Source organism: Rattus norvegicus, chromosome 11, assembly GCF_021556685.1.
Source record: "Rattus norvegicus strain SHRSP/BbbUtx chromosome 11, alternate assembly SHRSP_T2T, whole genome shotgun sequence".
NCBI lineage: Eukaryota > Metazoa > Chordata > Mammalia > Rodentia > Muridae > Rattus > Rattus norvegicus.
Genome location: NC_141544.1, coordinates 44,349,601 through 44,415,738, shown reverse-complemented (window position 1 = coordinate 44,415,738; position 66,138 = coordinate 44,349,601). Strand labels below are relative to the sequence as shown.

Genomic DNA, 66,138 nt, shown 5'->3' with positions numbered 1-66,138 from the left:
CCCCCCTTGCATATAGCATGTATCTGTTTCAGTTAGTGCCAGCTTCATCCTCCACAGGAGGGACTTTAAACAGCCCCAAAACACATCAAAATTCACCCCCGGTCCCCACCTGGCACACTTCCTCAATATCTGATTCTTCAACATTTTAAAAAATCATTTTATTTATGTGTACGAGTGTTTGGCCTGCATGTATGTCTGCGAACTATGTGTGCGCCTGGTGCCCACTGAGGTCAGATTAGATCCATGGTGCTCAGCAGGGGCAGCCAGTGCTACTGAGCGATCTCTTCAGCCCTTTCTAACAATTCTTTCTAATTTTATGTCCTCTACTCTACTGGATAAAAAAGGCCCATCCCAGCTCTCTTTCTTTGCAATCATCCATTCAAATACCCCTCCCATATTTCCCTTATCATGTCATATCCCTCAGAGGGACCATTGAGACTCCCTTTGTTTTAAGACTATATATACATTTGATACTAACCTGGCCCGGGAGAGACCATGGCCATGAGGGTGGTTTTCCAGGGCAAGCCTTCTCCACTGTGTTCAAGATATATTGACCTCTGTGATTTCCCCAAATGAGGGGAACTTGACCGATACTTTTGTGGTAGTGGGAAATTACACTTGCACTCTCCCCCAAAAAGTGTTAAATAATAAAAGTGCCAGTTGGCAGCGGCGTGCACTTTTTTTTCTTTTTCTTTTTTCTTTTCTTTTTTTTTTTTTTTTTCGGAGCTGGGGACCGAACCCAGGGCCATGTGCTTGCTAGGCAACTGCTCTACCACTGAGCTAAATCCCTAACCCCAGTGGCATGCACTTTTAATCAGGTGGATTTCTGAGTTCAAGGCCAGTCTGGATTAGAGAGTGAGGTTCAGGTCAGCTACAAAAGCCCTGTCTCAACACACACACACACACACACACACACACACACACACACACACACACACACGAGAATCTTTCCCCTCAAATGTATATTTCTATTTGATTACCAATGTGTTTGTCACTCTGTGTTTGGAAAGGATTTACCTGAAGCTCTTATGAATCTTGTTTACTGTGCTTTTCTCACTTGTGGGAGAAGAGTGTCTCTCTCTGTGTGCATCTGTGTGCACTCATTTGTGAGTGCATGTGGAGGTGTGTGCGTATGCTTACACATGTGTGTGTATCTGTGGTGTGTGCCCTCCAGTATGTTTTGAACAAGACTTGAGCTTTGATCTGTGAAAAACCCCACAGAACAGAGTTGCTGAGAAAGGACACTTTTTGTTTTCAGTCCAGCCTCTGTCTCATTGCAGGTTGTCTAGGAACAGGCGGTGGCCGCTCGTGTAGCTGCCACAAAGATGCACTTCCTGCTACAACCCCTTGGGAGCTGCCAGTTGGTGCTTCTTGAGCAAAGTGGGTTGCTGCACTGAGGAGGACATAATCCAGGCCACAAGAAAAAGGACTTTCTGTTTTAATGTGCCCCGAGGCTTACCTAGGAAAGCACTTTCCTTAAGACTTTTGGGACTTTTGAGACCTTACGGGGGGCTTCGTTCCTCCCATCTGGGATGCCCCCAGCATGGCAGGGATCCACCCTGGGAGCCCCCGGTTCAGAGATGGTGAGTCATGTCCCTCAGCAGTGCCTTCTGTGAGGCCTGACTGGCCTTTTGCCCTGAGGTCGCCAAGGGTTCCATATCGCTGTTCTAACATGCCACCACAAACTTTGTGTTTTAAGAGAAAAAAGTCAGCAGCACACATTCTTCAGCTGTCTGGCGATCTCTCTCTCTCTCTCTCTCTCTCTCTCTCTCTCTCTCTCTCTCTGTCAATCTAGCTTGTGATCTCTCTCTCTCTCACCATCCCATTCTTCGATCCCCTCCCCTCCACATACAGGGAAACTTGTGCCCCCAACACCAAGGCCCATGAGCCAAAGGTTGGTCCCTACCTGTGGTACTGACAGCAGGTGGTGAAACCTTCTTTTAAGACAGAGGGCCCAATGGGAGGAAGACAGTCGTAGGCTCCAGTGAATGCCACCATTCCTCTCTCTTTTGTCTCAGCCAGGAACTTTGATCAGACATTCTGTGTCACCACAGGTCTAAAGAAACGAGACTAAACAACCACAGATTGCAGTCTTGGAAACTGTGATCCAACAGGAGATTTCTCTCCTTCAAGTTGATTTAGTTCAGGTGTTTTGCCATAGCACCAGAAGCTAGCTAATGTTTCCACCTTGGCGGTTAGATCACAGACATCTGGGGGACCCTTAATCCTCCCCTGCTGGGATGACACAGACTGGCACAGAGGGGGGCCGTCATCAGCACTTCTTCCTTGCATCTGTGTTTCATTCCCATGTGGGTATTTTGTACCCAAATAGCAGCCCTGGTTGGCCACTCTGCCATCTTCCTTATCTCAATTCTGAAGGCCATGACCTGGCAAGGAGATGCTTCCTGGGCCTGGCACTGAGTTTGTCCTTGTTAACTTACTAACGTCCCGACTTAACTAGAAAGGGAAGTCTCAGGAGTGCAGTTCAGTGGTAGAGAATTTACCTACTGGGCCCTGGACTCCATCTCCAGAACTGAAAGAAAAAAAAAATTAAAATAAAAACAACAGAAAATCTAACCACTAAGGAAGGGTTAGACCTCTTCTGGCCTGGAGAGCCAGAGCAAGCGAGGGTCAGAAGGATTTGCTCCTGTGTTTTTTTTTTTTGTTTTTTTTTTTTTTTTTTTTTTTTGTGGTTTTTTTTTTTTTTTTTTTCCGGAGCTGGGGACCGAACCCAGAGCCTTGCACTTCCTAGGTAAGCGCTCTACCACTGAGCTAAATCCCCAGCCCCTTGCTCCTGTTCTTTTTTTTTTTTTTTTTTTTTTTTTTTTTGGTTCTTTTTTTCGGAGCTGGGGACCGAACCCAGGGCCTTGCGCTTCCTAGGTAAGCGCTCTACCACTGAGCTAAATCCCCAGCCCCCCTTGCTCCTGTTCTTGATGAAGCCTTATACATCTGTGAACAAGGTTGCAGCTTCCCGGCTTCCAGAAGGCAGGGGGAGACCAGCACCTGGGCAGAGCTGGCCAGTCCTTAGGTCTCCGTAGGTAGGGAGAAGTCTTATTGGAATTACAGCTTTCTTCTTCTTCTTCTTTTTTTTTTTAAAGATTTATTTATTTATTTCATGTATGTGGGTACACTGTCGCTGACTTCAGAAGAGGGCATCGGATCCCATTACAGATGGTTGTGAGCCACCATGTGGTTCCTGGGATTTGAACTCAGGACCTCTGGAAGAGCAGTCAGTGCTCTTAACCGCTGAGCCACCTCTCCAGCCCGAATTAGAACTTTACTTTATTGAATCCTTTGGCCTCTCTAGAGATAAGGCCTCTTGTATAAGATCCTGCCAGCATTGGGGCTTCCAGTTAAAGTTAAAGAGAGCAACCCAAGACCCTCCTGGATTAGCTTGGTTAATACCTCTGAAAATCAGCTGAATACTGCTTCCCAACAATAACAACAACAACACAATGCTGTACTCCATCAATCACTTATTTAGAGTTAATTTTGAAAGCATTTTAGACCAATGAATAGGGCCATTTGTTCTGTGTGCATGGACAGGAGCCACACCCTTTACTCAAGATTTGATTTCGATGTTTTCGGTTGGAAATAACAATTCGCATGTTTCCATTTGCACGATATTCTGAGCAGTGGGATAAACACTGTGAGATCCATCACTGCTTACCCTATAGGTCCATGCTATGTCCTCTACTTTCTTGTTGGTCACTTAGTAGCTATGTGGGTTATCAAATTGGCTGTTGCAATATGGGTCCTATATCAGTATGACAGGGAACCCTGACATAGGAGCAGTGATGGTTCGTATATGCTTGCCCAGGGAGTGGCACTGTTAGAAGGTGTAGCCGTGTTGGAGTACGTGTGTCACTGTGGGTGTGGGCCTTAATACCCTTGCACTGGCTGCCTGGAAGTCAGTCTTCTGCTAGCTGAGGTGGAACTTTCCACTCCTACAGCCAGTCTGCCTGGACGCTGCCATGCTCCTGCCTTGATGATAATGGACTGAACCTCTGCACTTGTGAGCCAGCCCCAATTAAATGTCATCCTTGTCAGAGTTGGCTTGGTCATGGTGTCTGTTCACAGCAGTAAACCCTAACTCGGACAGTGACATCATTACACTGCGTCATTCACCGTACCTCATCTTCCCTTTCAGACACTGCGTCATGTTACATCACCAGAGGAGTGGGCACAATTCAAGGATATTTTGAGGGCAAAAGATGACTGTTGTTTTTTTTTCTTACCATAGTTATTGTTCTTAATCCCTCACTGTGCCTAATACTATATAAGTATGCTAAATATGCATTTTATCTCTATAAATATAAATATTTACGTATAGGTCATGACGGTTTATTACATAACTTGGTGCCTTTCAAGGTTTTAGATATAATCTGGGCTTGGAAATTACCTTCCATAGACAAGGAAGAATGTCATTTATTTATTTATGTTGCGTGTATGTCTGCCATTCCACGTCTGCTTTTCTCCTTCAGAGTAGCCAGCCCATCGTGCACAGGGCTGTTCTGGAGGGAGGGAAGCTTGAGTAGCTGAGGCTGGCTTTTCTTCTTCTCCTACCTCCACAGGGTGCAGTGCAGGGCCTTGGTTGGCAGTGAGTGCTCAAGTAAAGAACACACGCACTGGGAAACAGCTTTGGAGAACTGGTTCGGTTTATTGGGGTGGGGAAGGGCTTATTTATGCCCCTAAGGGGTGGCCAGGGTCTCTGGGGTGAGGTCTGCGTGATCATATACAATTAACAGAACAGGGGTGCTGGAAGAGACTTCATCTGGATACTCGGGGTTAGGGGCTGCAGGGGTTGGGGGGACCCTATAAGCTAAAACAGGGAGTGAAACTTGATAATTGTGAGGGTAGTAAATTCTTACTAGAGTTGATGGTGAGCCATTACGGTCCCACTTCATGTTTATGTGCTTGTGTAGGTGCATGTTTCTGTGAGTGATTATATGTGCATGGGAAGGTCAGAGGTCAACTTAGGTGTTGAATTCCAGGAATGCCATCCACTTCGGATTTTTTTGAGGTAGTCATGGAATTTATTAGCTTTGCATATATATACACACATGTGCCCACACAGATGTATGTATACCATATGGGCTGGGTTGGGTTGGAATTCAATGGATGATGCTTACCTAGTTTATGGACAAGATCCTAGAGTAGGTGGCTTCCCTGCCAGTTAAGGCCACTGGCTAGATACCTTTGGACAGGTAGTGACACTAGAGATGTATGTGGTGTGTGAGTGACAGGACCCAGAAGAGTCCTGTTTCTTAGAAGGGAGGGATCCCTAGAAGAGATGACACACAGCACTAGAAGAGGTACTTGTCAGGGCGTAATTAGGGTCAGCTTCACAATCCAGCATGTAAAGAACAGCCTGGACTCCTGCCAAGGGCAGCCATAGAGCCCTGGCCAGGAGGCAGAGTGAGGGAATTGAACAGACAACTCCTAAAGCAGGAGGAAGACAAAAACGCCTCCTAAACTGGAGGCTGAGGAACAGGTTATGTACTCAGGTCAAAGAGAGGAGTTCCAGAGAACATCTCAGATCCAGAAGGGCTTTAAGATGGGAGGAACCTTAGAGTCATGTGGAGATGCACTACTCTGAAAACTGGGCAGATCTGGAATCCTTTTTGGAGAGGCGAGGTGAGCTTCCTTATAATCTAGAGGACTAGATTCTAGAACAATCCCCCGGAAGTAGCTTGCTTCCTGGACAATCGATGAAGGTGACTGGACTGTGCCCCAGGCACTACTCTGGGGAGGGCCTGCCCCCCCAGAAGCAGATCCATTAAGCCAGGGGAAAACCAAATGCAGAGGAAGGCAGGGGTCATAGCTTGGGGTGGCCCAGTGTACTCTCTAGAACACAGTGTCGACCACCGGCTCTGCCACGAGAGGTTCTGGTGAGGTTGACTTAGTTAGAACTGATGGATACCTAGTAGAGAGAGGCATCGCATCTGTGGGCTAGCCCACACTCGGCTCAACCCAGAGCACGTCAGCGTATAATGTGTACAATCCCCTTGGGGAGAACACCCACCTGGATCATAGGTGCTGCTGTGTGGTTGATGTGAGAAGACACTTGTGTCAGTGGTGAAAGTCCTGTAGACAAAGCGACATGTGGTTAGCACGCTATAACCACACAGTATCAAAGGTTACTTAGTTAGACGTGAAAGCAACAGTGGCTTCTATGAACATCAAGGAAGCTCAGTAAGCCTTCCTCGAAGCTTTCTGATGACATCCTGAACCACGTCAGACTCACATCAGGTCTAAGGCTGAAGCCTTTTTCTTCCTCCTGTGCCAAAGGCTCCAGGGTCACATAGGAGAGCAGAGAGAAGTTCTTGATCCCTTCCTGAAAGGAAAGAGTCCGGGTGCACACAGTCGGTCTTGTTTTGGAACAAATGCACCCACAGTTCTCCACAGCCAGTGCTGACTGATGGGCCATAAGGCAGGGGTCCTCGTAAACCTGACCTCCAATATCTCCCAGACAAGTAGGAAACAAAGATAGGAACACAAAGATGCCAGGATGAGTCGGAGGAGGAAAGAGGCAGAGAGACACACAGAAGGCAAACAAAGGGGAGGGTGGAGGAGGTTGGACTAATGTGTAGGCGGCTCCTGCACACATCAGTGACATTAAAGAAAGTGTTACTAAAGCACCTGCTAGGAGAGCCAAATTAAGGATAATCAACCACTGAGTGGGTGTGCGGAAGCAGCAGAGAGATGTGGTAATAAAGTGTGGTGCTGAGCCAAGGAAATGGTAGAGGGGAGGGAGGGAGGGAAGGACAGAGAGAGAGAGAGAGAGAGAGAGAGAGAGAGAGAGAGAGAGAGAGAGAGAGAGAGAGAGGAGAGAGAGAGAATCCTTACGGGCAGGAGGAAGTTGCCATTGAAGGAGGGATACAGATTTTGAGCCTCTCTCCATGTGTCATGCTGTGGTTGAGGTGTTAACTTAGAAGTCCCCCCAAAGCCCCATATGTTTAGGCCTTGGCTCTGAGGGTGGCGCTATTGGGAGGTGGTATCCTTTGGGAGACAGGTTTGGAGAGGCCTTTTGGTCACTGGGGGTGTACTCTGAATTCGTTCCAACCCTCCCCTCTCTTCCACTTTCTTCCACTTTCTTCCCCTTTCTTCCACCATTGATTTTTCTTTACCAGATTTTTTTTTTAAAAAAAGGTGTAATTGCTTTTTAAAGGTTACTCCAGTCTGAGGCTCTGCCAAGAAAGTGGGAGGAGCCTGCCTCTCCTCCCCCTCCCTGCTTCTCCTCCTGCTCCCTGCCTGAAGTATTTTATCACAGCAACAGAAACAAAGCCAAGAGTTCATATCAATGAAGTATTTGTAAGGTTAAAAACAACAGCCAGAAAAACCTTATGCCTGAAGCTTCTCAGAGCAAGTTGGGGCTCAGATCAAACCTCAAAAAAAAAAAAAAAAAAAAAGAAAGAAAAAAAGCTATGAGGGTGAGGGGGATAGGGAGGGGGTAGGCTCAGTGTCCACTTACTCTCATATGCACAGGGCTCTGGGTTCTAGGCTCAGAGTCCCGAAAAGTAACTGTAGATAACTAAAATGTGGTCCACCTATGCAATAGAATAGTACTCAGCCGTAAAAAGGATAAAGTGTCGATGCTCAACCAATGAACTGAAAGCTGTGCATAGTCAAAGATGCTACCACAGACGTGTGACCCCATCACCTTAGTGGCCTCTCTATGGCTGTGACAAAGTACACCAGGAAGAAACAGCTGTAAGGGAGGGAGTTTATTGGGTTCATAATTCTTGGTTACCGTCCATCATTATGGCGTTGTCCAGATAGGAGGTTGAAGCAGCTGTCTGAACACACAGTCAGGAGTAGGAAGCCAATGGAAGCAGCGGTGCCTGTAGCCAGATCTCATTCTCTTTTACACGGGTCAGGACCCACACCTAGGAACGGTGCCACCCAACTTTAGGCTGGGTCTTCCCTTATCAGTTATTTAGATAGAAGTTTAGATTTATTTACTTTATTCTATGTATATGAGTGTTTTATCTGTGTGCGTAGATGTGCACCAATGTGCCTGCCTGAGGGAAGCCAGTGCTCTTATTCACTGAGTCAGCTCTCTAGTCCTTTCTCCTGTGGCTGATGTAATCAAGACAATCCCTCCAAGACAGGCCCATGGGCTAACCAGGTCTGCAGTCCCGCAGTAAGACAGACTTCCCTGGTGACTCCAGACTGTGCCAAGTGGAACTTTCATACCCATTTATACAAAATGCCCAGGGCAATTCACAGACAGGATTCAGATTGGTGCTTCCTGGAGGCTGGGGGCAGGGAGAGGACACAGACGGGGAGGACCGGCTTATGGGTGTGAGGTTCTATTTGAGGTGATGGCTGCAGACTAGATTATCAGCCTTTCCATCAAGGGACGGCCATTGTTTGACAACCTGCACCTGGGATAGGTGGCTCAACCTGGACTCTACCTTCTGACCACCATGGATACTTGCAGCCCGAGAGGTCACATTCTCTAAGCCTTTGGTGCCAAACATCTCTCTGTTCATTCACAGCATCTTGGATCTTTCCTACATCTTTCTGGAAGAAGAGATTGAGAACACAGGCGCCATCCTCGGTTTAGAGAGATAGCTCTTTGACAGTCTGCAAAGAGCAGACTGGAGAGATGGCTCTGTGGTTAAGTGTAGGGGGTTGGTCTGGCACTGCTGTGTATTCAAATACTGAATACTGCCCCTGAGATCTGGTGCCCTCCCCCGACACATGAGGAGATCCTCAGGGAAGAGGAGATCCTCACATACACCAGCTTTTGTTGTGTGAACTTTGTCTTCCAAGTTATACCTGATCATTTACTATCGATGACTACAACCCGAACTGGGCAGAAGAGAGACGGACAAAGTGAAGATTCCGGGCTTGGGGGTCTCAGACAGGAACCACAGGAGAGAGAGCAAGGGGAAGGCAGAAGTCAGCATGGGTGGACTGTGAGGGCCGGTCTGTCACAGACAGGGAAGTAGACAGAACAGCATAGAGTTGACATCTGCCTAGCTTTAGTGCTTTAAGGCTTATAAAAATAAAGGCTTGTGTTCTTTTATTTGGGAACTGTATGGTCAAAGTCTGGTAGACACCCCTAATAGATAAATAAAGACAAGAAGGGGGTGTAGCAAACCCCCAAACCAATACTTAGCTGCTCTTCCAGGGACCTGGGTTCAATCCTCAGCACTGGGGAAATGGCGGCTCACAAGCATCTGTAACTGTAGTTCCGGAGGATCTGATGCCCTCTTCTGGATTCCGGGGACACCAGGTGTGCACATGGTGCACAGACACACGCAGGCAAAACACCCAGACACATGAAATAAAAATATGAAATAGGGCTGGAGAGATGGCTCAGTGGTTAAGAGCACTCACTGGCTGCTCTTCCAGAGGTCCTGAGTTCAATTCCCAGCAACCGCGTGGTGGCTCACAACCTTCTGTAATGGGCTCTGGTGCCCTCTTCTGGTGTGTCTGAAGACAGCGACAGTGTACTCACATAAAGTAAATAAATCACTAAAAATTATGAACTAAATTCACTGAAGAAGGAGCAGAACACCAGTGGCAAGCAGGAGAGACGGGGCGAGCCATCATTAGGAGTCTATGCAGGGAAATGAGAACCAGCGTGCTTCTTTGGGCTTCCTTTCGAGGACCTGGGACACTAGAGGAATCCCGCTTTGCCCAGGGCAGGCGTGGGGTTCTCTGAATGCTGCATCTCAGTCGGCTGCCAGTGCAACCAGACAGCCGGGAATTTCATTCTAACTTGTACACTAAATGGTGTCACCTTGGCTGAGAACCAGAAAGGGTGAGAAATGGTGACTACCAAATTCTTCTCATCTCTGCCCATCTCCAGAAATGATGACTCTTCTTCCCACCATTGTTTTCCTACCCCCATTTCCTTAATCTGTCTAGAACCTCCAGACCCCCAAGTGTTGAGATACTTCAACATCTATATTAGCTAATGATAAAACTGCCATTCACTGTGCGCGCGCACACACATACACACACACACACACACACACACACACACACACACACACACCCCAAACAAACAAACAAAAAACACAAAGAAGCAAACTTCCAGGTGTGTTTATTTATCTTGACCTGTGGTTTCCGAGATTTCAGCCCCTAATCTTCAGCTCTGTTCATTCTGGGCACACAGTGAGGCAGACCATGATGGGGGAAAAGCATGTGGCAGAGGTCACTCAGCCCATAACAGACGGGAAGGAAAGAGAGAGAGAGAGAGGGAGAGAGAGAGAGAGAGAGAGAGAGAGAGAGAGAGAGAGAGAGGAGAGAGAGAGAGAGAGAGAGAGAGGCAGAGAGAGAGAGAGAGAGGCAGAGAGAGACACAGAGAGTTACAGCCCCGGAGGAACTCACTAAGCTCCACCTCCTGATTCCTCCCACTTATTCTAATGTTATCACGAATCCATGGCTATGATCAGAACAGTCACGGTCTAATCATTTCTAGAAAAATCTCTCTCGGACCCGTCTGGAGCTGAACTTTGCAAATCTCTTAGGCATTTCTCAATTTGCAGTGGTGAGGTGACCCATCATGGAACAATAATTAAATCAAGGTAGGGGGTGTAGCTCCAGTGGTTGAGGGGGTGTAGCTCAGGTGGTAGAGGGGGTGTAGCTCAGGTGGTGGAGGGGGTGTAGCTCTGGTGGTAGAGGGGGTGTAGCTCAGGTGGTGGAGGGGGTGTAGCGCATGTGGTGGAGGGGGTGTAGCTCAGGTGGTAGAGGGGGTGTAGCTCAGGTGGTGGAGGGGGTGTAGCTCTGGTGGTGGAGGGGGTGTAGCTCATGTGGTAGAGGGGGTGTAGCTCATGTGGTGGAGGGGGTGTAGTTCAGGTGGTGGAGTGGGTGTAGCTCATGTGGTGGAGGGGGTGTAGCTCAGGTGGTAGAGGGGGTATAGCTCCAGTGGTAGAGGGGTGTAGCTCCGGTGGTGGAGGGGGTGTAGCTCAGGTGGTGGAGGGGGTGTAGCTCAGGTGGTGGAGGGGGTGTACTCCGATGGTGGAGAGAGTGTAGCTCCAGTGGTAGAGGGGGTGTAGCTCTGGTGGTAGAGGGGGTGTAGCTCAGGTGGTGGAGGGGGTGTAGCTCAGGTGGTGGAGGGGGTGTAGCTCCAGTGGTAGAGGGGTGTAGCTCCAGTTGTGGAGGGGGTGTAGCTCCGGTGGTGGAGGGGGTGTAGCTCCGATGGTGGAGAGAGTGTAGCTCCAGTGGTAGAGGGGGTGTAGCTCAGGTGGTGGAGGGGGTGTAGCTCTGGTGGTGGAGGGGGTGTAGCTCATGTGGTAGAGGGGGTGTAGCTCATGTGGTGGAGGGGGTGTAGTTCAGGTGGTGGAGTGGGTGTAGCTCATGTGGTGGAGGGGGTGTAGCTCAGGTGGTAGAGGGGGTATAGCTCCAGTGGTAGAGGGGTGTAGCTCCGGTGGTGGAGGGGGTGTAGCTCAGGTGGTGGAGGGGGTGTAGCTCAGGTGGTGGAGGGGGTGTACTCCGATGGTAGAGAGAGTGTAGCTCCAGTGGTAGAGGGGGTGTAGCTCTGGTGGTAGAGGGGGTGTAGCTCAGGTGGTGGAGGGGGTGTAGCTCAGGTGGTGGAGGGGGTGTAGCTCCAGTGGTAGAGGGGTGTAGCTCCAGTTGTGGAGGGGGTGTAGCTCCAGTGGTAGAGGGGGTGTAGCTCAGGTGGTGGAGGGGGTGTAGCTCATGTGGTGGAGGGGGTGTAGCTCATGTGGTGGAGGGGGTGTAGCTCCGGTGGTAGAGGGGTGTAGCTCCAGTGGTGGAGGGGGTGTAGCTCCGGTGGTGGAGGGGGTGTAGCTCAGGCGGTAGAGGGCTTGCTGAGCATGAGGTGCATTTTAGGTTCTGTCCCCAGGGCCACATCAACCAGGCATGGTGGTACATGCCTATAATCCAGTGCCTGGGAGGTGGGGACAGGAAAATCAGAAGTTCAGGGCCATCTTTGTCTATGTAAGGAGGCCAGCTTGGGTTATGTGAACCCTGGGTCAACCCCTGTTCCCTCTTTAGATGGCGAAAAAAGATGCCAGGCCTTGCTCTTCTCTGGTCTCTGCATCCCTCCTGCCAGGGATTCATTACTTACAAGCTTTGAAACCGTGGATGGGCAAGTTACCACCAGTCTCTGAATGCTTGTCTGGCCCATTACTCCCAGCACAGTGACATATAATAAACGTTGCTTTTCCGTGGACTTTGTCACAACCTGGGAGCATGTGGCATTTTGTACAATATCACTATTTGTCAGTTTTCTTTCCCGGGACTGTAATGTTTTATACAGTCCAGTGTTGGTATTCTGTCTAAGCTCCACCCCCACAGTTGCCTAGCAACAGCCAGCTGTGCCTGATTATATAAGGGGCTGCTTGCCCCCTCCTCTCTCTCTCTTACCCCTCTTCTTTTTGTTCTTCTCTGTTCTTGCCCCTTTCCCCCACCTCCCACCATGTGCCCATGGCTGGCCACCTTTCCTCTCCTCTCCTCTATTCTTCTCTCGTTAAACCTCTCCACATGGAACCATGTTGTCTGGGTGTGTTCTGTCCAGGCACGGGCCGAGATTTAAACCCTAACATCCAGGTTGGCTTTGAACTCATGATCCTCTTGCCTCCAAGACTGCCAGGATTATACATGTAATCTGCCACACTTGGCCTTTTACCTCTCTCTCCAACCAAAGCTGTAGTTGGTGTGCCATGGTGACCGTCGGCTCTGCTTTGCCAGAGATCAAGGAGTTTCCCCAAGTGATAGAATTTTATTGCTGAAACTGGGGAAGACACGTGTCAGTCAGGATCAGTGGGTATGTGGAGGTGAGCAGAGATCGAGGCTATGGCCTCCCCTGGCTTGGTGGCCAGTCCCAGGCTCTCTCCCTTCCCAGTCTGCATAGCCAGGGAGGTGCTGGATTTCCATGTGCTACAGAAGGGCACTGGGTATAAGGTCAGGGGTGTTGCGGTCATTCTAAAGCGGTGGGTGCCAGTTCATCCTTGTGGAGTAGAAACTGGATGTTTCTTACCCTTTATCTTGATGTCAATGAGAGACCCTTCCAACCACTTAAATGTGGGCAGCCACCCAAGGATCCCATTGACAGGGGTGGTGGTGCAGTTGGTGTGTAGCATCTGGGTGGGGGCCGCCAACAGTCTGGCCAATTTGTAAAGTTGCCAGGGTACCGAGGAAGACTGGCAGCCACTCAGCGTTCTGCCTTAAAGTTCCAGTGACTGCAGCACATCTGATGATGTGGGATGGGGAAAGCTTGGCCGAGGCCAATACAGAAGGGAGCAGCAGAGGCTCTGGCTCCTGCTGGGGCCAGGTGTCTGGGCTGCCAGGACACAAAAGTGACCCACAGAAGGGAGAGTTGATTTGGTCACAGTCTGAGGGGACAATGGTCATTGTAGCAAGGAAAACATGGCTGAAGGAATGTGAAGAGGCTGGCCATGTTTCTGTAGCTGGGGGCAGAGACAGAGGGTGCTGGGACCCAGCTGGCTTTCCTCCTTGCCTCTTTCCCTCTTTCTGTGATGCCAGCCTATGGGGGTAGTGATGTCTACAACGAGAAGGTACGTCTCCCTTCTCCAATAAAGCTCTCTGAGGGTACGTTCACAGACATGACCGGAAGCATGTCCTAGGGGATTCTAAATCTAATGGAATTGACAGTGAGGTGAGGGAGTTGTGGTCCTGGGGGAAGAGTCAGTCTTGGGTAGACTGTAAGAGTCATGGCCGCCAGCATTTTATGGGGTGTATTTGGGGCAGTGGCTGTCCATGAATCAAAAGTGGGCAGCTAACAACTATATGTATTAGTTGCAAGTGAATAGGCCTAAGTGTTTATCCACTTATGGCTGGGTAAATAAATGTGGTATATTGTGGAAAGTGTTTGGCAATTTTGTTTTTAGAGTCATCTTCGTTCAGCAAGATGGTTCAGTTGGCAAGGGTACTTCCTGCCTATTGGCCTGAACTTGATCTCTGGGACCCACCTGGCGACAAGAGAAAATTGGCTCCTGGAAGTTGTCCTCTGACCTTCACGGATGCACCGTGATGTGCCAAGTCCACACGCACATACACTCACATAAACAAATTGTAAATGTAAAAAATAAAATCTTGAGTAGCGATGGGGGTGGGGTGGGGGAGGCTCTGTGGCACCTCGTGGCTATGAGCCTCGGGAAGGCCACAAGGAAACCAAGAATGTGGCAGCTGAGGCACAACTGCTGTGGCCGGAGCACACTGTGTCCAGGTAGCCGTGGTCTGAGGGGCGTGTAGCTTGGCCTGTGTTCATTTTCTTATCACTGTGGCCAAATACAGAATTTAAGGGATCTGGACCCTGGGTCAGGCCTGCAATCCCAGCCATGTGGAAATTAGAAGCAGGAACAGGAGTTCAAGGACAGCTAGGGCTCCATGAGACCCTGACTCAGGAATTTATGTAACAGTCCACTGTGCTTGGCACAGTAGTGCACTTCACAGCACGGTGGCCAGGAAGCAGAGGGATAGATAAGGAAGAATTAGGGTCAAGAAATTCCCCAAGGACATACCCCGGGTGATCTACTTCCTCTAGCTAGGTCCCACTTCCAAGTTTTCCAGAACCTTCCAAACAAGCGCCACTAGGTGGGGATGAAGTCCTCAGCAAAGAGCCTTTGGAGAGACCTTCCTTGTGAAAGTGGAACAAGCCTTGTGAGCAAGTGGCTATGCCACACTGCCCAGGGCCGCTCAGGACAAAGAGGAACCGGGAGGAATTGAAAAGAAGTTGAGAGACAGTGCCGACACCAGGAGAAAAGTGATTGCCAAAAAGGACTGAATCCCTGGCCCCAGTGTGTGTAATAAAACTTCCAGACAAAAGAGAGGACCCGAAAAGGTACGGTAGTCGCTGCCCCATGGACGGACCTGAAAAAGGGGCTGCTAAGCAAAGGATCCAGGCACAAAAGGCCAGACAGTGCGTGATTCTCCTCGTGTGGCACATGTCAAAGAAGCACATTTACAAACGACAAAATGCAGTAGTGGAGGCCAAGGGATGAGTGCTCCTGGGCACCAAACATGCTCCTGGACCTTCTGCTTGCTTGGAAGGTCACATGAGCCACAAGTGCACCCTGAGGTTGTGGTATTTAACCCCTGGACCCTCTTCTACAGTCCTGTTTGTGCCCTAAGGCTAGCTCAGAGTAGAAGGCTCTTTAAGATATGGGGATGAGAAAGGGGATGGCCCAGGGAGATCACCAGGTCTCTCAGGCCTTCACCTACACACCCTGGTGATCAAATGCAAGTCTAGGCTCCCCAGAGCTGCTCATTGGCTTGAACTCTGACATTGCGTCCTGCCCAGATCTGTATGGCACGCTGCTGTGAGTCAGGGCTGGGGCGGGCATGAGATGCCAGGGCTTGACCAGCACTATTTTCAGATTCTACTGCACACGAAAAACTCCCAGGAAAGCCGGAAGACTGCAGGCCCTTGGCTCATTGCTTGAAACCTCTATATCAATTAGGCTGTGTGATGGGTGTGTTACATTTTATGCACAGACAGTGAGAACTCACCTCTATATAAACGATGACATATGCATCAAGGAATGGAAGGGAGACATGGTGGAGGGAGGCAGGCAGACAGTCCAGTTCTGTTACATTTCCACACTGTGGTGCTCATAATATTTGATTCCTTTTATTTAAAACTTGCAATCCTTGATTGTGTTCCCTTCTGGTAAATAAATATTAATTTTGAGCCTTTTCTTTTTCTTTTTTTCTTTTTACTATGAATGGCACTTTATTCAGTAATTTTCCTTACAATTGAAACTCTGGGAATTCCAAATTCAACTTTGTGCTCCACGCCGTTCTGCTGTGCTTTGTCTAAATGAACTTTTACGAGCCGCCTCCCGTCCAGTTTCACACGGATCCCACAATTTCACGTGGGAAGACCAAGTCCTCAAGGATGGCGTCGTGCACTGCTGTCAGGGTGTGGCTTCTGGGGCGTTTTTTGCTTATTTTCCGTATGGCTTTTCCGGGTCGGCTTGGGCAGAATCCTCCTCTGAGCAATGAAGACTGCGTGCTTCCCACTGGACTTTTTCTCCAATTCATGAACTAGCTGGACTTGAATTTTCTGGAAAGATTTAAGCTGAGGAACTGGTACAAAAATTAAGATAGCTATCCGACCACCACCGGCTTTGATTTCCTTGGCTGTGGTGATGCTGAGTCTCATAGCTGCTCCTTGAGATCTGAATGTATCTCCAGCTCGAGCAGCGCCTGAGAGATGCCAGGCTCGGACTCGTCCGGCTTCTCACCATTGGACTTCACAATCTTGGTGCTTGAGTTGAGGGGAGGAAGCATGGGCTGCCAGACTGGGGCCATCTACTGGCAGGCGCAGGGCAGATAATCCGCTGCATCCCAACCCGGGACTCAGGGTCTGCCGCCTCGTATTCTGTATTTTTAAAAAAATTAAAATGCATATGAGAGTTTTGCCCATGTGTGTATATATGAACCAGAAGTGTAGTGCCCACACAGACCAGAAGAGGGCACTGGAGCCTTTAGAACTGGAGTTAGAAATGGTTATAAGCCACTATGTTGGTGCTGGGAATCAAACCTGGGTCCACAGCCCCTCTCCATGCCGGGACTGTGTCTGGCTTGAACTTCTACAGTTCTTATGCATGCTGACCTAACTGCTGAGAGTTCATAAACACACTCCCTGCTGTACCCAGAGGACGCCGCTTCCTTGTGGCCATCCTAGCATCCCCGGCTTCTCCTTTCCATGCCCCTTTTATGCAATGGTCCCGAGTCTTTGGAGGAGAGGACTACGATACAGATGTCCCATTTGAAGCCGAGCATTCTACAGTCAGTCTGTCTCTTCACTTTGGTCAGTTCTGGGTCTCAGTGTCAATTGCTATTGGGTTTCAGACCATACCACCAGGCTCCTCCCAGGAACCTAGCAACAGCTTACGTCATCACCCGGCGCCATGTACCTGGCTCGAACCCCAGCTACTCTCCCCACTCCTGTTCTCTCTCTTGTCCCCCTTTATTTACAATTTCTCTGTCCTGACTTGTTCCTGGCCAGCCTCTTCCTCTTGCCCTCTCTTTCTGTTCCTTCCTGTTCCCCCTTTCTCTGTCTCTACCACTTTCCAAGGTCCTCCATACCCCTCCCCTTCCCAATAAACTTTCTTTATACTAAGTCTGTCATGTGGTGTGGTTGTCCAGGGGCACACCTAGGCATGGGCCCGCTCAATCGTCATCTTCTGCAAACAGAAGCTTCTCTGCTGAGGCCGGAGGGATGCACTGATGTATGGGGGTAATGCTAACTCACTAGGAGTTACTTTAATTCCATGTCCATTTAGCAGCATAATAGGAGCAGGTTTTCTTCTCTGGGCTATGATCTGTCTGGCCACAAGTGCTTTGCCATAAAATCATCCTGGGTATAGGGTTCATCTTATGGAATGGGCCTTAAGTTCAATCAGAAGGTAGCTGGTAACTCCCATGGTGTTTGTTGCACCGGTGGGCATATGTTTCTGGGTAGGTTATTACTATTGTAGCTTGTAGGTGTCACATGATCATGTAAGGCTCCTGACTGTTTTTCTCCTCCTGCGGTTTGCATAGTAGCTTCCAGCACTTTGAAAGCTAGATAGGCGTGCTGGCAGGGTGTGTGTCAACTTGACACAAGCTAGAGTTTTTACAGAGAAAGGAGCCTAAGTTGAGGAAATGCTTCCATGAGATCCAGCTGTAAGGCATTTTCTCAACTAGTGATCAGTGGGGAAGAGCCATGGTGGGTGGTGCCATTTCTGGGCTGGTGGTTCTAGGTTCTATAAGAAAGCAGTCTGAGGGGTTGGGGATTTAGCTCAGTGGTAGAGCACTTGCCTAGGAAGCGAAAGGCCCTGGGTTCGGTCCCCAGCTCCGAAAAAAAGAACCAAAAAAAAAAAAAAAAAAAAAAAGAAAGCAGTCTGAGCAAGCCACGAGGAGCAAGCCAGTAAGCAGCATCCCTCATAGTCTCTGCATCCGCTTTTGACTCCCTTCTCCTGCCCTGTGTGACTTCCTGTCCTGACTTCCTCCAGTGATGGACTATGATGTGGCAGTGTATGTCAGATAAACCCTTTCCTCCTGAACGTGCTGCTTGGCCACACAAACCCTAAGTAAGACAGTAGGGATGGGGAATTTCAGTCCTACACCAGCTGGGTTTCTTCGTGTTCTACAAGCCAAGCAGGTGGTGTTTTCAGCAACAGGGTTTTCTCGAGTTCTGGACAGTAACTAACAGCACTGACATTTTTCTGTAGTGTTTGGAGGTCTGTGGGATCTCACTGGCTAACAGCTCTCAGCGGGCAGCTTACTCCTGGCTTGTCATCTGTTAGCCTGCGGTATCTTCCAGCCTGGGCACTGTTGTTCTAAGATAACCCAATTTAACTCTTTTTATATGCATTTATATGTATATTTTAAGGAGCTTCCATGATAGTGGGTTTTCATATACCTTTTTCTAAAGTGTGTGTGTGTGTGTGTGTGTGTGTGTGTGTGTGTGTGTGTGTAGAAGAGGCCAAAAGAAGTCACCAGATTCCCTGGATCTAGAGTTACAGGAAGTTAGGAGCTGCCTGACGTTGGTACTGGGAACCCAACTCAGGTCCTCTAAAGAGCATTAAGTGCTTTTAACCACTGAGCCATTTCTCCAGCTCCCACGAAAATATTTTTAAGTATTGCATTTTTTTCTTTCGATAACAATAGCTTGAATGAAGTCGTTTCAGCTTTAGTTAAGCAGCGTGTGATGCTGGTCACAGGATGTGTCCGTGGAGCCACCCAGATACCATCACATAGTGTAGATGTTTCTCTGCTGGGGTTTTTAAGATGAGTCCTACTTTTCTAGGGGTGGCTTGAATCACTGTAGTGGCCATGGATGTGGTGATGGTGGTTAGAACCGAGACATTTCTGAGACGGCCAGGCAGGATTTCCTGACAGAATGTGGAGCATGAAAGAAAGGGGAAGTCAGGGTTAGCACATGCTTCTAAGTAAAGGAAAGGGACCAGCCCTCTGTGTCGAGAAACAACTGAGCAACAAGACAGTTTGGCGAGGCTTCAGATCAGCATCCGCTTTTCTCTTTTGTTGTATTTGGACCATGGAATCCTCCTACCTTAGACCGTGATTATGGTGTCACAGGTACTATTGTGTCTGCCTAGTGTTCTTTATTTTGTAATGAAAGACTTTTGTTTTGAAACTTTTTTTTTTAAGAAAAGAAATCTGAAGTCTGTGCTTGTGGAATCTTCTAGATAATACTGCAGCTTTGAACTGCGTGTTTTATCACTGCCAATCACTATTGTGGGACTTTGTTGGCTAACAACTCCAAAAGGACAGCTTACTCCTGGCTCAGGGATTGTCATGTGTTAGCCTGTGGTATCTGTGAGCACTTCTCGGGTTTTGGGCATAGAGAGCTGAAGCTTTTCAACAGGCTTACACCAGTCATAGGCAGCAGTGTCTGAGTTGAACTGGGTTAGATCTTAGGATCCTTATTCCTTCAAGATGTCTGGGCCTAATTGCAATACTGTACACCCCATCTGCTGCCTCAAAAAAAAATGCTTGCCAAGACCTTTGAGCTATCCGTTTATACACTCCAGAGTGGCTAATGGCAGTCTATTATGCTTTGGGTCATTTTCCATGTTTGCTCTTTAAATTCTATACATGGGGGTGGGGAGGGGGATAGACTTCCCTGCATTGAGGAGGAAGTGTAACCAGACACTGTATGCTTAGTCAAAAGCAAACATTTCAACATAAAAAATCCCCCCCTGCGTTTGAGGAAGTGGGTCCACAGGCCAGCAGGCCAGCAAAGAGTCAGACCGCTATACATATGTTCATAACAGATCTAGCAATATGCCAATATTGTAACTGGTCCAGGCCAGTTCTGCTTGCCCGCATTAATGAGAAGATGCTTGCAGGTATTTGGTGTAAGGCCCTCGGCCCATGAGCAGGCCTGGGAGGTGGATGAATGGAGGCTTAGTCTTTCCTCATCTTGGGTTTCTGAGGTGACAGATGGCTTTGGGTAGCGTATTTATCCCCGATGATCACCAGCATAGAGATATGAATGGCCGGGCTGTGACTCCCTGATAGTGAGCTTGCTTAGTATGTGTGGACCTCGGGGCTCAATCCTCAGTACAGCAAAACAAATCAAACCGAAAAGAGTACAGGATGCAGGAAGAGGGCACCGCCCATAGCTGCGGTGGGAAGACTGGGGTACGACCAGTTGGACTTTTAGAGATGGGCAAGGCAAAGACTTCATTTTGTCCCCTTTGATTTTCAAAAAACAAACAAAACAAAACAACAACAGAAACACCACTACCCAAACTCACTGTTTTTCATTCTATTGTGATTTAATAAGAAGAAGCACACTCTTCTTGACTCAGGTAAATATATACAGAATTCATTATGATGAATTCTTCCAATTTCTAAACCACAGGTTTTTTTTTTTTTGTTTTTTTTTTTGTTTTGTTTTGTTTTGTTTTTGTTTTTGTTCCTGGACCTAACCTAATCCCCACTCCAATCTTTGCGCCACCCTCTGACCAACCTGCTGGGGGCTCCCATTGATACATTAAAGACAGGGCTGCAGATATCTTGACTTTCCTGTAGGGTCCAGGGTGACGGGGTCTCTAGATCATGTGCTCATTTCCTCCCTTCCTTTTTTCTTTCTTTCACAACTGTGAAAAAGAAGTGTGGGGCCGCTCTCAGACCCTGATGATAGAGGTCAGGGCATTCCATTGGACTCTTATTCTGTTTGCCCCTTGCTCTCTGGGCTCTCTAAAGTACTGCCCACCTCCTGGCACTACAGTGTCTTAGGGCAATCTCACTCTGATGGCAGTGCCCATATACCTGAGGTCAGAGGAAAGATGAACCTTCCAGAATGCACACTCTGGATCCCCTGCAAATCTTCCTTCCTGGATCCCCTGGAGGGCTGGGGACCGTTCTTATTCAATTCAGGTGACGTTTCATTTCCTCAAGGTGGGCCTCCCTCACCCCATGTGCCTACCTGCTCGATGCCAGTGGGATCTATCCCAACCTTTTCCAGACAAGTCACTAGTCCTCGGCATGAAGGACAGGACAGCTGGCTTCTTTCGATCTGCAGGGACCTTACTTACTTGTGCATGACTCAGATGACTTGCTAACATTCAATATTAACCCAAATAAGGAAGACAGTGGCAATTTGTGGTAAGACCTAGGGAGAATAGTTCAAGATGGAGAAGCTCGGGTCAGCAGTGCTAGCCTGCATGCAGAAGGCCCTAGCTTTGACCCACTCTCCTGTGTACCTGGGGATACTGCTCAGTGTTTGAGTGCTAGTGGCTCGCCTAATAACAAACAGTAGGATTCATGGCTACCATGTGACATTCCAGTAGTATGTACAAAGCACAAGGACCCAGGCAGGCCTACTGCCCAAACCATGGCTAGGGACATTTATTATTGCCTTGTGTTGGTATTTGACAGTGTGTCAAATACCTGCTGTCTGAAATTCTCACTGATCTTTCCAACCACAGTTACCGCCCTACTGTGCAAGGCAGAACATCCGACGTAGCTCTTTGCCTCTCCTGTGCACCTGAACCTACACCCACGCTCCTTTCAGCCCCTCCTCCATGATCTTCTCAGACCAGCTGTTCCCCTTCCCACTGCACGTAGACGGGAGAAAGTTCCTTCTCAGGCTGCACCAGGCACACATCAAGGAGAGGTGTGTCTCAGTCTTACCTTACTTGAGGGATGCTCTTCTGGACACTGTGAGTTGGCTTCACGTTGACGGCACCGTTTGGAGGTGGGAGACTGCTTGCGACGGTGCCCTCACGGGCTGAGCAGCACTGTTTTTAACACTGCCAGTCAATGGGACACAGTGATGTTGATTCGATAGAGTCGTCTCTACTTACATGCAGCTGAAATATGTTGACTACTGTACGGCCAGGCATTTGCCATGGCTTGATTTGGGGAATGGGGAGTGGGGTGAGACAGGGTTTCTCTGTGTAGCCCTGTCTGTCCTGGAACTCTCTCTGTAGACCAGGATGGCCTTGAACTCATAGAGATCTGCCTGCCTCTGCCTCCCAAGGGCTGAGAGCACCACCACCTAGCCCTAGTTTGATTTTTTTTTTTTTTTGGTTATTGATCAAAAACTTATTTTAAGACAGGTGTGGTGCTAGATGTGAAGGAGAGAAGGACTTAGCTCTGCCCTTCTTTCTCAGTACTTGTACAACTCTCAGAGCGTGTGTTCACAAAGCTCACTGTGAGTTTACATAGTCATAAATTGAATAAAAGTTGATAACAGAGAATGCCTACGTGCATATACACTAGGAGTAATTCTCTGGCTTAACTTTTGCCATTTGTTACTGGCTTGGAGGGTCATGGAAAAAGTTTAAGACTGTAACTAAGCCGTTCTTGAAGTCTTCTCTCTTGTTTTTGCACCTGGGTCCTGTGATGTCTGTCTTCTTTACGACCTCCCGTTGATGGTTTCTGTAAACCCTTGGAATGTGCCCTCAGTCTTAGAAGTCTGCTGTTATTTCAGAAGTAATTAAGCAAGGTCCTGTTATGAAAAGGGACTCGAATGTCTCTGTGGTTGTTACCATTTGGAAAGGATGGTGACCCTCGCATGCTGGCTGTCCCTGCAGAATAAACGCTCTTTGCCTTTGCATGCTATCTGAGTCTAGGGTCTTCCTTCCGCGATTTTCGGACCCTTACAATACATTATACATTATTTGCCAACAATGGGAGACACCAAAGAAGCTTTATTCTTTAAAGGGGCCCCAGGTTTTTCAAGTCTAAGGAATGCCATCAAACACTTGGTGACAGGAAAGGGTCTGATGTTTCCCAGCTCCAGGGTGTGTTCTGTGTTTCCTAACCCCAACTTCACTTCAGAATCAACCAGGAAGCTTTGTAAAAACACCCATCCTAACTGGAGAGGTGGCTCAGAGGTTCAGAGCATTGCTGCTCTTCCAGAGGATCCGGGTTCAATTTCCAGCACAAACATGGGGCCTCAAAAACTGTCTGCATTTCTAGCTCAGAGGGGCTCACGGCCTCCTAAGGCTCCTGCTTGCAACATGGTGCACCTAACCTCATGCAGGCACATTCAGATACACACAAAAATAGTAAGTTAAAAAACCTTAAGCGGGTATTATCAAGCTATGTTATATACATGCATGAAGATATCGCAAGGGCCTGGGGATGCAGCCTAATGGGCGAGTGCTTGCCTAGCATGTACCAAGTGCTTACCTTGACTCGCAGCATCTCTTAAACTGGGTGTGATGGCGCATGCTTGTGATCCCAACACGAGGTTATAGGTGGCAGGACCACAAGTTCAAGGTCATTCTCCGCTAAAGGAACCCTGGTCTAAACAAGCAAGCAACAGCAAAGAAAACCTTACACAATGAAACCCAGTATTTTATATTATTGCTATGCGCTACGACACCCAACCTCAGGGGCGGGAGCATGCAAACCATGGTGAAGGCAGCTAGAGCAGCCACACTGACATCAGAACCAAACCCAGGACAAAGACTGTGCCTCGTCACCCCGGGTGAGATGTTTCATACATTATGTAGGGCAAGTTTACATTAGAAGGTGACTTGTTTGAAGCGGCAGGCTTGACTCTGGATTTTATGCCTGTGTTTCTGTGGCAGAGTTCTGTTTCTGAAGAGGGTATGGTACTTTTATAGAAAAATCACAACCATCTGTGGAGGGGAACCCTACTGAATGAGGACAGCTCACCAGTGTCCAGGCTGAACTTCTGTGAAATCCAAATGTGATTCAACTGAATGGTCTCCACTATTCCTTACTTCGGACAACGGTGCATTCTACCTTCCATCATGACACCCACTTAAGAATCTTTTCCTTAAGCAAGGCCTGGTGTCTCATGCCTTTAACCCCCAGCACCCAGACCTCTATCTAGACCACTGGTATGGTATAGTCAATTCATGGGCAGCTGAGGCTACACAGTGAGACCTTATCTCACTAAAACAACAACCACAACAACAACAACAAAAACACAGCCAACAATAACACCCCCCCCCATTTTATATAGCAGCCAAGTTGCTTAGTTCAAACAGGGTGACTTGTCTCCCTCTAGTGGCGAATGCTGTCAATGCATGGACCAAGTGCTGGACTTAAATGTGTGTGCCACCACCGCCTAGCATGTCTCAAAAGTAATGGACTGAAATATTCCCTCCTGGAATGTAGGAAGCCAAGAAAACCCAGAGCTCAAGAAGTTACAGGATCCCCAGAACCCTCACTGGGGCTGCAAAAGAAGTGAATGCAGGCTGAGGAAGATGAGACTTCCCAGTAGAACTGCGTACACAATGGTCACAGGGCTATGAAGTCCACCTCTGAGCTCCTGTGAACACCTGAATGAATTCACTGGCTCAGCACGCTAGACTTACAGCAGTGGTTCTCAACCTTTCAAATGCTGTGACCGTTTAATACAGTTCCTCATGTTGTGCTGACCCCCAGCCTAAATTATTTTCACTGCTACTTAACTATAATTTTGTTTGTTATGACTCATAATGTAAACATCTGGCATTCAGGATCTCTTATTTGATCCCTGTGAAAGCGTCACTTGACTCCCAAAGGGCTCACGACAGGTTGAGAACGCTGATTTAGATGCCACCTTCTCTTTGGTCTGTTATTGGTGCCTGACCTTGGACAGTGTTGTTTCTTCACCTTGGAAGAGTCAGGCCACAGCCAGAATCTGCTCACTAGGAGCTGAGGCAGGAGCATCTAAAAAACAAACAAACAAACAAAAAACAAAACAAAACAAAAAAAACTTTGGATGCACTGGAATGAGACATGGCAACACTTGCAAGGGGCAGCAGTATGGATCCAGAAAGCCAGAGTGCAACGGTCCTCTCTCAGGTACAGGGTGTAGGCAGCGCCCCTGCATTGCACACGGATTTCAGTTTAAGGAAGCAGCACCTGAGATCCAGAGCCTTGGTTTCCGTGTTAAGATTGTCGCTTTATGACAGTGAGGCCCCAGACAAAAGTACAAAAGGGTCCAGATACAAATGCGATACACAGGGGTGGGGAAAACAACAGACGTGAGGCACAAATAGAAACAGTCATTTCATTCCACAGCCAGCCAGACCGCTCATCTGCTTCAACTTCAGATCTCATTCATCTGCCAGGTGCTGGGCACCGTCTGGGCAAGCGTTGCACTGTGTCATACGGGCTGGGGGCACAGGGAGGAACTTAGCCCCAGCTCAAAGAGCTTCTGCAATAGAGGGAAACAAACACCAGAGGACCAATGCACACAGGGACACAAGGCTTCAGGGGGGTGGGGGAGGCTTCTTTAGCACGTCGCCCCAGGTCCCAAGAGACTGTCTAAAGCATCATAGCCTGTAGGGTCTGTATTTTATATAGTACCTATACACATACACATACTTATACGATGGGCTCTTGCTGTGTTGCTCAGGTTGGTCCCACATTCCTAGGCAGCTGGGAAGGAACAAGGCAGGCACAATTGTGCCTGACCTAGTTTTATTTTTTTTTCTAAAGATTTATTAAGTAAGTACACTGTCGCTGTCTTCAGACACACCAGAAAAGGGGATCAGATCTCATTACAGATGGTTGTGAGCCATCACGTGGTTGCTGGGATTTGAACTCAGGACCTCTGGAAGAGCATTCAGTGCTATTAACTGCTGAGCCATCTCTCCAGCTCCTGACCTAGTTTTAAATGACAATTCCCACAGGTTTCAGATTTCTGCCCAAGCTTTAAGTGATCCTTGTCTAAACAGCATTTCTAATTGTAGGCTTTTCTGTAACGGTGCCTTGTGGCAAGTCTAATGGAGTGCAGCCAGCTCCCAGGTAGGTGTGTTCATGGGCCCGTTACTATTTCATGTGTATGTGAAAGCACCTCACTCTTGTCTTTTACACGGTTCTTAGACGGCTCAGCTTCCCCAAGAACTATCAGTGAACAAGGATTAGGCGGTTGGTGCCCTCAAGTGCACAGTGTTTCTTTTTTTTAAAAAAGGTTTTGCTTCTCTGTGTACAAGTATCTTGCTTACACATATGTGCACCCTGGTGTCTGAAGCAACCAGAAGTCAGTGCTGTATCCTCTGTGGCTAAAGCTCCAGTCAGCTGTGAAGTATCCAGTGGGTGCAGGGGACTGAACTCAGATCCTGTAGAAGAGCATTCAGTGCTCTTACCCACTGGGCCAGTTCTTCAGGCCACGTGCATGGCATTCCTTAAGAACATGTGTCTGTTCAGGAAAACCTTGTCACACAGGCAGGCAGTGCCCTGTGGGAGGCTTCACGAGGCTGTCATGAAGCATGCAGTGGAACTGCCTTTGCTTGCCTAGAAGGCCAGGCTCAGGTGAAGTCGCCTCCTCACCTGCCACTGCCTTAGCCTGAAGACCTGCGCTCGCTCGCACTTGTGAGGGAGGATACAACGCCAAGTGACAACTTAGTGTTAACGCCCGGGCCTTCCCTTCACCCCCCGCCCCCATCCTGACAGGTCTTGTTTCTTTGCAGGCCATCCTGGCAAAAGGTACTTTTCCTGTGGTGAGCACAGGATGGGCAGTCCTGGGGAGAATCCTTAAAATGGCTCAGGGGAGTGAGCCATGGCTAGGATCCATCAGTCCTATCTCTTCCTTTCTGGCCTGAGACTGAGAGTCTGCCCTGCAGCCCCCAGGATTGCTAGGTATCCTGCCCACAAAACAGACTCACAGAGCGTCAATTTAAGGTTACTTAGAGGCACCGCCAGGCAGCACTATCCCTTCCCCTAGTATCCAACACTGGTTTTTGTTAAGTACATGGAGCTGAGAAGGGGACCTGAAGAGTGCTGGCTGGAGGAGAGAGGGTCTGTCTGGCTTTATAAAGAATCACAGGAAAGATACAGAGACATTCATACAAACACTGAGTGTACATGGTCTTCTCTCATCAGACTCACTAGCTTCTCTCTTCCTGAATGACTTCACGTCTGCATTTTGTCCCTGCCATTTTCTACTTCCCCAAGTACTAGAGTGCAACGTGCATACCCAGGCCATGCTGAGACCTTAGAGCAATGTTGGCTCCTCTAGTCCAAGTCCCCTTTCCCCGCGGTTCAGTGACGTCTGGTCGGAAGCCACTGCTGTGCGGAGTTATGGCTGGGAAGCACTACTGTAGACAACAGCACCTTTGCAACACTGAGAGGTTACAGCAGGATTAAAAAGCGGATGTTCTAAACTGCTGTCTGCTAGGGTAAGAACAGGAAGACAGAACCACCAGGCAGCCTTGCAGCAGTGAGCCTCATCTGTGGCTCCAAATGGCGCCCTGGGGTTTAGGCTGCCAGCAGAGAGAGACGGGCAGTCACCTTCAGTTAAGCCTGTCTCATCCACATGTACTCCAGACTACGGCGAGCCTGTGTCAGCCGTGGAGAGCTGGCTGTGTCCTCAGGACTGGGCTCTGAAGGTGCTTTTCTTTTCCCGGGAAGCAGGCACCATCTTCCAAGGTGCCAGCAGGGCAGGGCAGGCTCCATGGAGACCCACTGGGAGCTGTGGAAAGCATATCCTGGCCACTCTCAGGCCCCACACTCTCCTCCTCTTCGTTGGAGTAGTTCCCTGAGTCCTGGCTGCTCTGGGAACTGTACTTCCTGAGCTCCTCCTCAGGTGCGCGATTCTCCTCTCCAGCAACCACACCTGTGTTCTCAATGACGAAGCACCTCTCGGTGTGCTCTTCAGCAGTCAGAAGCAGAAGGCTTTTGGAAGGCAGCTCTGAGAAAAACTAGTGGTAAAAAGGGGAGAAAGAGAGGTGTTTAGAATAAAACCCGATTTGCTAGCGTCTTTGCTTTATGTCCAACCTTTCGGTGTGCGCTACAGCACAGGAGCGACACCGGCAATGCCCTGTGAGGCTCAGGAGGCACAGCGAGGCCACCAGGCTGCAGGCCTTTTTTGGGTGAGTCTGTAAAGAATGCTCACACAGACCCTGTGCTGTCAAGGCTGGGGTGGAGGTGCTGGATCACAGACATTTGAAGTGACAGCGCAGTTCTCTTGCGTTCAGAAGCACAAGTGAGAGCTGAGGGTCACCCTGCGGCCGAGGCGGTAAGGGGCTGGTTATACCCGTGTCAGAGCTCCAGCTACCAGGGCACAAAGGGGAATTAAAAACTCCAGCAGTTGGTGAGCCTGTGCTGAGCTCTGGGCTCTGGGGTTTTCCAGCTCAGGGCTTTTGGTGCTTACAGCTCTGGGCCCCGCTTCTTTTAGAGCTTGCCCAGTCACACAGCAGCAAGGTCACCCACCATTCACCGAAGCTCTCTGTCTAAGCCTGACCTCTGGACACCACTGCTGCTGGAGAGCAGCCTGCCCTGCCCTGGCTCCCAGGTTCTAGGGTTAGACCTTCCCCACTCAGTGCCAGCATTTCGGCTGCTAACATCATAGGAGTCCTGAGCAAAACACACACGCACCATGAAAGGAACTCACAGTTCTGGCTGTCTCAGCTTCTGTGACTTCATCTAGGACACCAGGTGAAGACAGATGGCTAACAGGGTTTCTGATGTGATATGAAAAGCCACACAGATGGGACATGGCAAGACAAATGCCACAACAGGTGTGGACAAGACAATATTTAGATTGGAATATACCTTTCACTAGCAAACAGCTATGTGCGTGTAGCTGAGGGCAGACTATGGGAATGAGGTGGCCCCTTGTCTTAGATTCAAACACCTTCATCTCATGTGTCCCCCAAGACTGACTGTCCTGGGCAAGCTGGCCTTCCAGCCTTATGACAAGGACACAGGAGAAGAGCAAGAAGGCACCAAGGTCCCTAGGGACTCTCCCTGCTACCAAGTGCCTATGTGGGAACAGGAAGCCGGAAGCTGTGGCGCTCATAGAGGCGATGCCTGTCCCAGACCAGGCACATGGACTGTTTGGACATGGCTTCCCTGGTCATGTCCTGGGGATGTCCTAAGTGCCAGAGCGATGCTGTGTCACCTGTTGTCCACCTTCCCTTCTGCTGCTACATACATCATTACACACCTGGCTGGTCTACAGCTACTGTAGGCCATTTCTGAACCCAACAGCTATTCTACATCAAGTCACTGTTTAACATTCTCACAGGCGTTTCTGAGGCAGGGTCTCCTGAGCACCCTTCTGACCCCGAATTCCCCGCCGTGCCTGGTCTGATACAGGGCCTCTCTGTAGCCCTGCTGGCCTACACCTCTTTTGTTTTTTGGTGATGGAATCTGACTACTCAGCTCATACTGGCCTCAAACTCACTGCAAATCTCCTGCCTTAGCTTCCTGAGTTTTACAAGCATGCACTACCATACCAGGTTTCTAATGTCACCGAAATTCTCTAGAAACAACAACATCAGTCTGATTACTTTCTGGATGTCAAGAAAGCAAGTATCATCTGCAGAACCCAAACATTTGTCCCCCATTTCCTAGTGGGTGAGAAGAAGAGAGACGTACCTCGTCGATACTGCAGGGAGGCTTGAGTGGTGGGGAGAACACGTAATACAGGTATTTTTGGAGGCTCCTCCCAGCATAAAAGGCCATGGCAGAGAAGAGTAGAGCACCAAATCCAGTTATAATCCAGGTCACAGAAGAGTTTCCTAAAACACAAACAATGCAAGCACACTCCCAGTGAGACCGGCCATACGAGAGGAAATGCAGTGCCCTGAGAACCATTTTTGGGCACTTGGTGCACTGTGGTGGCCAGTGACAGCTGAAGATGTCCTGAGAACCAGCCCTGGACATCAAGAACTGTAAGAACAGAGAGGCTCCAGCAGGCGGTGTCCCCAGCACCTGCATAGTGTGGCCGGCACAACAGTCAGCATCTAAGCCACTTCCTGATGCCTCCAGGAACTAAAACAAGACTAAAAGCACAGGCAAAGCTCCTAACAGTCAGCTTCCCTTCCACACGTTCATGAAAGGCCTTACGGAGGAGGGTCTGACTGCTGGCCCAGGAGCACTAGGTCAAGAGTGAGTTATGTAACACTGGATGGCGAGCTAAGCAGCAGTGAACATGAACCACAGGGAGCAGATGCACTCCCTGGTCATGCAGGCCTTGGCTGCGTTCACTTCTGATTCCCTGTATTCAGAAAGCACACTTTCTACTATTTGAAGCAAAGAAGAAATTCTTCATAATTCCCAATGCAGTATTTTAGTCTCCAGCTGCATTAAAAACATCTGGAAGAGTCTCACCTGGATGTGTTTTCTTACACAGCTTATCACTGAATTTACTGGTCTTATTCCACACGCCAGTGGAGAGCACTCTAGCCTGGACACAGTACACAGTCAGCGGCCGCAGGTTCACAACGTTGAACTCTGGGTGTTCTTTAATCATGCTTTGTGGGTGTTGTCTTTTCTTTAAAAACAATAAAAACAGTGAAACAATTTAGTCGCTTCATAAAATCAGATAGAGAATGTATATTTTCTGGATTCTACTGATACTCACAACTGGCCTCTTCCAAACACCTACTTGGTTGTCTAAGCAATATAAGTTAGTTTTAAGTAATCCATTTTAACCAAATCAGAGAGTTAAAAATCTGCTGTTAAAAAAGCATGAATGTATCCCCCAGGAATTCTTACTCCATAAGCACTAAGGCGCTCGTGTGTTTTTCCTGCCATCGTATTATGACAGTGAAAACAGTGAAGAACGAGTAAGGGCTCCCTCCCGCCCCACGCTGCCACTGCAGCTCCCAGAGAGCCATGCTGCCTTGTGTGAGTCACTGTGTGGTCCATGTTTCTCCATCAGTGAGGGGAGGGAATCATGATTCCTGTCTGTAGTGGTCAGCCACGGCTACAATGGTGCTGTGTAACAAAGCCACTCCAACACTCAGCAGCTAAAACACCATTTTTCACACGAGGCCACAGACTGGCTGGGTAGTTCTAAGAGCTGGCATTACCCTCTTTGTGCCAGAGACTCTGCAGCATACACACATACATGCTGTAGCCTCCTGCACACAGGTGACGTACACATGGGTCAAACCGCAGCATCAGACACACTCAGGGCTTCTGCTCACAGCCATGTTCATTCAGGCATTCTCGCAGAACTAAGCAATCCTATTCTGCACTCGCTGAGCACATTAATTACAAATACTGCCTCCCAGAGTGTCTTTAAAGAAAGACAGGGCAATTCATGTAAAAACCGTAGCACAAGTCTGGATACAATGAAATAGGCAGTAGGCCAGTTGCTACTGCGCTTACACAGCTATCTAGCCAGCAGGGGACAGCACAGGCACAAACGTGCACTGAGTCTCTCATCTAGCAAAGCACAGTGCTATGTATTCTAGGTGTAGCGCATTTCAGGTCTGGCAAACATCTTGCAGATCTGAGTTGCTAGGGTGACCACTGTTTTAGAGCCACCAAAGGTCACTTACAGTCTTCCCACATGGAACAGACTTGGTGTCTGATGTCAGGACAGGTAAGTGCTGATGCTAAGTCTCACTGACTCAAGTGCATTTGGGAACCATGTAAGAATGGTTCTAACTCAGTAGCAACAGATTCAAGAACGTCTCAAGGGGCTGGGGATTTAGCTCAGTGGTAGAGCGCTTGCCTAGGAAGCGCAAGGCCCTGGGCTCGGTTCCCAGCTCCGAAAAAAAAAAAGAACCAAAAAAAAAAAAAAAAAAGAACGTCTCAAAAGCAGGGCAGCCTCGTGGGTAAGGATGCTTGCTGCAAAGCCTGGGGACCTAAATTCCGTCCCTGGGAGGGATAAGGGAAAAGGAGAGAACTCCTTTCTACAGCTTGTCGTCTGGCCTCCACGTGTGCCCTGTGATGCACAGACAATAAATAAGCAATTGTTAACACGCACATTCACACACACTCACATCCTCACACATATACACTAATATCCTCATACACTCACACATACACTCACATCCACACACATATTCACACACACACACACTCTCACAATACTCACACCCTCACACACATACACTAACATCCTCACACATACCCATCCAACCCCCACCCACTCACACACGCTCCTGTACACTCACTCAAACAAGCACAGTCAGGCCCAGGTGCAGGTGACCCGTACTGTTGTGCAGACCACCGAAAAGGCTGCCATTCAGTCTGTTGCAGAGAGGCAACCATCATGTTTAAAAGGACTCCCCAAACCTTAAAGCTGTGACTGTTTTCCCTTGCTCTCCCACTCCCACAAGAATTTTTTCCCCTTATCACCATTATGAGGCTAAGTCACAAAGTCACTGTGTAGCTTTTTACCTCAGTATTGGAAGTGTTTTCCCAAAAGATGACTTCGTAAATGAGTCCATTACATTTGCTGTCCTTACAGCTGACATAAACAAGCAAGGAGTCCCCCGTGGGGGTGACAGCAATGACCGGAGGAGGAAGGAGAGCTGGGGAAGAATGCAAACACAGACTAAGATACCTTCAAACAATCGTTTGGGACTTCCACTACATAAAGAAATTACAGTCTCAAGTAAATGCTTGGTATAAACCAGGCACAGACCACACCCACAACTTCAGCTCTCAGTAGCTCAGGCAGGAGGACTGCCATGAGTTTGAAATTAGCCTGGGCTACACAGTGAGTTCCAGGCCAGCCTGGGCTACAAGTGTCAGATTATCTCAAAGAAAAGTTGGCTTACTGTATTTTTGAGAATCAATAAGTTTCTCTTCAGACCAAAAGGACGTGTTATTTCCATCTGAGGCTTGTACACGGAGAAAGAAAGTTCCTGTGTGGAAAGTCTCTCGAGGAGATACACAGTGTGTAGTCTGCACATTTGCACAGGTAGGTATTGGTTTCCATTTGTCTGAATGGTTTCCAGGACTACTTTTTGAATAGACACTTTGAAAACAAACAAACAAACAATTCAATTCAATCATTCATCAATTCAGTGCATATGCACTGAGGGTCTGTAGCACATCAGACACGGTAGTAAGCACTGTGGACCTGGGGGCAGTTTCCCCACTTAGGAAACTCCTGGTACAGTGGAGGAGACACAGACCCCCAGCAAAGGGAAGCCGCAGGGCTCCAGAGTGTGCGAGGAATTCCCAGGGAAGTGACAGCTGTTCTTCACTGTGTGCACGAGTGTGTGCATGTGTGACTGTGTTTGCAGGCGCACATGAGTGCGTAGGAAGGCCTGACATAGAAGACAGGTGTCTTCCTTGTTGCTCTCCACTTTGCTGAGGCGCAGTCTTGCCCGACTTGCAGCTTGCTGATCTGACTGGTCTAGCTAGCCAGCTTGCCCCAGAACTGCCTGTGACTCTCAAGTACAGGGATCATGGGTGTTGCCACACCTGCAGGTTTTACCTGGGTTCAAGGAATCTTAACTCTGGTAAGTGCTTTGGCAGCTAAGTCATCTCTTCAAAGCAGAACATTTTTTTAAATCAGGTTATTATTAAAAGGCTGATATACAAATTCAGAAAAAAAACTAAAAATATTCAAAACTTACCATGTCCTATGTGCTAGCTAGTTTTATGTCAATTTGATAAAAGCTACAGTCATCTGAGAGTAGGGACCCTCATTTGAGAAAATGCCTCCAGATCGTCTAGGCTCTAAGCCTTCAGGCCTTTGTTAATTAGCGACCTATTGGGGAGTGCCCAGTCATTGCTGGTGTGGAGGTGCCTAGGCTGGCAGTCCTGGGATCTGTAACAAAGCAGGCCGAGCAAGGCCTCAGGAGCAAGCTAGGCAGCAGCTTCCTCCACAGCCTCTGCATCGGCTCCTGCCTCCAGGCTCCTGCCCTGCTTGATCTGAGTTCTTGTCCTGGCTTTCCTCAGTGATGAGCTACAATATGGATGTATGGATGTGTACGTGAAATAAACCCTCTCCTCGACAGCTTGGCTTTGGTCACACAACAGTAGCCATAGCTAAGAAACCCTAGTTCTATCTTACCTGTTGTTGATGCTCCTTTCAGCTGTCAAATGCTACAGTACACTACCTAACTGCACACTGTGCAAGCATGCACCAGGTCCACATTCAAGACTTCAAGCTGCTAGCTTCAAAGTGGCCACAGTGGGAGCATTTCTGTCACAACATTGGCTAGCACCACAAATGGGGCTTTTCCCATCTGGGAAGACAGTTGCTGTGCTGACACGGCTCTGTAAGAGCCCATAACACAGATCTGTGTCATCCATTACAGAGAACATCCCACCGAGGATGAGCCCCTCCCTGAGGTTAGTGAGGAAAAGGACCTGGCCAGAGACCTGAGCTCAGGGCCCACACAGAACCTGTCCATCTATGGCTTCCCCAAACAGGTGCCATGCCACCTTGCCTCCCAGTATGAGATTCTCAATGGTTCTCTTTGAGTTTTGTTTTCTTAAATTGCTTCTCTCTGTCCAAATATCCTGTTCTTCTAGAAGGACATCCTCCTTCCATGGCAGGCAGTACTCTAGGACACGTTCCTCCCTCCTCCGGGGCATACTTCCTAGGGTCCCCTTCATAGCAATGGGAGCAAGACCTGAAGAGACAGCAGCTGCCTTCAGGGTACATCTGGCAAAGAGGGGGCTGTTTGAAGCTGTAGCTAAGGGTCCAATCTGCCATTCTTAATTAATGGAATTTAACATTTCTGTAGTAGACATGACCTCTGAGATGAACCCTTAACACAGGAGTGAAGGTCATATGTCCAGAGAATCTCTTGTGCATTGTGTAAAGGTTTGTATTATCCAAATGCTGACTTCTCTACTAGAGATTTGAGAACAGAGATTGGAGACTTTGGTTTTATTATTTTTATGAAGCATCATTTGTCTCATTGTTTTGTAAATATCTCCTCCATCACCTTCTAATTGTTTAATAAAGAGGTCAGTAGTCCACTGCAAAGTAGGAGAGGATAGGCGTGTCTTCCAGGCAGAGAGGAACTCTGGGAGATTCACCAGCCAGGCTCTGAGAAGAAACAGGTACCAGGACTAAAGGAGAGGTAACTAACGGGCCAGTGGCATAACTTAGATTAGGATGAATGGGGTAAAGAAGTTATTCGATGGGAAATAGCCTAAGGTAAGGCCTGAGCTATCGTAAGAAATGACTGACTGTGGCAGAGACAGGCCAGCTAGTCACAGCCTCATCTAATGGCCTCTGAGATGCTGCCTCAGTTTTACAGCTTCAAGACATGGCTCTGACCACAACCTCAGGACCATGCAGGGGAAAGGCACATTTGTCTGAAACTGTCCTCCGCAGTTACACATTATTTTTCTTTTTTTTTTTTTGCACCTGAGCCAGTGTACGTGCATGTGTGCGTGTATGCACACATGCACATCCAGCTACATGTGATGTATATACCAGTGTGTGTGGTGGGATGCGCAGAGGCCAGAGGTGGCTGTCAGCTGTTCTCTGCTCTGTCAGTCACCATCTGACTCCCTAGAGCAGGGACCCTGCAATGAAGTCCCTGCTTCCCAGTGCACCATACCCACTTCTCAGCCAGTCACTCTGTGCAAGAATCTGCACCCAGAAGCAGCATGAAGACAAAGCAGACTGGGCAAAGGGACATTTAAGCAGGGGACTTACGGGATCCACTGTGCTTTGAAGGTCATGTTTGCAAATGCGTGGTCCCATTTCAGAACATAGCTGTCACCTTGGACATCCACTTCTAGATTTTCTGGCACAGGTATTTTATTTGCCACTAGAAGCCAAAGAATGCATACATTTTAAGGTAGTGATAGAGAACCACATTTATCTAATTTGTCTTTAAAAGCCAAGACATACTAAATTTATAACTAACACCACCAACAGGCCCAGCTCCCACTGTGGCCTTCATTACTGGCCAGGCTGGCAATGATGAGTGCTTCGGGCTGTTTTCCTTGTTGAGAATTCATGTGCATGGGGGGATGCCAGCCATTATGCTAAAGACTGCACTACATACCACAGTTAGATAAAAAGCATTTATGATACTATAAAAAATTAACTTTCAAGTAGAATTTTCATAGTATTGAGACAAGAATTGCCAAGAAAATGATTTTTGGTTTCTGTAAGTGCTGTCACCATCTCCTTGTCCGTCCTCCTTCCTCTCTCCCCACTCCCGTGTGTAGTACTAGGAATTTAGCCAGGACTTCTGTGTGCTAGACAAGTGTCCGACCACACCCACCCAGCTCAGTGGTTTGCTTCAGTGATGATTACCACTGTAAAACCGCATCACATAAAATGGTTCAGGAATCAAGAGGAGAAAACGCCCAGTTGAGATGCTGTGGATGCTCAGGTCTTCCTTACCTGTGGTGTTTATACACCGCGCTGTGCTATAGTTGCTGTGTCTCTGAAGCGATGTGTGCACTGCTCTGACTTCTAAACAGTAGGTAGTCTCTGGCAAGAGCTTTGATATCTTTTTTGGAAAATACATAGGTTTAATTTCCTATAAAAAATTTGAAAATACAGCCAAGTTTTAGAATTCATTCACCTCCTTTTTTCTCACACCAAACAGGTAAAAGCAGAAACTTACTCTGACAGGAAAAGACCTCCCCCAGATCCGTATCGTGTAATTGAAGCAGCGTTTCTCCTGTGCCCACATGGTTCCGTCTTCTCCGGGAGGAGAGATGTAGACTAGTATGGCTTTATCTTCAGCTTTTAAATGTACTCTTGGGGGGCTGACGTGAGCTGTTGGCATCGAAGAGCAATTACATAACTTCAGCAGTACCAATCCAAAATGTTACTAATAAATAATGTCTCCCTGGGGCAGGAAGACAGAGAAAAGTCGCACATGTATTCTACACTTTGGGAAGACACGGAAAGAGCAACCTCCAGAGATGTGCGTGGGGATGGCGGCAAATGCTGTCTCTGGTAAGTCACCAAGAAAGCTGTCCTGAGACCTCCTGCAGATGAAGACACAGACGTATGCACCAACGCCCGCCCGCCCGAGCGCGTGTGCGCTTGTGCACACACACACACACACACACACACACACACACACACACACACACACACACGGCAGAAAGGCACCCAGGCCAGGCCCTGTGGGTAGGTAGCATGTGAAGTCTCTTAAGGTAGGACAGCGAAGGGTACAGGGTGTGAGAGAGGAGCTGAGGTTGGCAAAGAGCCAAAATGTCACCCAGGTTTAGAATGGTCAGCCTGGCCAAGAGAGGAGGAAGCAGGAACTCGGAAAAGAGAAGTGCCTGGTAAAAAGGTAAAAGGTGCCATCTCTGCTCTCTTCATGTGATGGATGGGCAGAATGTGTTAAGGTCTTGTCTGAGTTACTTTTCAATTGCTGTGTCAAATCTCCATGTCCAGGGCAACTTATCATAGAAAGCTGGGGCTCATGGTGGCAGAACCCGTCCGTGACCATCATAGAGGGAGCAGGGAGGCAGGCAGACAGACATGGCGTTAGAGCAGTATATGACAGTTTACATCTGACCCATAAGCAGGAGGCAGAGTGAAAAACTGAGAGGGACAGACAGACAGAGACCAAGAGCAAGGACTGAGAATGGCAGGCTTTGGAAACATCAACGCTGACTCTCAGTGACACACTTCTAACAAGGCCTACCTCCTAGTCCTTCCCAACACTTCTACCAGGTGTTCAAAGATACGAGCCCATGCTAATCCAGGTCACTACAGTATACAGTGCAGGAAAGGATGAATCAGGGTCTGAGCTTGAGCAAATGTCATTCCCAAAGGGGAGGACTGCAGGAAGGGCATGAGGGAGAGACTGAGGATCTCGTTTGATCATTTTAACTGTGGGACGGCTCGGGCTGGAGAGATGGCTCAGCGGTTAAGAGCACCCGACTGCTCTTCCAGAGGTCCTGAGTTCAATTCCCAGCAACCACATGGTGGCTCACAACCATCTTTAAGGAGATTCGATTCCCTCTTCTGGTATATCTGAAGACAGCTACAGTGTACTTATATATAATAAATGAATAAATAAATCTTTAAAAAAAAAACTGTGGGACGGCTTTCAACATGTGGGTAGGCACTGAATGGAGACATGATGCCAGTCTTATGCTCAGAGGGAGGACAGGGACAGGAGTTGTAATTTGGGGGGGGTTGGAAACAGTTTCATGGCCACCCCTTCTCTGCCCATCCTAATCTCCTGGAGAAGAGAACAAAGAAAATGAAAGAAAGAAAAAACTGGGAGCAACAAGGAGACTGAGGAGAGAGCAGTGCCCCTGGTGAGGCAGGAAAGGAAGTGCTTCAAGGGAAAGGTCAGGTGTTCAAGGTGTGCTCACTCAGAGGCACCAAGCCAGAAGCCTGCGCGAGGACCTGTTAGGAGGCATGGCTGCTGACTTCTGTAACATATGAGGGGAGGGATGTGACAGCAGGAAGAAGCGGATGGGGGTGACAGAAAGTGGATGCAGGTCACTCGTTTCATGACCTTTTCCGTATCTCCATCCCTTTACAGAAATGACGAGGGCTAGAGAGACAGCAGCTCATCAGCTAAGACATCTGCTGTTCCTCCAGGGAGCCACATTCAATTCCTAGCTCCTATGTCACTGCATAGAACTCCACTGCCAGCACAGCTTACAGCTGCTGCTGGCCTCTACCAGCCCTGCATACGTGTAGCACACACTCTCACAGCCATCTCACATATAAATAAAAAGAAAGTTTAAAAGAGATTATGAGGCTGTCAAAGAGCTTCTGATTACATGGGTTCTATCTTTTGACATTTAGCATATTGACCATTAAAATGAGTAAAATGAAAAAAACTGTTGGGCACAATGTTAAAATAGCACATTTTTTTGTTTGTTTACAAGACAGGGTTTCTCTATGTAGCTTTTGCTGTCCTGGAACTCAGAGATCCACCTGTTTCCCGGTGGCTCAGGTTTACACCACCACAGCCAAGCAAAAGTTTTTTTTTTTTTAAGATTTATTTATTTATTATATAGAAGTACACTGTAGCCTGTAGCTGTCTTCAGAGACACCAGAAGAGGGCATCGGATCCCATTACAGATGGTTGTGAGCCACCATGTGGTTGCTGGGATTTGAACTCAGGACCTCTAGAAGAACAGCCAGTGCTCTTAACCGCTGAGCCATCTCTCCAGCCCTACTTTTTTTTTTTTAAGTATTTTTTTTCTTTTTTTAAAAAAGATTTATTTATTTCATGTATATGAGTACACTGTTGCTGTCTTCAGACACACCAGAAGAGGGCGTCAGATCCCATTACAGATGGTTGTGACCACCATGTGGTTGCTGGGACTTGAATTCAGGACCTCTAGAAGAACAGTTAGTGCTCTTAACCACTGAGCCATCTCTCCAGCTGCAAAAGTACCCCTCCCCCCAGCTGAGGACCGAACCCAGGGCCTTGCACTAGGCTAAATTCCCAAACGGCTTGTTTACTGCAGAGTAACAATGTTGCCAGCCACTGGCAACTTCTTACCTTTGTAGAATGGAATAAATGAATCAGCCTCATTCCATGAAGAAGTGCTATTCCCTTCTTCTGCTCTTACACGAAACTGTGTCTTGCTGTAAACATTTATGCCCAGTAAAGAGAATTCACATTTGGTCCTTGTAATATGTTGACATTTGGGCACTTTTAACCAGATCCTTCCTTCTCCTCTTTAAATAATAAAAAAAGTCTGAATGAGCTAATGCATACATAGACTTTTTAAATGTATTTTCTATTCACTATTATAGTTAGCTTAAGAATTTATTTCCTGTGGTGAGTGTCACTGTGTGTTGAGTGTGCAAGCCTGAGTGAAAAGTCAGAAAGCTCCCCAAATTAACAATGCATCTAAAAAGCTGGCAACAATGTGCAGCCAATTGAATGCACGACTGTGTCCAGTCAATGTTCAGGGACAAGGCCATTAAGAGGTAGAGGATGCTGCCATTAGAGACAATTCTAAAGCAAATACCTTCAGAGGTTATGTGCTTCCCAAGGTCTACGTCATGCCACAGTACTGTGCCACTCACTGAAGGGAGCCAGGAGTCTTATCTCGTGAGGCCTGGAAGGTCACACGTTAGCACACTTTAGCAGGTGCTGCCCCATGACCTTCACTAAAGCCCACATAAGGAGGTAGCTTTGTAATGGCAGAAGAAAAACATCTGGGGAAAATAAATAGAAATTATACTAAAAAGAATTTACTTTGTTTGAGATAATGTCATGTTAACATTTCCCTATATACCCTCTGATTCTTTTTTGATACATATGAGCCAAGTTATTACTTGGAATAATTTGGACATTTACTTTTTTTTTTTTTTTTTTTTTTGAGACAGGTTTCCCTATGTAGCCCAGGCTGTCCTGAAACTCACTCTGTTCACCAGGCTGGTCTTGAACTCAAGAGAGCCATCTGCCTCTGCCTCCTGAGTGCTGGGATTAAAGGTGTGCACCTCCCTCTGCCCCAGCCATTTATTTAGTTAATTTTTAATAGTATTTGCTTCAATCTCATGAGAGGTAACATTAGCATTTCAAGAAAACAAAAATAAATGATTTATATAACAGAAACAGATTCAGGTGGCTTGATCCATGATAACTGTGTGACTTCTGGGAAATGAACCTGTATTTCTGGACTTTAAATTCCTTATTTAACAATCAGGAGCTGATCTGATAATCCCTTTTGAACCCCTAGAAATAGACCATCTACCTTAAGACAGACCTCAGTGCTTTGTCGTGGACTTTTCCTCTGCCCTTTCCAAACCCAACAACTACTGTCTGTTTCCTGGACTCTAATTCTTCAGAGATTTCTTTTAAAATCACAGGTGAATGTGTCTGAATGGGTGCATGTACACTGGTTACCATGGGTACATGTGGGCTCAGAAGACTGGGAAGCAGCTGGAGCTGATGTTACTGGTGGTTGAGATCTGGCTGTTTGCTCTAGGGTAACTTTAAGGGTTTCCTCAATATCCTCACTCTACCTAAGCCAGCTGGAGGATGGAAAATTCCAACTTACGGCAAAATCCAAGTGGTATCAAAACTGTATGTACAGAAAACTCGCTGGAGGTAAAGCAGGTCTGTGTGCAGACACACTCAGGAAGCTGTAAGATCACTATCTCCATTTAGTAACCAGTGGACAACCTGGTGGGTAAAGCTCTGGGGTCCTGACTTGGGAAGTGCTCACAGCTCCTTCCTTTCCTGCTGATGCCATCCCACACAGGGGACAGAGGGATGCAGATGGTCCCAACATCAAGCAGGAGATGGAGGGCTGCCCCTCCTGTGTGCCTGCCTTCTGAGGTTCTCTGCCTGTCATCCTCTTGGCAAACAGGAAGTAGAAGGTCAGTACTGAGAAAGAGGCTCTGACAAAAACCTTGAGTCTGTGAAAATGTAGAACAACAAAACTGTTGTAGACTACCAGTATCTGAAATGACAACACTGGGGATGGAGAGAGGGTTCAGTGGTTAGCAGCATTTACTGCTTCAGCACATACATGGCTCACAACCTTCCCTAACTATAGTCCCAGGGATCCAATGCTCTTCTCTGACCTCCACAGGCATCAGGTATGCAGATGGTACACATTCATACATACTGGCCAAACACATACATAAAATAATCCTAGACATTTTTCTTTTTTTAGGTTTATTTATTTATGTCCATGTGTGCCTTATCTGCATGTATGTCTGCACACCAGAAGAGAGAATTGGGTCCCTTTACAGATGGGAGCTACCATGTGGTTACTGGGAATTGAACTCAGGACCTCCAGAAGAAGAGCCAGCTCTTAACTGCTGAGCCATCTTTCCAGTCCATAAGATAAAAATGAAATTTAGAAAAGAAAAGAAGCCACTGTCTGTGATGGAAATGACAGGACTAACTGCAGTAGCTTGGAGACCTGTTGCAAGCCCAGCACTGCCCTTGGACACTCTCCACACAGCCTAGACACTTGAGGTGCAGTTATGCATTTAGAGAGTATGTGACATCCATGAAGGGAAGGTATCCTCAACCTCCTCAAGACATGCTTATTTGTGTGTGTGTGTGTGTGTGTATGTGTGTGTGTGTTTCTCACACCTAAATACACCACAGCACGAGTGGAGGTCAGAGGACAACTTGCAGGAGTTGGTTCTTTCTTTCCATGTGGGTTCTGGAAATCTGCTCAGTCTGTCAGGCTCGGGACAAGCACTTTTACCTGCTCAGTCACATACTAGCCCTTCACCTCAGCTCAGTCTCCAGTGAGATAAAGTAACAAATATTATATGAAGTAGACATAACACTTCCTATCATGGAAACCAAATGCTTCCCACATTAAAAGGAAATTATAGCGGTGAAATCACAAAAGTGACCCCTACCACTCCGGCAAGCCAATCAGTCACCTACTTTTGATATTCTGCTGAAAAAGTCACGTTGCCCATTGATTCTCTGTGGTGGTTCCACTTTAGGGTATAGTTGTCGTCTATAATGTAGATGGCTACATCCTCAGGAGGCCTTAGATTGTCTTCACCTATGAACCCAACAAGGAACAAAAGGATTATTTATATGCCGTAAAATATTTTATAAGTTGTCATTAAACACATCAATTATATGACTGAATGCTCTCATTTCATTGTTTTCCTGGTCTGACGTCTACAAACCACAACAATGGCCAGCATGGTACAGCCATGCCAATGGTGCAGTAGTACCACACAGACCTTGGTGGTAACCAACAGTTCTCCAACTGGACTTACGATTGGTTCAACAGGACAGAAATCATGCCTGGTACCAGAAACCCTGCCAAATGCCTAGGGCTGGTGAAGGCAAGAGTCTTGGAAGAAAACCTACAACCTTCACTTTACTAAAACCAGCACAACCACTAACTATATTATAAATATTTCTCCTTATGCCCACAGGTAAGTATAGTTCTCACTCAGCATCAAAGAAACTTCTCTTTGCAATAACAGATGGAGACCAGAACAGAAAGTATGAGCTCAGTCCCAACTGATACCCCTACAGTACAACTCCTGTACCCAAGGCTCAGGGATCACTGTCGGGGAAGAGGTTGGAGGAGTCTAAGAGCCAGAGGAACAAGGATTTTGCTGTGAGATTGTATCTCCTGGAAATGGCACTGGCTCTACCCATGAAGTTTCATCAACGTGACTGCAGAACCATGACCTACGCAAGCACAGCAGCAGCCAACACGTGAATGTTGAAGGGAAGAAGCTCTGGAGGCTTCAACCCTTGGCAGGTGGGTAGGGGTGGTACAGGCAACTGAGAGCAGGAGAAATAGTCTTCTCCAGGGAGGAACACAGCACTCAGTGATCCAGTATCAAATGAACAGCCTGGAATACACACAAGTAACATACAGATTGAGAAGGCTGACTGTGTATTTAGGAATAAAGAAAAATGTGTACACACACACACACACACACACACACACACAGAGCAAGAGTTTGATAAGAGAGTGGGTTAGTGGTGGTACATGGGAGGGTATGGAAGGAAGAAAGAACAGGGGACATAATGTAACTACATTTAAATCTCGGGAAATAACTTGTTGTAAAAATATAAAAAAATGTAAAGGTATCTTTTATCCCCACTAGGTCTGTCACCGCAGTGCTCCATCTCCTATCAGACTGCCGAAGGCCTCTCTCTGAGCCATCAGCAATCTCTCTACCTATCTAGTTACCAAGGCTGGTTTCCATGACAGAAACACACATCCCAACTCCATGGTGACCCAGACCAGCTGCCCCACACTCCATTACACTTAAATCTACACATAAAGGAACACACAACATAATAATCTTTGACCCAATTGGTAAGATATAATTGCCCACCTAAACATACAAAGTCCAGTACACATTCATCCTTTAAGAACATTAATAACTATTACTCAGCTATCAAAAACAATGACTTTATGAAATTCATAGGCAAATGGATAGAACTGGAAAATACCATCCTGAGAGAGATAACCCAATCACAGAAAAACACACATGGTATGCACTCATTGATAAGTGGCTATTAGCCCAAATGCTTGAATTACCCTAGATCTACAGAACACATGAAACTCAAGAAGGATGACCAAAATGCGAATGCTTCACTTTTTCTTTAAAAGCAGAACAAGAATACCCTTGGCAGGGAATAGGGAGGCAAAGTTTAGAACAGAGGCAGAAGGAACACCCATTCAGAGCCTGCCCCACATGTGGCCCATACATTTACACCCACCTAACTTGATAGGATGGATGAAGCAAAGAAGTGCAGACCGACAGGAGCCGGATGTAGATCTCTCCTGAGAGACACAGCCAGAATACAGCAAATACAGAGGCGAATGCCAGCAGCAAACCACTGAACTGAGAATAGGACCCCCATTGAAGGAATCAGAGAAAGGACTGGAAGAGCTTGAAGGGGCTCGAGACCCCATATGAACAACAATGCCAAGCAACCAGAGCTTCCAGGACTAAGCCACTACCTAAAGACTATACATGGACTGACCCTGGACTCTGACCTCATAGGTAGCAATGAATATCCTAGTAAGAGCACCAGTGGAAGGGGAAGCCCTGGGTCCTGCCAAGACTGAACCTCCAGTGAACATGATTGTTGGGGGGAGGGCGGTAATGGGGGAGGATGGGGAGGGAAACACCCATAGAGAAGGGGAGGAGGAGGGGTTGGGGGATGTTGGTCCGGAAACCAGGAAGGGGAATAACAATCGAAATGTAAATAAGAAATACTCAAGTTAATAAAGATAAAAAAAAAGAACATTAATATCAACCTGTAAATACACAAAGTGGGATCTTAACATCAGCTTCCATTTTCTCTTCTCCGTGGCTACCCTCTCTGTCTTCCTGTCTCTCCTCTTTCCATTCCAGTCTTCTTCTCTTCCTTCAAACTTTTCTCCTGCCCATCCTTCCTTCTCGTCCAATGACAGGCCTCCTTCTATCCTGTACCTGCCCTCACCTGTATTACAAATTCAATGGGGAGAAGGTTCTGGTGAAGTCACCTGAGTCCTGAGTACTGACTAGACAGCAGTCCTTGGTGCAGTGGAATTAGCATCAAAATACAGATAACTCCAGGACAAACCACAACAAATAACAATTTTATTTTTAAAAATTTAAGTTAGATTTATGTGTTCTGTTTTGTGTGAGAATGTTTTGCCTACATGTATGTACTCCAGGGAGGTTAGAGGGTGTTGTCAGATCTCCTACAACTGTACTTATGGGTGATTGTGAGTCACCAAATGGGTGCTGGGAATTTAACACAGGTTCTTTGCAAGTGCAATTACTCAATCACTAAGCCATCTTCAGCCCCACAACAGAATTTATTCAAATATAGCAAAGGATACAGCAGTCTCCTCTGATGTCAAAGTTGTAGCCCAAGACCTCCAGTGGATGCCTTAGACTGCAGTTAAGAGTCCAGCTCTAACTGATTCGCTCCTACATACATATGTACATAGTTATGATAACATTTAATAAAATAGGCCCAATAAGATGATAAAAATAAATATGACACACTGTGATCACACTGGTGTTGGGGTGACGGGGATATTACTAGATCCATAAGAGGGTGTTGGAACATAATCCCTACGATTTCACTGGTTACTTGGATATCTTGGACAAAAATTACCCATCCCAGGAAGGACAGAGAGACTTCATCACAGTAATTCAGATGGTATACAATTTAAACATGAGGCACGTGGACATTTGTAATTGCTGTTATCTAGCTGTACCGAGCCTTTATTAATATAGAATGCCTTGTCTCTTGTAGCCTTAACTGTGTGAGTTAGACACTTCCAAAGAAGCGATATCACCATGGGACACTTCAAGCAAGGACCAACCGTGTTTAGCAGCTTCTTCCTCTGAAAGGAGTGAAAGCTCAGGCCCACCTGTGCCTCAGGCCCTGGGAGGCTTGGGACAAAGGCTGTCTCAGAGATCTTTTGAATCTGACCTAAGGCTTCCAGGGCAAGTAGGTAGAGAGTAGACTTGATTCACACAGTCTTCCAAGAAAAGGTACCCTCACTCTTTTAACACATACGTCCATGTAAACGTCCTTCACTGCTCCCTGTATTTATGGAATGTTCTGTTCTGTGGTTACAAAAATTCATGTAACCCCCCTGAACATGTATTCTTGGTCATGTGTATTTTTGGCTGTTCATGTTTCAGAATAAAGTTGTTAATTTCCCTTCAAAGCAGAGTCATTCCTTTGTGTTGATGATTTAAAGTCCTTTTTATCCTATACTGATACAGCCATGCCTGCTCATCAAGTCTTCCCTTGAAGATGCATGCCTTTGGCAGTCTCCAGAGAACTCCAAAATCGTTTCAAAGGCAGTGCAAGTGTTGACTTCTCTACACTCCTCAGCAAGACACTGCCCACTCTAGTCATATTCTTAGAATACTAAAAAGAGGCAAGTTCTAAAAACATGTTTTAAAGTTATGCTTATGTGTCTATGTGTGGGTAATATGTACACTATCTCTAGGTGCCCTCTTGTACCAGAATATCATGTTGGGATTTCCTAGGGCTGGAGGTGGTTGTGAGGCATCCAAACTGGGTCCTCAGGCTCAGGTCCTCTTCAAGAACAGCGAACACTCAATCCCTGAGCCATCTCTACAGCCCTAAAACCTGTTTTTTACTGGGTATGGTGCTCAATTCCTGTGATCCAAGCACTCGGGAAGCTGAGGCAGGAAGATCACTTAAGGCCAACTTGGCTACGAGGCACAGACCTCAAATCAGACCACACGATCTTTAAAAGCACAGTCACGTATGTCTTGTAGTTTTTTCCCTCATAAAATGGCTGGCTCTTCACTTGACAGGCTGAAATTTTTACTTTTTATCTTGGTTGTTGTTACACTGTGATTGATCCTAGGGCCTTTCATGCTGTAGGCAAGAACTCTACCATTCTGTGTCATCTCCAGTCCTAATAGGCTACTTCTCTTTTTTTTAAGAGGTATTGTGTATGTAGAAGTGTTTTTGCCTGTGCATTTATTTGTGTGTGCACCACATGTGCCTTGTAGACAAGGAAGTCAGAAGAGTCTACTCAAATCCTGGAACAGAGCAGGAGTTAGGGAAGGCTGCAAGTTACCAGGTGTGTGCTGGGGGCCAACCCATGTCCCTATACAAGAGCAGCAGGTGCTCTTACCTGTTGAGCCGTCTCTCCAGGTCCTAGGCTATAACTGTAAAAAATGTCTTTTAACTTTATGTCTGACTCCGTTGTTACTTCCTATTTTGAAAACTTCTGCATCAGACAATCATGTCAGATGACCTGGCAGCTTCTACTCCAGAGGCTTATAGACTGTTTCTGGTTAGACACTGAGGAGACATCTGAGATGTTTTCTGAATGTTTTCTTTTCAGCCAATAGGAGCTATCGTCCATCAAGTCTTCCCATTCTTTTCAGATTCTTAGTGCTGTCTATGCTAAGTCCACACTACTACTGAGCCACATTTCCACGAACCCTGAACAGAGCCTTTGATTTCATCCCCAAACTGAACCTACCTTATTATCCTTATCCTCTTAGCTTGATCCCCGTCCCAACTGTTGTTATTTACAAATTCTGTGCAGAAAGGGCAGCAATTGTGCTTATAAGATTAACAAAAGACCCAAGAGCATTTGTAGCAGTTACAGTATACTGTTCATAATATTCTTTTTTCAGATTTATTTTTATGTGTGTGACCACTTTGCCTGCACGTACATCATGTGCATGTCTGGCCAGAAATGGGCCATCTTCAGGGTGAGACTTGGGGCATCACTTACCTCCCTGATGTACCTACCGATTTCTAAGAGTAATCGGAACTTAACAACACGAGTGAGGCTAGGTCGTCTTTTTAAGGTTCCTCACATCACTATGAAAAGATCTCTCTTGTCTATCACCCTTAGTCGCCAGTCTCCTGATGCCACAAACTAGCCCCGTGGTTTCCTGGCTCACTTGTTATTGTTTTGTTAGCTGCGATTTGGGGCCCGTTAGGGGCACCTTCAACTCTCTCCTCCGTCAGCCTGAGACTAAAGGCAGTAGGTTGGGAAGCGCATTGCTGATGTCTGGTCTCCCACCTTCCAGTCGCCCCAAGGCTCGGGCCCGGGTCAGCGTCCTCAGGCTGGAGCGCGCAGGCGGGCGTCGGGGTGACCCCGCGTGGACTCCGTTCACCCGCTTCCAGCTCTCCCTCCCCGCAGCCCGGCCCTCGCTCAGGGCCCTCGGCTCACCTGAGGCTACGGGCAGCATCCAAGGCGCCCCTGCCACCAGCACCAGGGCCGCAGCGCCTACGACAGCGAGCATCGTCTTGGGAGGCCGGACCCGTTGCTCACATCTTCCTCTTCAGCAGTACAGCGGAGCTGAAGATGACTCCAGGGTAGCTAGGCCCTCTTCCTGACGCCCCGCCCCTCTGCCCCGCCCCCTCCGCCCGGTACTCCTCCTCTACCAACGCCCCGCCCTCTCCGCGAGCGAGCGGCTCGGAAAGTACCGGGCGCGGTCCAGTCCTGGTGCTCTGAGCTCGGACCCTGAAGGCCCCTGCCACGCTCTACCCACACTTCCGGAAAGACCGCACCCGACAGTTATTAGACTCCTGAGAGGAAAGCGGGTTGCAGTTAGTGCGCCTGCGCAGCCCCTCCCCCGGCTCAGCTTCCTGTTTTTGTCCCGAGGCTTCCGAGGCGTTGCGCCAGGGGTTGCTTAACTCCTGATGTCAGCGTCTCTGGAGCCCATGGATCAAAGGACCCCGGGACCGGGAAGGCGCCGACGACACTTTTATCTCAACTCCACAGGATTTTTATACTTGATTCCTTGTTTTCAAGCGATGGTTTGGTGTTGTAGATTCGCACTTTGGGTTTTGAATTATGCAACATTTGAATCTTTTCTAAAGAATGTGTTTTTAGTTTGGTCTTGTATGCTTGAGTGTTTTGCATGCATGCATGTATGTGCACCATACATACATGCGTACCTGGTACCCATGGAGGCCGGAAGAGCGCAGATACCCTGGTACTAGAGTTATGGTTCTTAGGAGCTGTTTGAACTCCAGTCCTCTGCACGCTCTCTTAAACCACTGAGCCCTCTTTCTAGCCCCTTAATTCTATCATTACTGCCTTCTAAAGAAACTTATTTGTTGCTTAATTCACCTTTTTTAAAAGAGCATGTCTATCAACAATGATACAATATAGATTTATAACAGTGGAAAAAAAATACAGTCCCCAGATGAAAAGAGATTTCAGTGTTTTCAAATTTCTGGCATGGTACTCTTTGAAATTCAGGAACCAATCAGCATTCCCAGGGAGTCTTGGGGCTTTGAAAATTATGATACTTTGAACATACCTCTTACAAACTTAACATCTACAATCTGAATAGCTAAAATTCCTATTGAAAGACTGAAATATACTGCATTTAGTCGTATTTAGAATTACATTCTATAAGAACGTTCATTGCAAACAATTTAAAATTTGGGTCTCACAGTAAGATAAAGAGCCTCTCATGGAATCATATGTGGCCAGTACCCGTTTAAGGACTTTACACTGGAAATGTGTTATACCTTGAGTGTATTCTCTGGACTTAAGATATTCTATATGTGTGAACTCCTTAGTTCATTTTTGTTCTACAACACGTTTTCTGCTCGTGCACATGCTTGATTATACACATGTAGGCCTTAGGCAGGACCCATATATGAAGAACATCCGCACCCCCGTACCTCCCCCCCCCCCCCCGTCCCAGAGGCTTAATATTATTCATTCTAAGCTCATTCATTTTTTGGGCAAGGTTTGTAATTTTATTCTTTAGAGCTGAATAATATTCCATTTTTATATGTACTGGATTTTCTGTGGATAGACAACTAGTTTGAATCCATTTCCTTCTTACAGTGAGTAAAACGGCTGTAAGCGTGGGAGGGGTGCAGATACTTCTGTGTTAGGGTGTGGAGTTCTCTGGTGAGTGCATATGTGTGAAATAGCTGGGTTATATGGGAGTTGTTTTTTGAGGAACCTCCAAAATGAATTCCACAATGACTATTAATCTGCACCCAGGCAGCAGTGAGTAAGAGTTCCTTTTTTCTGCGTCTTTACCAACACTCATCAGATTTCTTGGCAGCTATTCTGACTAGGGCGAGATAGAATGTCAAAGCAGTGTTACTGTGCATTTTGCTGATGGCTCAGGACATTGAATACTTCACAGATAGTTATTGGGTGTGTATTTCAGTGTTTGAAAACTGTTCAGTTTATTGGTCCGTTTGTTTCTGGTAGATTCATTTCCTTCATCTCGGGAAGTTCTTTATAAATTCTAGAATCAGAGCCTTGTCTGAGGTATAGTTGGACAGGCTTTTCTCCCACCCTGTAGCCTGTGTGCTGCACAGATAGTTTTGCTTGATGTTCAGAAGCTCTACAATTTCATGCAGTCCTATCTGTTCAGAAAGTTCTCGCCTCCCCAGTGTCTTGGTCAGTATTCTCTATGTTTTTGTCTACAAGTTTCAGGTTTTAAATTAAATTAAGGTCTCTTCCTCTCTTCCTTCTTTCCTCTTCCTCCTTTTTTTAAAATTTTATTTATTTATTTATTTATTTATTTATTTATTTATTTATTTATTTTTTGAGGCAGGGTTTATTTGTGTAGCCCAGGCTAACCTGGAACTTGATCTGCAGATCAGGCTGGCTTTATAATCACAGAGATCCCCCTGCCTGGGATCAAAGTCGTGAGACTTTTTTTTAAATGTTGGAGATAGGGTTTCAGTACACTGCCCTGGCCATCCTGGATCTTGCTGGGTAGACAACGCTGGCGTCAAACTCAGAGAGATCTGCTGCCTTGGATTAAAGGTGTGGGTCTGCTAGAGGTTTCAGGGAGACATTTGACATTCTGTCTCATGATTTGTGGTGCATCTGTCTACATTATTTAGAGCTTCTGGCTGTAATTTTGGTAGATGGTACGCATTTAGAAATTCTATTTCTCTGTCTTCCAGAACTTTATACGTTTATAGAGTATTCTCTAGTAAGGTTCTGTAATTTGTTGGACTCTGTGTGATGGCACTCTTTTATCTCTGATTTTAACTCTTTTCTTCTCCTTTTGTCAGACTGGCTAGAGGGTTGTCAGCCTTACAAATATCATTATGATACCCAAGGTTCTTTGTCTTCTAAAAACTAATTCTCCCTAGAGTTGCTACAACAGACCCTGAGACCTTAGTACAATGGATACTAGATCCACCATTCTGACCTTAGAACCCAGCTAGTGGTGCCTAACACCTGCCAAAACTGGAACCAAGACTTAATCCATCAAAGGCTTATCTGTAGTTCCAGGATCTGGGGAAGCCCGTGGTGGTTTGAGTGAGAATGGCCCCGTAGATTCACATATTTGAATACCCAATCACCAGGGGTAGCACTATCTGAAAGGATTAGGAGGTGTGGCCTTGTTGGAGGAAGTGTGTCATTGGGGGGTGGGCTTTGGGGCTTCACCCTGTCTGTGCCCCTCCCTCCCTGTTGACTGGATTTGGATGTAGAACTCTCATAGTACTTATGCATGCTGCTGTGCTCCTCACCATAATGGACTAAACGTCTGAAACTGTCAGCAGGCCCAAGTAAGTGCTTTGCTTTATAAGAGTTGCCATGGTCATGGTGTCTCTTCACAGCAACAGAAAACTACGACGTCCCTAAACGTACTAACATTGCTTTTTGGTTCCTGTAGTTACCCCTTCTCACTGACTGTTCTGGCTAAATGAAGGTGTGCCAACCAGGGTGAGGTTTTGTTGTGCAAAAAAAGCATAGATAGGGAGGCTCAGGGCTACATGACGTGGGCAAGTTTCCCATATAGCTGGTGGCCAGTGATAGACTTTTAATTTGGTTTTAAGAGTGCCCATGTGTTCTCTGGTGGAATTACCTCACAACATTGCTACCTGTGCACGTGGCAGTGTCTGCAGACACTTGGTTTTTACTATGACTAGAGAGAACCACAGACACCTGATAAAGCCTGTTGCGGTAAACTTCCAACCCCAATAAGCCCGTGCAAAATCCACACAACTCAGTTATTAATAAGCTGTATACCTAGTTTGGGCAGATCTACCCCATACTAATCTACTCCCCAGGCATGAGATCCCTTGCTGCTTGCAGCTGCTCCAGGGCCTGTGCTTTTGCTCCATCTTCCTCCTCCTTCCTCTGTCCTTCTCCTCTCTCATCCCTACCCTTTCTCTACTCTCTAAAACCTCCAGCCCCACCTTTTCCTTCCGTTGCCCAATCACAGGCTCCAGCCTTTATTTGACCAGTTAGAATGGGGAGAAGGTTCGCATGAAATCACTTGACCTCTTGAGGAAGCAGAATAAACATCAGAATACAAACAGCACCAGGCAATCCATACAAAAGCCAAATGATGTTCGCTATCCTCCAAAATACTGCTGGCCCAAATGTCACCAGTGCAGAGCAACCCTCGCTTAGATAACTGCTTGGAAATCATGTTCGTAGGGTTCTAATTTAGCCACAATAAGCCTCAGGGGTCATTCCAGTTCCATTCCGGTGCTGCAATAAAATACCCTGAACAAAAGGAACTTAGGGGAGGAGGGTGTATTTGGCTCACACTCCAGTTCACAGTCTTAAAGGGAAATCAGTGCAGGAACTCGCAGCAGTAATCCTGGAAGAATGCAGCTTGCTGGCTTGCTCTCGGGTCATTTTAAGCTAGCTTTCTTATACAGCCAGGGCACCTATCTATGAAATGGCATCATCTACAGAGGACTTTGCTCTCCTACACCAATGAACAATAAGGACAGTCTCCCACAGATGTGCCCAAAGGCCAAGCCCATCTACTCAATTCCCCAAGCCAGGCTTTCTTTCAGATGATCCTTGGTTGTGTCAATTTGATGATTCAAGCTAACTAGGTCTGGAATCTATTTCGGGGGGCAGGGTGAGGATGGGGAGGGCAAGATGGCTCAGAGGAAAGCACCTCACCAAGGGCAAATGACCTCTGGGACGCACATGGTGGAAAGACAGAACCGATCCTTACAACCTGTCCTCTGATCTCCATGTACACACAGCACATACATAATAACTATGTTTTAAAAAATGAAAAAAACAAACTGGGACTAGAGGCGGTGCCACATAAGTCTACCATGTGAGACACACAGCTGCAGACATTTCATACTACACGCAACCGTCAGAGCTCAAAAATTCCCCCAATCTCGACGACGAGGTTTCTTTCCCTATCACAGTTGTGAGCCTGAGGCACAAACTGACACTGTGTAGGGTTTTTCTAACCTCAGTATTTGAAGTGTCTTCCCAAAATATAACTTGATAAATTAGTCAACACCACTAGGTCATGGATCATCTAGGCAATTGAATAGACACACAATGAATCCCTAGTTGGGGTAATGACAAGAACCTGAGGTGGAGTGGTATTTCAAAAATTTATACAGACATAATGTGGAAATAGACATCTGTATCAGTCAGGGTTCTCAGATGATTAGAACTGATAGAATTGATATCTGTATAAATATATATAGATATGTATATATGTCTGTGTGTGTGTATGTATGTATGTATGTGTGTATGTATGTATGTGTGTATGTATGTATGCATATGTGTGTGATTCATTAGAGTGGTTTGGAGGCTGTGTTCCAGCTAGGCCAACAATGCTTGTCTGCCAGCAGCTAGTCCAAGAGTGCCTCAGCTGGTCTTCAGTATACATCAGATCCTGAAGAAATCGCTCTGACACCAATGAAGGAGTGGACTCGTCAGCAAAAGCATGCAAGCAATGGGCAAGCTTCCTCCTTCCATGTCCTCATGTAGGCTGCAACTAGAAGGTGTGGACCAGATGTAAGCTAGATCTTCCCACTTCAAAAGATTGGGATTTACAGGTCTTCCCACTTCAAATAATTAATCAAGGGAAATCCCTCACAGGCATACCCAGAACCTTCCGTTTTAGTTCAGTCCAGATGTAGTCAAGTTGACAACTAAGAATAGCTATCACAGCATATTAAAACATGTTGTACGTAGTTTGTGCTACCCCACTTTAGGTTCTGGGTGGACAGAGCTACTAGCCCCGCCCAGATTCCCTCGGATCTGCAGATGAAAGATACACACATACATTAGCTCATTTTACAACCTGCCTTATTGGCTCAATGGTGGGCAATTCTAATCTCAAGCAGCTAGGGTGCCCTCCCAATACTCTTAGCTCAGAACCCAAAATCTGCCCTCAACTTTAGTTGCTCAGTTAACTTTTCCTTCTTTAGCAACCCAAAATTGCCCTCTATCTTGTGTTTCTAATCTCCCACCTATGGTGGCTCCTCCTGAGATCTCACAGAAAGAGAGGTGAGAAGGCTGGTGACCTTTTCTCCCTCTGAAGCATTGCAAGAACTTCCTTTCTCTTTCTGCATATCTTAGCCTCCTATGGAGACCTGGAAGTCCCTCCTCTTTCCTTCTGCTCAGGAATTGGCCCCTGGCATTTTTATTGATCCATCAAGAACCAATTAGGGAACAGGACCTTAGCATCAGACCCACTCCCTACAAAACTATCTTAAAATAAGTTTATTATTGTGTATGTGCATATTTTTAAGAATATGTATCAAATTGAGGAATTACTGTCTCAAGTAAAAATTGACTTAAGGTATGCATAAACCACACTCATAATCTCATCTTTCAGGAGCTCAGACAGGAGGACTGCCATGAGTTTGAAGGTAGCCTAAGCTACACAGTGAGTTCCAGGCCAGCCTGGGCTACAGTGTCAGACTGTCTCAAAGAAAAGTTACTGTATTTTTGAGAATTAGTACATTTCTCTTCAGACCAAAAGGATATGCTATTTCCGTCTGAGGTTTGTACACAGGGAAAGAAAATTCCTGTGTAGAGCTCAAGGAAAGACATAGTGTGTAGTTCTGACATTTGCACAGTTAAGTATTGGCTTCCATTTATCTGAATGGCTTCCAGGAATATTTTTTAAATAGCCACTTTAAAAAAATTCAATCATCAATTCAGTGCATATGCACTGAGGGTCTGTAGCACATCAGACACGGTAGTAAGCACTGTGGACCTGGGGGCAGTTTCCCCACTTAGGGAACTCCTGGTACAGTGGAGGAGACACAGACCCCCAGCAAAGGGAAGCCACAGGGCTCCAGAGTGTTCGAGGAATTCCCAGGGAAGTGACAGCTGTTCTTCACTGTGTGCACGAGTGTGTGCATGTGTGACTGTGTTTGCAGGCGCACATGAGTGCGTAGGAAGGCCTGACATAGAAGACAGGTGTCTTCCTTGTTGCTCTCCACTTTGCTGAGGCGCAGTCTTACCCGACTTGCAGCTTGCTGATCTGACTGGTCTAGCTAGCCAGCTTGCCCCAATACCCACCTCTGCCTTTCAAATGCTGGGCTTAAGGGTGATAGCCACCTTTTTAGGGTTTTATCTGGGTTCTGGGGATCTCAGCTCTGGTCTTCTTTATAAAAGTGGGGTTTTCCTCCTGTCCCCAAGCTTCTGGAATAATACCTGAGGCTTGCATATTAATCATCCCATTATTCTAAATTGTGCCACGAGGCTCGTTATCTGTTCATCCATTCCACGTTCCCATGAGTCCTCCCCTGCCTGGCTCTGTTCCAGATTCCTGCCTCCTACATCCCACCTCAGCTACAGGGCAATCAACTTTATTTGACCCGTGAAGCTTCCTTCTACACCTCCCGAGTGTGTAGGAAGTGCTTCATCCAATGAGGCCTCTCCCCAAACCACAGAATGGTTTTTAAGCAAAACACCACCAAAAGATCGAGTATAAAAATTCATAAATAGTCAGGCATACACTTTGAATCTTAGAACATAGGAGGCAGAGGGAAGAGGACCTCCGTGAGTTCAAGGTCAGCTTGGTCAACAGAGTGAGTTCCAGGACAGCTAGGAGTATACAGAGAAACCTTGTCTCAAACAAAACAAAGCAAAAACTAAAAATAAAACAAAACTCTCAAACAAATAAACAAAACAATTAATAAAAATTATATTAAAGTTATGGGTAATAGGACTGAAGAGGAGGCTCAGTGGTTAAGAGTACCCAGAGGGGGTTGGGGATTTAGCTCAGTGGTAGAGCGCTTGCCAAGCAAGCACAAGGCCCTGGGTTCGGTCCCCAGCTCCAAAAAAAAAAAAAAAAAAAAGTACCCAGAGGACCTGGGTTCAGTTCCCAGCATCCACATGGCCCTTCACAACTGCCTACAACTCTAGCTGCAGGAAGCTGATGTCCTCTTTTGTCTTCTGTAGGCACGAGTCATGCGTGTGGTGCACACACATATGTGTAGGCTAAACAGGCACCCGAGTTTTAAAACGAAGTGCAAGTGTAACGAATATGCAAGATTCATATTGTTCCAACTATAGCTCATTTGCTCTTTTAAAATTTTATATCTATTTTTATTGTATGACTGCTTTGCCTGCGCGTATGTCTGTTCAGCACATGCTTGCCTGGTCTCCGTGGAGGTTGGAAGAGGGCATCGGATCCCCTGGTACAGGAGTTCCTGGGAGCCCTGATCCAGTGTGGGTCCTTGAACCTGAGCCCCCTGCAAACGCCCCCAGTGCTCTTACCTACGCAGCCAGCTTTCCAGACCCATCTTACTTACCTGTTGTTAACACTCCTTTCAGCAGTCATATGCTACAGTACACTGTGCAAGCATGCACCAGGTCCACATTCAAAGACTTCAAGCTGCTAGCTTCAAAGTGGCCACAGTGGGAGCATTTCTGTCACAGAAGTTGGCTAGCACTAGTGTAGTGGTTTGAATGTTTGTCCCAGGGAGTGGCAATATTTGGAGGTGTGGCCCTGTTGGAGTAGGTGTGTCACTGTGGGCATGAGCTTAAGGTCTTCATCCTAGATCCCTGGAAGTCAGTCTTCTCCTAGCAGCCTTCAGATGAAGATGTAGAGCTCATCAATTCCTGCACCATGCTTGCCTGGATGCTGCCATGTCCCCACCTTAAAGATAATGGACCAAATGGAGCTCTGAACCTGTAAGCCAGCCCCAATTAAATGTTGTCCTTATAAGAGTTGCCTTGGTCATGGTGTCTGTTCTGGAACGACACTATGCTGTGCAGACACTATGCTATGCTGACACTATGAACAGGCCCAGCTCCCACTCTGACCTTAATTACTAGTCAGGCTGACTTTGATGAATGCTTCAGGCTGTTTTCACTGACATTTTATCTGCAAAGATGCTCTGGATACCAGCCATTTGGCTGATAACTACATTAGGCATTACAGACAAAATAAAAAGTACTTATGATACTATAAAAAAATTAACTTATATATTACCTGGGCTGTCCTGGAAGTCACTCTGTAAACCAGGCTTGTATCAAATTCAGATTAGTCTGCCAGATCCACGTGCCCCTGTTTCCTGGGTGGGATTAAAGGTGTGTGCCACTATCGACCTATGCTAATTAATTTTTAATAAGAGTTTTTGTTTCAATATTACAAATGGCTACATTAGGGGTTGGGGATTTAGCTCAGTGGTAGAGCGCTTGCCTAGCAAGCACAAGGCCCTGGGTTCGGTCCTCAGCTCTGGAAAAACAAAACAAAACAAAACAAAACAAAAAACAAATGGCTACATTAGCACTTCAAGGAAACAGAAATAAATAAATAGAGGGCTGCCTCTCCTGTGAGCCTGCCCTCTGAGGCTCTCTGCCTGTCATCCTCTTGGCAAACGGGAAGTAGAAGGTCAGTACTGAGAAAGAGGCCCTGACAAAAACCTTGAGTCTGTGGAAATGTAGGGTTGACAATACTGACGTGGACGAATGGTATCTGAAATGAAAATACTTACACAGTGGAACTAGTAGGACAACTTAGTAAGAAAGGCTTGGGGCCTAGGATGGACCTTCTGGGTTCTTTCCACAAGCTATAGGCTTGGGTTCAGATGCCACTGTACATCTATTGAGTCTGGGCCATCCAGGCAGAGATGTCTGGGAATGGCTGTCCTCTTTATGTCTTATTGCAATTATTTTGAGTCCATATCTGCCCTGATATGACAAGGTGCATGGCCAAGGTCAGGGAAAACTTGCTGGAGTTGGTTCTTTCTTCCCACGTGGTTTCTGGGAATCTCTGCCATCTGTCAGGCTTGGTGGTAAGAGCTGGTGGAGCCGTGCCAGTCAGCTCAGTCTCTTACTGGGACGAAGTCACAAACATCATGCGAAGTAGACATAAGGTTTCCTGTACCAGAGACACCCAAATGCTTCCTACATTTAGGAAGAAATTATGACGATGGAGTTATAAAATTACTCCTGTCATTCCAGCAAGCCGATTAGTCACTTCTGTTTGATATTCTGCTGAAAAAGTCCCACTGCCCACTAAACAGGAGCAGCCTGTTGCTGCTCCACCTCAGGGTAAACCTGTCATCTATGATGCGGATGTCTACATCCTCAGGAGGGTTCAGGTTTTCTCCACCTACAAGGCCAACAAGCAACAAATGGTCATTTATGCGATGTACATTTTGTGAAATACGAATATAGATGACAGGGCTGAGACATGGCAGCAGCGACAGCAGTCTGGTATGTGGGAGCTGTAGTCTAAGGCCCTAGTGGAGGCCTGGAACTGAAGATAGGACCCTGCTTTAGCCAAAAAAGTTTATATATATATATATATATGTATGTATGTATATTGCTACCTAAAGATGTGTATGGTTATTATAACTTTTAATGGGTAAAATAGGCACAGTAACATATAATCCAAATAGCACAGTCTTCAACTTTAAAAATGAGGTTTGTAATCGCTGTTATCTAGGTGTACTGAGCCTTTATTAATATAGAATGCCTTGTCTCTTGTAGCCTTAATTGTGTGAGTTAGACACTTCCAAAGAAGCGATATCACCATGGGACACTTCAAGCAAGGACCAACCGTGTTTAGCAGCTTCTTCCTCTGAAAGGAGTGAAAGCTCAGGCCCACCTGTGCCTCAGGCCCTGGGAGGCTTGGGACAAAGGCTGTCTCAGAGATCTTTTGAATCTGATCTAAGGCTTCCAGGGCAAGTAGGTAGAGAGTAGACAGTCTTCCAAGAATGAAGTAAGGTGTCATTTCATTTGGTGGCTGGGTCCCCTTACTCCTCTAACGAGTCTATGTAAGCCCCTCTTCCATTCCCCATATTTACAGAATGTGCTGGGACTCTTTCCTTCTGTGGTTACAAAAATTCATATAACTGTAGAGAGAATCTCTTGTGTATGGTATGGGAGCATCGCCTGTTAATAAAAAAGCTATTGACTTATTAGGTGAGGCAGGAAAGAGGAGGTTGGAGTTCCAGCAGGGAGAGAGGGTTCTGGGATAGAGTCAGGTATGGGAAGAGATTTGCCCTGAGTGTTGATGGATACAGTTGCATGAACCCAAGGAGAGGAAACTAGCCACATGGCAGGACTTAGAATAAAATAAATGGGATATCTGAGTTACAAGCTAGCAGAAACAAGCCAGAGCTTTTAGCCTAGGAATTTATGCTTAAATAATTCAGTCTCAGAGTCATTATTTCAGGATTTTGGGGGCACATGGAAAAGCCCAAAGTTAAAATGGCGCCCAAAGTGGGGAATCCAAGCTTAGAGACTGAGGAAAAAAAAATCCCAGGTGAAAGACGGGAAAGAAGCACTTCCCAGAGTAGTTTCCTTGTTGGGCGAGAAGCTAAAACACTAAGAGAGTCCAAGAGGAGGTCTGTGAGCTACCTCTCAGTGTCTCTTATACTAGAGCCTGTAGGCACAGTAGCTGTGGTTTCTCCCTAGCATAGCACGGTTCCAGAGGAAGGTCAGAAAGTGTACTAGAGAGCTAGACAGCTCAATTTGGGTTCATGTGGGAAAGGCCTACAACTGCCCACAGGGACAGACCCAAACTGGGTGGAGCCAGTAGCCAACAGCCTGGTAGACCAAGCTATAGGGATGGAGTTAGCCACCATAGACACATCCTGGCTTGAGGAGCCTGCAAATTTCCCCAGAGCTGCAGCCTAAAACTTCTGAACTGGTAAAATATTAAATTTAAAATCAGTACAAGAGAAAAGAAACTGGGAACAAATAATCATAGAAAAATAGTTTAAATTGGTAAAATAAAGTCCTTAGAGAGAGAATTAAATAAAGGTAAGGAAATAATCTTGTAAAGGTGAGAGGCACAGTGACACAGGTTTCGGATTCTGTATAACACCAGGGTTTAAGAAAAGACACAAAGGGGAGAGAGTTAAAGACATAATTGAAACTGACACATTACCAACTATGATTAGTCACATTGGTAATCCTTATTTCAATCCTGATATGCAAGATTCTCATGCCTTCTCAAAGAAAATGGCTTTAGAGAGACAAGAAAATGATAAAAATGAAAAATGGAGACAAACCTTAAAAGAAAACTAGAAAATTTTCTAAATCAAAATGAGGAAGATACTACGATGACAGATACAAGAAAGGGAGAAAAATGAAAAGTGGAGACAAACATATGAAGAAAAATTAGAAAAATTTACAAATAAGAATGAGGCAGATACTAAGATGATAGAGATAAAAAAGGACAGGTGAAAACTGGAGACAAGCCCTAGAAGAGAATGAGAAAAAAATATATAAATAAAATTAGGAAGATACTAAGAGACAATGGAGATGAGGCCAGATCCTATAGCAGCACCCTTGGGAAAGGACAGTCTGTATCTGTTAAAAACAAAACCAAAAGACAAAGAAACAAAACCTAAAATGATCTTCCCAGCCTTGTTAAGGGAATTAGAAGGAGAGGAAAGAAACCCACAGAGTTATCAAGAATTTGGGTGGTAGGGGTTGGGGATTTAGCTCAGCGGTAGAGCGCTTGCCTAGCAAGCACAAGGCCCTGGGTTCGGTCCCCAGTTCCGGGGGGGAAAAAAGTGCTTGCTGCATAAGCGTGAGGAGTATCTTCCTATCAACCCAAGGCTGAAGAGATGGAGACAGGAGGATACTTGGGCTTCACCGGACAGCAGTTTAGCTGAGCTCCAGGTTCAGTTTGGGCCTCAGCCTCACAATCAATAAGGTGAAGAACAATGAAGGAAGACGCCTGACCTCTGACCCCCATCTCCATGTGCAAGGCACACAGCGTGTACACAGCTGCACAGGAAAACATTCACACACAAACACTAGGGCACAAAACAAAAAAAAAACGACAGTCCAAATGTTGCTAAGCAACCAAGCTCCAGTCTCTGGATTGACTGTCGAGGCAGCACACTCTGCTAAGCCAGAAACTTGCTGTACGGTGTCAGTAAGCTACCTCATCTTTCAGCGCTCCGGCTTCCACTCCTGCAAAATGGAGACAGTGGCTGAACAGAGAGCTAAAAGTTCAGTTAGTTCACACTTCTAATGACTGGCATTAATTGTTCACCGGCTGAAAGTTAACTTAGTTCATACACTCGATGACTGGTATAATCAAGAGCCCAACGGATGAACCACCTTCCCCTCCACGTCAGCAACTTCAATGTAGCTCCAAGTCTGTTTGTTTTGAGGCGAGCTCGAGTTACCCAGCACGGGGTATGGTGCTCCTGAGCTTCCTTCCTCAGTTACCTGGGTATTGGATTGGAGGCGGGTGCCACCACATTTTGAGCGATGTTTATTTTTAATTATGTGTGTGTGGGTTGGGGACTTAGCTCAGTGGTAGAGCGCTTGCCTAGCAAACGCAAGGCCCTGGGTTCGGTCCCCAGCTCCGAAAAAAAGAAAAAGAAAAAAAAAAAAGAATTATGTGTGTGTGTAAGCATGTGTATGTGCACAGGTCACATGATCAGATTTCCCTGGAGCTGGAATTTAAGAGGCTGAAGAGCAACGGCTCTCAGCCTGTGTGGGTCTCCATCCCTTTCACACGAGTTGCCAGTTATGATTCATAACTGTAGCAAAATTACAGTTATGAAGCCGCAGCGAAATCATTTTATGGTTGGGTGTCACCACAGCACGAGGAACTGTATTAAAGGGCTGCGGCATTAGGAAGGCTGAGAACCGCTGCTCTAGAGGTAGCTTCCACACCAACACCAGCCCCCTGTAAGAGCAATAGCACTCTTAACCAGAGAGCCATCTCTCTAGCTCCTGAAAATTAATTTCTCAATGTACATCCTGCTCAAATGCTAATTTTACATGAAAATAGGAATAAAACCTTTTTCACACTGAGCCAAACGTGAGTTGAACATAAAGCTTTCCAAGAACAAAGGTTCCTAAGTAATCACCTGTGGACTGTGTCAGGCCACTGCACGAATTCCAGTACTGTGCGTAATCTTCAGGATGAGATTTGGGGCATCACTTACCTCCCAGGTGTACGGATATCTAAGAGGAATCGGAACTTACCTCCAGGAGTCCTGGCTGGGCTGCGGGGTTGTCTTTTCTGGGTTTTTTTGTTTGTTTGTTTGTTTGTTTGTTTGTTTGTTTGTTTTTAACATCACTATAAAGAGATCTCTCTTGTCTTTCACTCTTAGACAGTTGGCATTCTCCTGATGTAACTAGCGCAGTGGTTTCCTGGCTTACTTACTATTGTTTGTTAGCCTGTTGCGACTTCGGGGCAGCTCTCAATTCACTCCTCAGTCAACCCGGGGCTAGGCTGGGAAGCGCATTTCTGCTTCAGTCTGGTCTCCCACCCACCAGCCATACCGATGCTCGGGCCTGGGTCAGCGTCCCCAGGCTGGAGCAGGACCGTCGAGTGGGCGTCGGGGTGAGCGCGCGGACGCTCAGGTCACCCGGGTCCAGCTCTCCCTCGCCCAGGCTCCTCGGCTCACCTGAGGCTACGGGCGGCACCCAAGACGCCCCTGCCAGCAGCACTAGGGATGCGGTACCCATGACAGCCTACCTCTCAAGTTTTCCCCACTTCAAGTGACCCGCCTAAAAAGCCTTGGCCAATCGCAGCTCTCCTAGAATACAATTCTGCCCAGCACCTCCCCTTCGGGAACGCCCCATCTCTCTGCCTCGCTCCTCCAGCCCCGCCCTCCGCTCACGCCCCGCCCCTCAAGAAAAGCTCCGCTCCTTTGCAAATGCCTTGTAGGAAGCTGCCACAGTCCTGTTCTCTTAACTTCCGGTTTGTGACAAGTCATAACCCACCCCCACTTCCGGAAGCCTACCTTTAACTATCCCAGCAGCGGAAGTGAATGCTGCTGCTAGAGCGCATGCGTAGTTCCAGCACTGAGCGCTTTTTTTTCTTTTCTTTCTTCCTTCCTTCCTTCCTTCCTTCCTTCCTTCCTTCCTTCCTTCCTTCCTTCCTTCCTTCCTTTCTTTCTTTCTCTCTCTCTCTCTCTTTTCTTTCTTTCCTTCCTTTCCTTCCTTTTTTCTTTTCCTTTCTTTCCTTTTTTCTTTTTCTTTTCTTTCTTTTCTCTCACTCTCTCTCCCTTCCTCCCTCCCTCCCTCTCTCCTCTCTCCCTTTCTCCCTCTCTCACTGCCGCCTGTTTCCCCCAGGGGTCTCTGAGCTTGGAACCTAGTGTGGGGACTCATGGGGTCGGGAACCCTCGGTTGCTGGGAGCAGCAATGTATCAGTGAGGCAGGTGGTTTCCAGTGTGCGGAGAGGCGACATTCTCAGGGCACTGGCCTCCTAGGGGTTGGGGTAGTCTCAGATTATGGTTCCCTGCCACCTATCCGTAAAGAGTTCAACCCTGCCTTTGAGAAGGCTAGTTACCTACATACCTTAAGACTACACTATGGAAATATGTAAAATAAAATTTAAAGAAGACAGATGAGGACTTCGTCAGCTGCTGTACAAGCATTCATGAAGTCCTAGGTTCAATACCCTGTGGGGGCAAAAATGAAATAATTGAATTGGGCATGGTAGCACACACTTGTAATCTCAGCAGGTAGTTAGCAGAAGGCTCCCATTATATTGGGAGTGGAGAGCCAACCTGAGCCGCCAAAGAACATCTCTCTCTCTTTTTTAATTGTAAAGAGGTTGTATCTATTTCCTTATCATGGGCTTGGGTTAGCCTTTGACTACCATAAAAATCTGCATTTTAAGCAAATAATGATTTTAGTAACTCTGGCTGTTAGGACTTGTTCTTAAGCACTTTAGATTCATTTCATGAGTCAAACCATCTTGGGGTTTGATTCATTTTTGTCATCCAACGATCTTGGGTTTGAGTGTCTTTGTCTTGTTTTAACAGTTGTCCTAGCTACTGTAATAATTCTAGAAGATCTGTGGATCCAAAAGGAAGAACATTTTTGTTAGTGGCTACTAAGTCATTTTGAAGAAACTTCCCAGTGACACATACTTAAGGTTGTTAAAATTTCTACTTCTCACTGTCCAAGAGTTCTTACAAACTCGTTGGAACAGTGGTTCTCAACTTTTGGCTGTTGATACTTTTTCAAAAATTGCCTAAGACCATCTGAAAAGAGACATTTATGTTACAATTTATAAGCGTAGCAAAACTGCAGTTACGAAGTAGCAATAAAAAAATCTTATGGGTTTGGGGATTTAGCTCAGTGGTAGAGCGCTTGCCTAGGAAGCGCAAGGCCCTGGGTTCAGTCCCCAGCTCCGAAAAAAAGAACCAAAAAAAAAAAAAAAATCTTATGGTTGGGGGGGGGGGCATCACATCATGAAAAGCTGTATTAAAGGGTCACAGGATCAGGAAGGTTGAGAACCTCCGAGTTAGAACAACAGACACAGGGATCTACAGCTAGACAAGGTACAGAGCTAAAGTCCTAACCAGGATGTCTTCACCAAACCCCTCCCCTCAAGGCTCAAGAGTCTATGCCAAAATGGAGGCAGAAAGATGCACGAGTCAGAGGTGACAGAGGACTACAAGGAAGCAGTGTCTTCCAGACAGAGCAGGACTGATAGACACATCAACTCTGAGACTGGCAGCACACACAGGACCTGCACACTGTCGGCCAATGGGATCCTGACACTGAGAGCAGGAAGTGAACAATAAAAAAAGAAAGAAAGAAAGAAAGAAAGAAAGAAAGAAAGAAAGAAGGAAGGAAAGAAAGAAGAAATGTAGGACAGGACTGCTCCTGAAGGGCTCAAGTTCTTATTATAGATACAAGGGACAGGGTAGGCAGAGACATCTGGAAGAGTCCAGAGTGGACATGGGGCAAACCGAAGCAGCCATGTGAGGAGAGTCAGGAGGCGAGAGGGACATGGGACCCAGGAGCGGCAGCCAAGAGGGCAAGAGGCCCAAAAAGGGCCAGTGTAGCCAAAGTGGCTGGGTTTTATAGGGAGGAGAAGCGGGGAGGGGGGCAGGGGACGGGGGAAGGGCAGATCAGCCCGGGCCCTGGGCTGGAGAAGTTTAGGGTAGGGGACAGGTATGCCAGTCATGAGGACCCAGTAACATGTAGGGTCTGAGGGATGCTGGGAGAACCTGGTGGCTAGAGTCTGCTTTGATCTAGTCATAGGCGTCTCAGCCATTTGTCCTGGGTTTGAGACCTAACAGACAATAACCCCTAACCAAGAAGCTACCTGCGATTGATACCTGTTGGTAAAGGAAAAGAAACTTTTCCCCCACGAAATCTCACTGGAACACTTCAGAGTAGGCCTCACACCCAGAATACAGTGGTGTTTTTGTAACTTTTTATCTCCTTTTGCTTTGGCATTTAAAAAAATCTTACTGTTTTTGTGGTTTTTTTTTTTTTTATTCTTGTATATTTCGATTTCTGTCTTTGGGTGTTTTGTTTGTTAAGGAGAGAAAAGGGACAGAGTTAGGGAGGTAGGGATGATCTGGGATGAACTGTTGGGGGGAACATAACAAAAATGTATTGTGTAAAAGTTTTTCTATTAAAAAAAAGACTAATTGAAAAGGGTTGCATTTTTATTTTGTGAAAATTGAGCTTAATGTGTCTGAAACATTTAATCTGAAGAATTTATGAACATGTCGGCTGATTCCAGTTTCTTCATGGCTAGGCAGAGCTCTCATGACTGCATGTGCCCAAGCCTTGCATACCTTCTGATTGTCATGGGCTCTTTCTTGTGAGTTTATGCTGTCCCTGCCCAGCCTGGAAATCAGTCACCTCTCCAGAGCTCCTGGTTTCTTCTTTGTTAGAATGATTTAGAACCCAAAATCTGGGTACTACAGCCTTATTTATTTATTTATTTATTTATTTATTTATTTATTTATTTATTTTTTTTGGTTCATTTTTTCGGAGCTGGGGACCGAACCCAGGGCCTTGTGCTTCCTAGGCAAGCGCTCTACCACTGAGCTAAATCCCCAACCCCCAGCCTTATTTTATTAGTGAGTTATTATTGAGTGTATGGCTCTGTGACTCCTGCATTTCACATTTGAAAAGGACACACTGGAAACAGCTGTCCTTCACAGCACACAGGCATAAAACAGGAGGCGATTGCTTCACAGTGATCATTGCGAAGTGTGACCCTTTTTAGTCTTCAGCAGTTTTTTTTTTTTTTTTAAGATTTACTTATTTATTTTGTATATGAGTACACTGTAGCTGTCTTCAGACACAGCAGAAGAGGGCATCAGATCCCATTACAGATGGTTGTAAGCCACCATGTGGTTGCTGGGATTTGAACTCAGGACCTCTGGGAGAGCAGTCGGTGCTCTTAACAGCTGAGCCTGAAAGAGCGTACCCCTAAACAGGGAGCCGCGTCTCTCGCTCCGATCGCCGGGTGGGGTGCCCCCAGGAATCACGAGTAGCCATTCTTGATGTAACAGCAAGAGGTAGCTTTTATTAATGAGATCCCGGGTCTTAGCAGGATCCCGGGTCGACACGTATCTCACACAGGAGACAGAGGAATCGACCCCGAGCTTCCAAACTCGGGAGTTTATATAGGGGAGGTTAGGGGCATTTGCGCGGGTACACATGATTGGTCAATTCAAATGGTGCACAGTTACTTTC

General features: G+C 46.8%; 1 protein-coding gene, 1 long non-coding RNA gene and 1 pseudogene across 5 annotated transcripts; 1 reads left to right on the top strand and 2 right to left on the bottom strand.

The window, feature by feature from the left end:
• Positions 1-15,640: 15,640 nt before the first annotated feature.
• On the bottom strand, positions 15,641-16,341 carry LOC134481056 (small ribosomal subunit protein eS7-like; annotated as a pseudogene).
• Positions 16,342-18,832: 2,491 nt separating this feature from the next.
• Positions 18,833-22,861, top strand: LOC148002526 (uncharacterized). Its single transcript, XR_015633305.1, has 2 exons — positions 18,833-19,035; positions 21,396-22,861. It is a non-coding gene; the product is annotated as an uncharacterized LOC148002526 (long non-coding RNA).
• A 1,956-nt stretch (positions 22,862-24,817) lies between these two features.
• Positions 24,818-48,063, bottom strand: Ifnar1 (interferon alpha and beta receptor subunit 1). Of its 4 annotated transcripts, none has more exons than XM_087575933.1 (12): positions 47,692-48,063; positions 44,275-44,459; positions 41,913-42,036; positions 39,048-39,226; positions 36,183-36,337; positions 35,957-36,095; positions 35,258-35,372; positions 32,406-32,605; positions 32,023-32,156; positions 29,998-30,160; positions 29,263-29,405; positions 24,818-27,581 (listed from the first exon to the last, which is right to left on the bottom strand). In XM_087575933.1, exons 2-12 carry the CDS (start codon positions 44,312-44,314, stop codon positions 27,225-27,227), a joined length of 1,749 nt encoding a protein of 582 aa, XP_087432059.1. In that variant the 5' UTR covers positions 44,315-44,459; positions 47,692-48,063; the 3' UTR covers positions 24,818-27,224.
• Positions 48,064-66,138: the final 18,075 nt, after the last annotated feature.

Coding starts and splice junctions, on each gene's coding strand:
- Ifnar1 (XM_087575933.1), bottom strand. CDS start 44,314: ATGGAAGCTGATGTTAAGATCCCACTTTGTGTATTTACAG. Junction 42,037..44,274: donor CCCACTTTGTGTATTTACAG/GTTGATATTAAT, acceptor TTGGGTTCATAG/GTGAAGACAATCTAAGGCCT. Junction 39,227..41,912: donor TTTTCAGCAGAATATCAAAA/GTAGGTGACTGA, acceptor TATTATTTAAAG/AGGAGAAGGAAGGATCTGGT.